Raw genomic sequence first — 71,066 nt, forward strand, 5'->3', positions numbered from 1 at the left:
GTTCCTTTAGCTATGTTCAGTTTGTTATAGAGTACTTTAGAACAGATGTACTTCTGACTTTTCCAATGACTCTAGATGTCAAATCAACTTAAAAACACCAAAGCAAGTATTTAACTACTATCTATAATGTACAAGTTACTGTGCTAGTCACCAAGGAATATAAAAAGAAAATAAATCAAGATACTTTATATTTCTAAATCATCTAGAGGTAAGCAGTACAAAGATTATTATCTTCATTTTATAAGTGGAGAAACTAAGGTATACTTGTAATGCCGAAGAAACTGAGCAAGACAGAGATTAGAGACCAATTCAATAATTTATTAAATGGAGAGAAATATTGGGACCAATGGATCCCAGGGATAGACGAGGCTATCATCTCAAAGAGTCTAGCCCCGAGTCTCGGGGCAGGGAGCCTTTTATGGAATAACAAGAACAATGACAGAATGGAGGGACCTAGGTGGGGATAACCTAATAGAAGGAGGTTACTGATATTCTAATGACATTAAAGAATGTCTATAAAACCTTTATCTCAACCATTAAGAGGGGACTGTCATAACCTAAGGCAGAATTATGAAACAGGACAATTGGAGGAACTGGTCACCCTATTAAAAGAGAACTTTGGCATAACATTCCCCCCTTTTTCTCTTGGAACTGTTCAAATCTTTGAATTACCTTCCTCTAGAAGGCCTTAGCACTATAATTTGAACAACCCTATGTGAAGTAAATAAAAATCAAAATAAAGCTAGACCAATGCAAGGACTTATGGCAAGGTTAAGTCTCTCCCTGATAACCCCAGAATTAATCAGCAATACACAAAGTTCCTTATTTCAATTATTTCTGACAATCAATTGTCAGATCCTCTGCAGTTGGGGAGCATATGGACAGCTGTGGACATTTGTGCATGACTCGGTCTCTGCTTACCGAGAGCAGCAGGCTCAAGGCAGTTGTATTGCCCATTCAGAGGGGCAGCCTGCTCCAGGGGAGGAGGGTGAGGCTTGGAGCAGCTCCACCTGTCCTTCCCAGAGAAACAAACAGGGCTGCTACTAGAATGCAGATTATTCACAGTTAGACCAAGGCAGGCAAACCCCAAACTTTTAGAGTCATTGATATCAATAAGGTCCTTTTAAGTACGCTGAACTACTAATTAAGGACCTGGGGTAACAGGAGTGGAGAAACAGCTCAGAGAGACTGCCAGTTCCAAGACAGGTATCCAATTTCTGGTTGTTTCTAAAAAATAATCCCCCAAAACTGAGTCTGCCAGGGCAATTCCAACAGAATAAGGGATTTCCAAGTTAAAAAACAAGCAGCAAATCATAGTATAGTAAATTTAAGCAAGGAGTAAAGGACTTCCAATTAAATCTGAACTAGCAAGATACCAGTTTTCCCAATTTCCTATTTTTTCTCCTCCCTTTTTTTTCTTTTGGAAAGGAATTATCAAATGACCATCCCACATATAAATCATATACATATGCACATACTTAACAGATCAAACATAACAGCAATAGTTACACAAGTTTAACAATTTCCATTCCAAGTCTTAAACGCAGCACAGTAATACAGTGAAAATTCTAACAAGTCAACCACTTTCCCACTCCCCCCATCAGTCCGAATTACATCAGGAAAAGTGGGCGGGGGGGGGGGGGGGGGGGGATGAGTCTGTAGTGTGGCGAGCTGACAAACAAAGGATTGATCTAGCTCCCGGAAGCAAGTCAATATATGCAATTTGACTAAATCTAGAAATAAAAACAAATCTAACAAAGAAAAGAATTAGAACAGTCTGAGATAGAAAGTCCACAAGGACTGCTACAACATGTGGCCTCTTATTAGTTAAAAACCTTAAAAAAAAAATTTGAATATCCAGACACAATATCTAGTAACCAATAGATGACCAGACCAAATACTTATTTGCTCAAGTATTTAGGATATAATGATTATACATAACCAGATTGGAAAGGGGGGGAAGCGAAGTCGAACTAAATTTCACTCCAGGCTAACTAAATGGCTCCTATAGCTGAAGTAGCAGCAGTGGGAGGCAAGTTTAAATCTTTACAAAAGATCCCTACCCACCCAACATTTAAAGTAGCAGAAATCAATGGGTGGGGGAATGCCATAAAACCCACATGTCCAGCAGAGCTGGATTTAAAGCATATAATCCATTTCTATCTCATTTCAAATAATAAAACAACATAGTTTCTTTCTCTCCTTCTGGCCCCATGTGGCCATTATTCCCAATGGACTTCTCCTAAGCCCAGCTTGGCCAGGGATGAAGCTTTCAGAAAAGTCCTTGTTACATACTTTAGGTAAAATTAGAGGCACATGACCTCTTTCAGGCAAGTTAACAGAACTTCTTTAACAAGCTATTGTTCCTTTAAGAACTTATACTTAAAGATAACCAATTCATTTCCCAAATTTAGAATCATCTTTAAATTCCTAATCAAATGTTTCCGCCAGCTGGAGTTCAGTATTGAAATAACCAATTCCCAATTTTGATCATTGTTCTTAAATTTAACAGAGCTCTTAAGTTACCAAAACAAACAAATTACAAACAATTTCACAAAAATCACATAGAACACAGAGCACAACTAGGCTGTCTAATAACATACAAGACATACAGAACACTGATCACACTTAGACTGCACAATTACAATATTCAGTAGGACACTAGCATTAAAGCCAAACCAAATGGCGTTTTTAAAACCCCCAGTCTTTGTAGATAACCCCCTGAGCATGCAAAAGTGGGAGGGGCTGGCATTACTCTAACTAACACAGGATGACCCAAACAAGGAAACTGAGTCCCATTTTCAAATGTATATATTTCCCACTCGATGGAAGAAGTGGGAGGACCTCTCTTAGAAATGCAAAGGGCGGGCCTTTGTCTCTGGAAAACAGTTAGACAGAGTTTCCTCAAGCAAAGCATCTGCTCCAGGAAAAGAGTTTTGAGGCGGCGGAGTGTCTAGATTGCTGACAAGTAAAAACTTAGTTTTCCCAATCTTTACAGCCTCCCTCATATCTCTTTTTAGAGACAGAGCCGCAGCAATTCCTAAAGAATTGTGCCAGAGCTCCCAAGAGCTCCAAACAACCACTGCAGTCTTGATGACTGCAGTGTCTACCACAAGATAAGGAAAGAAAAAGTCTTTTACCTTGTCCAAAATTCTGTATTTCACACTCCAGTAGCGATCCCCGCATCTAGTAGGCCACTCATCAACCAAGCAAATGGTAACCCCCAAAAGGGCACCCCAAGTGACAACTGCGTCCAGTTATTCACTAATCAACCAAACCAACCGGTACCCCAAGGGCACCCCAAAAGTGACAACCGTACAACTGTGCAACCATGTCTGGTTAGTCCGGTTATTCACTAATCAACCAAACCAAGCAAACAAAACAAGTCTTAAGACATAACCAGATGGCACCCCAAAAGGTACCCAGACAAACTTACTCTCCTGTGGCTGAAATGGGGTTGTCTACCATCAGGCTATTGTGGCTGGAAACTGCTCTCTTTCCTGGAGGCTCTGGAAAAAATCCAGGAGGGCCCGACCTCTCCAGGCCAAGAATTCAGATTTGCAGCCACCCCGTCCAAGGCAGAGACCTGAAAGTCTCATCTCTAATCCTGCTCATTTTCTAATCATCTCACTGGGGCCTCCAAATGTAATGCCAAAGAAACTGAGCAAGACAGAGATTAGAGACCAATTCAATAATTTATTAAATGGAGAGAAATACTGGGACCAATGGATCCCAGGGCTAGACGAAACTATCATCTCAAAGAGTCTAGCCCCGAATCTCGGGGCAGGGAGCCTTTTATGGAATAACAAGAACAATGACAGAATGGAGGGACCTAGGTGGGGATAACCTAGGATAGGGAGGTTACTGATATTCTAATGACATTAAGGAATGTCTATAAAACCTTTATCTCAACCATTAAGAGGGGACTGTCATAACCTAAGGCAGAATTATGAAATAGGACAATTGGAGGAACTGGTCACCCCATTAAAAGAGAACTTTGGCATAACATACCAAGGTCAGTTAACTTGCCCCAGGGTCACACAGGTTGTAAAGTGGAAGAACTGAAACTGGGATCTAGATCTTTAACTCTAAGTTCAAAATTGTCCTTGACCTCATGAGACTTATAGCCTAGCCCAGGAGATGAGACTAAAACAAATTTAAATTAAAATGATAATAAAAGATTTAAATGATGACTCAAGACAGCCAAAGAAGAAGTGTCATAAGACTGCACATATTAACTGTCAAATGAATTGTTGACATAATTGCTACTATAATGGCTTACAGGAAAAAAGGATCAATTTAGGTTAGAGTTGTCAGGAAAGGCTTTGTTCACGTTCTACAAATAAATAACATACAAAATACTACCAAACCTGTGCATTCTCTTCTCATTATTAATGTACTCATACAACAGTACCACAATTTACACAGGTTCAATCACTTCACTTTCAATAACCATATTCTTTGGCTCATGTCCCTACTCAAGTTTTACCTGAGAACATCAAAATTTGACTCATTTTATACCCACATAGGATCTCACCTGGCAACACCAAAAGTTGGCTTTCTTTGAGGTCTCCAAATCAAAAGCAATAAAAAGAAACAGTTCTTTAGCTGCCATGAAAGCACTTAGGCTAACAAAATATTGACTGTAGGGTAATTTGTCCAACAAAAGCACAGAAGGATAGGTTTATTCCAACCTATAAACAAATCTTCTCTTTCCTCCTCAATAGAAATCTCCCACATTTTTAGTCTCTCTTAAGGTAGGGTTCCATAAAATACTTAAAACATAAACAGTCATACTTCCCAAGAACCCAGATAATCTTTCTCACTAAAAGTATTATGACCATGGTTTCTCTTGTGTGGAAAAAGCACTGGGGTCATCAGAAAGTCAGTGCTTTCTTTTCCTTAGACCCTAGAGTTCATATACCTCAAAATATCAGTGAAAGGCAAGGTCTGGAGTCACTACTTCTTATCATGGCTCTGATCCTTGCTGTTCCTTGGTTATGTTTCTTCTAGTTGGAGAATTCTCGTGCAGGAACTTTTCATTTGAGCCTCTTAATCTGTGGCCAGTTCCAAGATCCTGTAATATTAATTGAAGATCAGAATTTGTATTCAACAGACACAGATTTATAGACTTACAGATTTATTACTGCTCGGAATCTTGATTCAAACAAGATATAAGGGAAGAGGAAACTTGTAATAGAGAAACAATACACAACTTAATAGGGCTGTTATCACAATAGAAACAAAGACAGACAGCAGACAAGCATGCAAGTTACATCATCACCAGTTCGGGAAATATCAACCTCAGAGCTTTCTAGCTGGGGTGAGTGGGGCCCAAATCAGGCAGCTAGTCTGAGTGAACCCCAAAGAGGAAAAACAAATCTCAGGCAAGGGGGCCTTTCCTGAGTGAAGCCCCCAAAGTGTCTATCCCACTATGGGGTTTATATAGTCTGAGAACAAAGAAGGTACTATACCAAGTTTATTATTTGATATATGACTCCCAGGACAGAACAGCTCCCCAGATATGGGGGCTTCTGCCAGGGAGAGTAATGCATTCATTCCTTTAAGACAGCTAGTTTCATTCAGGGAACTGTCCAGATTTCTGAGGTGAAACACATGCTTTGAGCCTTGGCTCAAAGGAAGATCTTAAATCAAGCTCAAGAAAAAGTGGCCAGCTCTTCCTGTGCCTCCAGGTGTCTTATCAAATAATTGCAAGCACGTTCTTATGTTCTAAGTACAAGGTTATACAAAGGGACTTGGCTGATATCCATTGAGATTCCTTAAAATCACAGAAAATACTCCAAAGACATGGCCAAGACATACTAAAATTTTTTATAGATGCATGTGATTTCCTGGTACATATGACTCCCTGGTGAGCCAAGTGGTTTCAAACATGGATTCCTGGAGGGACTTTATGGAGATGCAGATCAAAAATTAAGATCAGCTTACTGTCTCTCTCACTTCTCAACTCTTGTTTGCTGTTTGTCTTAACTACCATTTCTACTACTAGTACTACTAGCAGTGGTAATAATAGTAGTAATGGAGGTAGTAGTGGTAGTAGTACTAGTAGCAGCAGCAGTAACAGCAGTAACAGAAGACTGGAGAACAAAGTAAATCCCTTAGAAAAGTTACTCACTGGAAATTTATAAAAATTCCTGAAAAAGCAGAACCTCCATCAAAGAAGAAATAGAGCATATTTATTGTTTTTGGACATAGGCTGGTGTGTGTGTGTGTGTGTGTGTGTGTGTGTGTGTTTAAATAAAGTTAGGCCTATATTTGAAAGAATAAGGAAAAAAGAAAGGAAGGAAGGAATGAAAAAATAAAGCAAGGAAGGAAAGAGAAGAAAGAAGGAAAAGAAAGGAAGGAAGGAAGAAAGGAAAGAAGGAAGAGAGAGAAAGAAGAGAAGGAAAGAAGGAAGGAAGGAAGGAAAGGAATGAAGGAAGGAAGAAACAAAGAAAGAAAGAAAGAAAGAAAGGAAGGAAGGAAGAAAGGAAGGAAGGAAGAAAGGAAGAAAGAGGAAAGAAAGGAAGGAAAGAAGGGAGGGAGGAAGAAAGGAAGGAAGGAAGAAAGAAAGGAAAGATAAGGAGAAAGAAGGGAGGAAGGAAATAGGAAGGGAGGGAAGAAAGAAGAAACAATGAGGTGTGTTACACAACTGACCAGTTCATTGGGTCAGCACTGGGGGAGCTGTACTCACAGATGTTGTATATCTCCAAGAGACAAGAGGACCATGACATCAGGGAGATGATTCCATGACAGGCAAGTGAATCCGATTTAAATGAGGGAAGTCTATGCAAGGTCACCTGCCTCACTTTCCCCTTCAGAACCCTCTGGGTCCAGTAGCCAGATATACATCAAGATGGCTGGAGATGTGAGTCTAAGAACTTACAAGGAAGCAGAGGAACTTTTTTTTTTTTTTAATAGAAACCTAGACATAAGCTAAATATTCTATTTCAGGGGAGATTTTGGGTGAGGGAATAACCAAGATGATCAAAAAGCTCTAAAGACTAAAACTAATCCATGTAAAGGAACTATAGAATGTAGAATTCAATGTAAAGAATTCTGGATATATGGTCAGCAAGTGGATAGAGCACTAGATCTGGAGTCCAATCTAGCCTCAGATACTTGTTAGCTGTGGGATCCTGCACACATCACTTGTATCAAAAGAAAAAAAGAGTGCTAGGTTTAGACCCAAAGGACTCAGGTTCAGTCCCTTGCTCTGCCATTTGCTGCTTTTGTGACCTTTTGATTTCCTAGTGTTTCTCCTCTAAAAAAAGGGAAATTGATCTAGCTGGCCTCCAAGATTCCTAATAGCATTAAATCCATGATCCTAACCTCCAGCATTTTGGTTCTGGGCCATGGATTAGAATTAACCTTATTTCCTCCTCTTTCCTTTCCTCTTCTGTCTGATTACCTCCTCCTCCAGCTTTCTGAATCATTCTCTGACCTGACTTTCACTGAAGCATCAATCTTTTGCATTCTCTGTCGAGAACTATTTACTACCAGTTTTCTTGGTTGCTGAAATGTTTTTGTTTGTCACTTGTGTTTGTCTTCCCAGGGACCTTATCACTGCCCACTAGGAAGGATAAATTGAGAACTGCCTTCACAGTTACCATGGGAAATGTTTGAATTCAATTTCCAGACCTTAAAAGTTTTTTGGGAAAACTGACTGCCTTATCAACTCTTTGTCTTTGCCAGTGTCTCTGTCTCCTTCCTCTTCCTCTCCTCCTCTTCTTCCTCCTCCTCCTCCTCCTTTTCCTCCTCTCATTCTTATCCTTCTTCTCCCCTTCCCCCCAATGGTGGGTTTCTCTTGTGGCAATTAAAAGAGCAGAAATAGCCAAGTGGGACAGTGTATAACGAGCTGAGCTGGGAGTTAGTTTAAATCTGGCCTCAGATCCTGAGCTAGTTACTTAACCCTGTTAGCCTTAGTTTCCTCATTTGTAAAATAAACTAGAGAAGGAAATGGCCAACTACTCTAATATCTAATATCAAGATAAGCCAAAATAGACTTTCAGAGTCTGAAATGACTGAATGACCCCAAGCTAGAAGAACTAGCTGGCTCCACTCCTTTCTTGTCCCATTATTTGATTTATAGAATAGTAGGGCAGGAAGGGCCTTAGTCACTTAGTACAAATTCCTAAATTTACAGATAAGGACACTGTCACATAAAATAAAAGAAAAATATCCGGAGTCATATAGCTAGTATGTGATCATATGATAATTTTTTTTTGTTTTTTCTTTTAAATATTTTTTATTTTTCCCACTTATACGTAAAACAATTTTTTTACAATTATTTTTCAATTTTGAGTTCCAGATTCTCCCCTTTCCTCCCCACACATCTCATTAAGTAGGCCTTTATGAAACTGTGCAAAACATTTCCATAAAAATCATGTTGCAAAAGAACACATAGGTTTCCCACCCCCCCCCAAAAAAAAAACAACCCTCAAGAAAAAAAGAAAGTTAAAACAAAGATGCTTTAGTCTGTATTCAGACACAGTTCTTTCTTTAAGGATGGATAGTATTTTTCATCATAAGTCCTTCAGAATAGCAAAGTTATTCACAGCTAATCATCCCACAACTTTGCTATTATTATGTTTACAATACATTTCACTTTGGTTGAGTTTATGGAGACCTTTCAGGTCCTACTCATTCATATGATAATTTGTGATAATATTCCCATGGTTCTCTCAATATACCTGACGAATGAAAAATTTATTTTAGGTATCATTAATCCTCACATTTCCTGGAAAAGAAATAACTGGTAATTGCAGTGCCTTCATAATCCCAGTATAGACAGCTCATAGGGGATATGTGTAAAAGTGTAAAAAGAAATAAAGTGAGAAGCTAGTGGGATTTCGTTTAGAGGAAATATAACAGGGACTGAGAAGCTGTTCTGCGATCACCCTCCAGATGAGTATGTGGATTGGTCTCCTGGGAACATTTGGTCCTGCACTGTCCACCTCCATGCAATCCCCTGAAGGTGACACTTCATGACTGGAACCCTACTTCTTCTCACCTTTACCTTCCTTCAAGGTAGAGTTCTGCTGCCAACTTCTTCATGAATAGCTGCATAAACTCTCCCCAGCTGGCTGAAAGTGATCTCTCACTCTAAATTTTCTTAATACACTTTGTCTAGATCTGTCTTTTGCTCTTGTCACATTTTATTTGTATCATGTTTATGTATATTCCTCCTACTAGATTGTAAGTTCCTTAAGGACAGCTGTTAAGTGACTCTGAAGAAAAAAGCCCATCAATTGGACAATGGCTGAATAGATTATGGTATATGAATGTAATGGAATATTACTCTTCCATAAGAAATGATCAGCAGGATGATTTCAGAAAAACCTGGAGACATTTACATGAACTGAGGCTAAGTGAAGTGAGTAAAACCAAGAGATCATGGCACACGGCAACATCAATATTATATGGTGATCAATTCTGATGGACTTGGCTCTTTTCAACAATGAGATGATTCAGGCCAATTCCAATAGATTTGTGATGGAGAAAATTATCTGCATCCAGAGGGAGGACTATGGGGGACTGAATGTGGATCACAACATAGTATTTTAACCTTTATTGTTGTTGTTTGCTTGCTTGTGTTTTCCTTTCTCATATCTTTTCCTTTTTAATCTTATTTTTCTTGTACAACATGATAATTGTGAAAATATGTTTAGAAGAACGGCACATGTTTAACCTATATTGGATTATTTGCTGTCTAGGGGAAGGGGGTGGAGAGAAGGGAAGAAGAAAAATTTTAAACACAAGATTTTGCAAGGGTGAATGTTGAAAACTATCTTTGCATGTATTTTGAAAATTTAACAAATTTTAAAATAAAAAGACAAAAAATTATTAAGAGAGATATTGAGGAAGTTCTTGTAGAACTTTTCCTGATTACCTTGTGAGTGTTTTCCTTGTGTGAGTTCTCCATAAAATAGTCCCCTACCTCTATGCAGTGAGAAAAGAGCATTTTTTATTATGTGTTTTTATAGAACCCACAATGTTTATTTTTAATCATTCAAAGATAAGAAGTGGTTATGATTTCTTAAATGTCTAGTTATTGCTAACTTGAGCTATTTAAGTTATGACCTTGCCTAATCATTTATTTCAGAAGTATGAACTAGAGTTGACAAAAGTTACTTCTTATGGTTTGTTGTAGGAAATTTTTGGGACTCAGATTTAGACTGGGGAATGTATCTTTACATCTCCAGGCCTTTTGGATAGTAGGACTTAATAAATGTTTGTGGAATTGAATTAAATTTGGGGGGCAGCTAGGTGATACAGTGGATAGAGCACCAGCCCTGAAGTCAGGAGGACTTGAGTTCAAATCCACCTTAGACATTTAACATTTCCTAGCTGTGTGACCCTGGGCAAGTCACTTAACCCCAATTGCCTCAGCAAAAAAAAAAAAAAAAGAATTAAATTTTGGAAATGAGTTCTGGTTCCAATCCTCTGGACTCAGGAATAATTCAGAATCTAATGCTAAAATTAAAAAGGCTGAAGGGCTGTTAGCAGAGTTGTCTCACCATTATAGATCATGAACTCCTTTGAGAGAAGGGCCTACTTTTTGCCTTTGTATTTTCATCAATTTAACAAAATGCCTGGCAAATAGTGGGTAATTATTAAATATTTATTGACTGGATTAGAAAATCTTTAAGGTTCTTAATAATAGTAATGATTAGATGAATCTCGGAAATGATTTTTCTATTATAAGATGGGGTCTAGTCCTCCCTCAAGAGTCCTTGATGATTCTGAGCAGCAGAAGGCTATCTGAGCCCATTCCAGATTTCCTCCCCACTACTTCACCTCCCAGGGTAGAGAAATTCAGTAACAGACAATTCATCAGGAAGTTTCCTTGATATAATACCTACAACTCACTGATATGGATCAGCAAACAAATAAGTCAGGTAGGAAATTAATAAGTAAACAAGGCAATGAACATCTTGCTAAGACCTTGGAAACACAATAGCTCCAAGGCAGGCAATTTCTTAGTATCAGCTATGTAATTGTGGAGATAGAGGATAGGATGAATCATACTGATGAACAATAGTCCCCACGCCCCTTCAATCAAGAGATTCCCTGGTATTTATCCCTAATAAACTCCTATCTGATACCACAAATGGATTTATCTTCCAAAGACATGGCACCTTGAGAAACTGACTCCTATCTTTCTCTCTAACTCTGCGTCCTTTGGTTATCATTCAGTTATTGTTGATTTGTTTTTCAGTTGTGTGTGATTGGTAAAGATACTGAAATGGTTTGCCATTTTCTTCTCTAACTTATTTAATAGATGAGAAAACCGAGGTAAACAAAGTGAAATAACTTGCCCAATTAAGTGTCCAAGGCCATATTTAAATTCACAATGGGGAGACTTCCTGACTTCAAGCCTAGTGCTCTATCCATGTATCCCTCCTTTTAGACCTCAACTTCAGTTCAATACCTCATATCTCAATCTATCAGAATACAACTATTTTACTATAGTGTGTGAGAGACTTTGCAGACACTATGTAGAAAGAGGAATTACACATAAGGTTTTAAGTTACTCAGTCCTCTTGCCACAGATCTGTTTCTGTGATAGCTAGTCAGGGTGATGAGCAGACCAGCCTTAGAGTTAAGGCTTGCCTCAGTCACTTGCTAGCTGTGGTTCTCTACATCACTTATCTTATCAACCTCCATTTCTCCATCTAATGACATGGAGTTAATACTTGATTCACAGGACTGTTGCAAGAATCAAATGAGTAAATTTTTGTAAATTTAGGCTTTGTAAATTTGTAAATTTGAAAAAAAATATAAATGCTAGTTATTATTTTTGCCACAACTAGGTTTTTATAGTTTGCAAAGAGCAGCCCATTAATGGTTACTTCTGAGAAGACCAGCTGCCTGCAACTTGTTGACACCAATCTACCAGTGGCTCTGTGGGAGAGCATCCAGCAGCAGTATAGGAGGAAGAAAAGGACTCTGTCCAGAGGGAATTGTTGTCCTGGCTACACCTGTTCTATGTGCATTTCTCCTACATATTCCCAGACCACTCATGCTTCTTACACATCTGCCTCAGTTGTGTGTGTGTGTGTGTGTGCAAGGACTTAGTACTGAATTTTCCACTAGCCTCAGTCAAGGAGATGAAAGAGAAAAAGAAAAGATAGTGGAATGAAAAGAAAAAGATTTCCTATGTGAGCTGAAGTTTCTGAGGATGCTACATGGAATAGGAATCTGCCTCCTACTTTAGAGTAACATGCTATAGTAATTCATATCTTATTATTGTTGCCTTCACTTTTCTCAGAGTTCCTTAAACAGGAGTTTAGGACTGGGCTTGGGCCTGCCCCAGAAGAACAAGAGTCAGCTCTTTAAAGAAACTGCCAAAAAGGTCATACCCCAAACAGGATGTCCTAAGTCAGGTCTTTAACTATACCTGTGCACTGGTAAAAAGGGAAAAGGGATGGGAGGAAAGAGGAAAAAAGAGGCAAAGGATCATGGGAGAATCTGTATTTGTGCATCTGGACCTCTGTCTATGCATATCACGTATACATACTTGAGCATGCATGTGTGTATTGTGTACTTTTGCATATATATATATATATGAATGAAATGTGCTGATAAAGTAATACCACAGATTTCACAAACCCCATGCATCATATTCATATAGCATATGGCAATAGAAAGAAATGTCTACTGTGATTATTAAAATATGTACCTATTGTATATAAAAACAACATGTAAATATGTAATATATAAAAATATGTCCAAAAGGGATTCATATTTTAATATCTGTTCTTGACCTTTTTCTCCCCAGATGACCTATATAGAAGATTATCAGCTGATTTGCTGGTTTGTTAATTCAACCCCCCTAGGGCCAACAGTGAATCTGTGCTGATCTACTCTGTCTATGAATCCTCTCAGGTCAGATGCTTTTCAGTGAGGTGGGGAGATGTTCCCTGATGCCATCTTTCCTAGTTTCTCATCCCTTCCCCATTCTCTCCCAGGAGCTTGTAAATAAGCTGAGCAGAGAGTGTAGAAGGGGGTGGAGCTTTAGGAGAGGTGTTCCAGTAAAGGGATGTAGTTGGGAGGGGTATTTGTGTAAGGAGAAGTCAGGTGTGTTGGTAGAGGGAAACTGGAGCTATTGATCCTGATACTTTTTTATGTGTAAATTAAATCCATCAGCTCTACTCTACTCTTCCCCCACTTTCACTAAAAGTAAACAAGGATCTTGGAAAGGTAAGAGAGGGCAGCACCCAGTGGAAAAACCAACCAAGCCTTTGCCCAAGCAGGTGCAGCCGTGTCCGGGAGGGTAGGAAATCAGAGAAAGTAACACTTTTATGATTAGTAACTGCCTAATAAATACTTGTATATGATGAATGACTTCCAAACAAAAGAGGGCTCAGAATAAGCTTGGAACACTGACTATAGCCTACAACAATCATCAGACTTACTGCCCAGCCGTCATTCTCTCCCTGAAGGCCTTCCCTTTGGTCAAAAACCTGATTTAGAGAATGAAACTCACTTGGCTATTTCACCTAAAAAAACTTTGTTCTACCCAAGCCAAGCTGGACCTTATGCCCCTTATTAGCAAACTGAAATCACAAGATTTTCAACCAAAGGCCCAGATCATGGACCTTGTTTGGCCACAGAATCAGTTACTCCACAGATTTCTTCCAGTCTTGTACACTTTAGTCATATCATCTTGTTCAAGGAGCTAGAGTCCATGACTATGGAAGAACATATAACAGTATGGTTGTGCAGTGGATAGGGGTCTGGTCCTGGAGTCAGAAAGGCTTGAATTTGAATTCAGCTTCAGATACTTACTATTGATGTGACCCTTGGCAAGGCCATTAACCCTGTTTCCCTCAGTTTCTCATCTATAAAATGGTAGATACTATTATCTACCTTCTTGACCAGATTTGTGAGGTTGAATGAGATAATAATTGTAAAGTGCTTAGCACAGTTTGTGGCACATAGTAAGAACTCTATAAGTATAAATGATTATCATACCTGAGAAATAAATGCTTATATCAAGGATTAGACAAGGAAATCTAAATGCCCATTCTTTTTTTTTTTTCCTGTGTAATTTTTATTTTATTTCTTATGTATAAATGAAAAATTTTAACATTCATTTAAAAAAAAAATTGAGTTCCAAATTCTCTTCCTTCCCTCCTCATTGAGAAGGTAAGGAATTTCTTTTTTTTTTCCCTGAGGCAATTGGGGTCAAGTGACTTGCCCAGGATCACACAGCCAGGAAGTGTTAAGAGTGTGGTGCCAAATTTGAACTCAGGTCCTCATGATTTCAAGGCTGATGCTCTATTCACTGAGCCACCTAGCTGCCCCAAAGGTAAGCAATTTCATATAAATTATACATGTGCAGTTATGCAAGACATTTCCATATTGCAAAAGAAAATGCAAACAAAAAGAAACCAAAAATGATAAAGGAAAAAAATATGCTCAAGAGAGATGGAGAGCCAAGATGGAAGAATAAAGACAGCTCATCCAAGCTCTCCCCCAAACCCCTCCAAATACCTTTAAATAATGACTCTAAACAAATTCCAAAGCATCTGAACTCACAAAATCATGAAAAACAAGTCAACGGCTTGGTAAAGGAGACACACACACACACACACACACACACACACACACACACCTGAAGAAAATGACATCTTAAAAAACAGATTAGGCCAAACTGTAAAGAAAGTACAAAAATCCAGTGAGGAGAAGAATGCCTTAAAAAGAATTGGCTAAATTGAGGGAAAAATCCACTGAAGAAAACAATTCCTTTGAAAGTAGAATCAAATAAATGGAAGAAGAGATATAAAACCTCACTGAAGAAAATAATTCCTTAAAAATTAGAATTAAGCAAATGGAAACTAATGACTTTATGAGAAATCAAGAAACAATAAAGCAAAACTAAAGGAATGAAAAAATACAAGTCAAAGTGAAATACCTCACTGGAAAAACAACTGATGTGGAAAATAGATCCAGGGGAGGTAACTTAACAATTACTGGACTATCTGAAAGCAACAATCAAAAAAAGAGACTAGATATCATCTTTCAAGAAACTGTCAAAGAAAACTATCCTGATATCTAGGATCAGAGAAAATGGAAAGAATCTGCCAATCATCTCCTGAAAGACATACCAACATTAAAACTCTGAGGAATATTATAGCCAAATTCCAGAACTCCCAAGTCAAGAAGAAAATATTGCAAGCAGTCAGAAACAATTCAAGTATCTTGGAGTCACAATCAAAATAACACAAGATTTAGCACCATCTACATTAAAGAACCACATGGCTTGCAAAACAATATTCCAGAGGACAAAGGAGCTAGAATGCAACCAAGAATCACCTACCCAGAATATAATCCTTCAGAGGGAAAAATGGATAGTTAATAAAATAGAGGATTTTCAAGCAGTTTTGATGAAAAGACCGGAGTTCAATGGAAAATATGACTTTAAATATAAAACTCTAGAGAAGTATTCCCGCTAAACAGAGAAGGGAAATCAGGAAGGGTTTATACTTAAATACTTTAATAAGGTTAAACTGTTACATTCTTATACGGAAAGATGATTCTTGTAATTCATTGGAACTTTCTCAGTATTGGAGCAGTTAAACAGTTTATGTAGACATAGGACACAGGTGTTAGTTGAACGAAGGGATGATATCTTAAAAAATAAAATTAAGGTGTAAGAGAGAAATGTACTGAGAAAAAAAGAAAAAGAGAGGTAGAATGGGGATAAATGATTACACATAAAAGAGGCAAGAAAAAACTTTTACAGTGGAGGAGAAAAGGGGTAAAGTAAGGAGGAATGAGTGAACCTTACTCTTCAAAGAACCAACTGAGAATAGAAGTCTATCTTACCCTACAGTAGGAGAAGAAAGAGTAAAGTGGAGGGGAAAGTGATAGAAGGAAGGACAGATTGAGAGAAGAGGTAGTCAGAAGCAAAATGCTGTTCAGGAGGGCCTGGGATTGATATGAGAGAGAAAATAAAATAAATAGAGGAAATACAGTTAGCAAGAATAATTATGAAAAAGAAAATTGAGCAAGTTTTTTCTGATTAGAACCTAATTTCTCAAACATATAAAGAACTTTATCATATTTATAAAAATAAGAGCCATTCCCTAACTGATAAATGATCAAAAGATAAGAACAGTTTTCTGATGAAGTAATCATAACTGTCTCTAGAAATATAAAAAAAAATGTTCCTAGTCACTATTGATTTGAGAGATACAAATTAAAATAATTCTAAAGTTCTACTTATTAGATGTGGGGAAAATGAAACATTAAAAACAAGACATTAATGCACTGTTAGTGGTTATGAACTAATTCAACCATTCTACATAGCAATTTAAACTATGCTCAAAGGACTATAAAACTATGCTTACCTTTGACTTAGCACTACTAAATCTGTATCCAAAATACTAATACTAGACCTGTATCCAAAAGAGATTTTTTTAAAAAAGGAATTAATATGTAAAAAAAATTTATAACAGCTTTTTTTCTGAGGGCAAAGAAATGGAAATTGAGGTGATGCCTATTAATTGGGAAATGGCTGAATAAATTGTGGCATGTGATTATGATGAAACACTATTTACTATAAGAAATTTGAACAGGATGCTCTCATAAAAACTTGGAAATATTTCCATGAGTTGACGCAAAGGCACATGTACTACTGTGTACAAAGTAACAGCAATGTTGTAAGATGATCTACTGTGAATGATATGCTATTCTCAGCAATATGATGATCCAAGACAACTCTGAAAACTTATGAAAAATGCCATCCATCCTCAGAGAAATTGAAACATACTTTTTAAAAACTATTTTTCTTGAGGGTTTTTTCTTGCCCTGTTTTCTTCTCTGCATTATTATTAAGGAAATGTTTTGTATGATTACATACATATAACCTATGTTTAATTTCTTCCATTCTCAATGGAGAGCAAAGGGTGGAGAAAATGGAATGGAAAGAATCTGGAACTCAAAGTAAAAAGAAAAAAAAGAAAAAATATCCTTCAAGTGAGTAGAACCAAGAGAATATTATACATAGCAACAACAAGATTATGAGATCAACTGTGATGGACGTGGCTCTTTTCAGCAATGAGGTGATTCAGGCCAATTCTAATAGACTTGTGATGGAGGGAACCATTTGCATACAGAAAGAGAACCATGGAGGCTGAATGTGGATCACAACATAGTATTTTCACGTTTGTTGTTATTGTTTGCTTTCTTGTGTTTTTCTTTTTCATTTCTTTTCCTTTTTGATCTGATTTTTTTTTATGCAGCATGATAAATGGGAAAATATGTTTACAAGAATTGCACCTGTTAAAAATGTTTGCAGGAGGCCTTTTTGTAGTGGCTAGAAACTGGAAACCGAGTGGATGCCCATCTGTTGGAGAATGGCTGAATAAGTTACGTTATCTTAGAGTAATGGAACATTACTGTTCTATAAGAAATGATCAGCAGGATGATTTCAGAGAGGCCTGAAGAAACTTATATGAACTGATGCTAAGTGAAATGAACAGATCCAGGAGGTTATTATACACAGCAATAACAAAATACAATGATCAATTTTGATGGATGTAGCTCTCTTCAACAACGAGATAACTCAGATCAGTTCCAATGATCTTGTGATGAAGAGAGCCATCTATACTCAGAGAGAGGACTATGGCAACTGAGTATGGATCACAACATGGAATTTTCACTCTTTCTGTTGTGGTTTGCTGTATTTTATTTTCTTTCTCTTTTTTCTGGTTTGATTTAATTTTTCTTGTGCAGCAAGATAATTGTATAAATATGTATACATATATTGGATTTAATATATATTTCTACCATGTTTAAAATTATTGGACTACTTGACTTCTAGGGAAAGGGGTAGGGGAAAGGGAGGAAAAATTGAAACACAAGGTTTTGCAAGGGTTAATGTCAAGGAATTATCCATACCTATGTTTTGAAAAATAAAAAGCTTTAATTAAAAAAAAAAAGAATTGCACATGTTTAATCTATATTGGTTTGCTTTCTCTCTAGGGGAAGGAGTGGGTAGGAGAGAGGGAGAAAAATTTGGAACAAAAGATTTTGCAAGGGTGAATGTTGAAAACTTTATTTGCATGTATTTTGAAAATAAAAAGCTATTACTAACATTTTATTAAATGCTTCAATCTGCATTCAGTCTCCATCAACTCTTTCTCTGGAGACAGATATCATTTTTTCATTTTATTTCCTTCAGAATTGCTTAGATCATTATATTGCTAAGAATAGATAAGTTATTCACAACTAATTATCATACAGTCTTAGTGCTATTGTATACAATGTTCTTCATTCTGCTCATTTACTTTGTAAGAATTCATATGTTTTTCCAGTTTTTCTGAAAGTGTCCTGCTTGTCATTTCTTACAACACAATAGGATTCCATCACAAACATATACCACAACTTGTTTAGTTATTTCCCAGTTCATGGGCATTCCTTTGCTTTCCAATTCTTTGCCACCACAAAAAGAGCTGCTAAAAATATTTTTGTACATATAGGTGCTTTTCCTTTTTTTTTCATCTTTTTGGACTATACATGTATACATATATAGATAATATATATTATCCCTTGGGGATAACATTAAATTGCCCTCCAGTATGGATGGATCACTTCAAACCTCCACCAACGGTGTATTATCATTTTCCTTACTCTCCAATATTTGTCACTTTACTTTTCTGTCCAGTTAGTCAATCTAATAGATATTTGATGTTACCCCAGAGTTGTTTTTATTTGCGTTTCTATAATCAGTTGTTATTTTGAATATTTTCCCCCCAAAGCCCATTCTAATTCTTACTTAATGCATAGCAATTGTAGACACTGATCATTATGGACTTTACTCACCACCAATCAACAATAAAGGTTTATCTTTGTGGTTGGTATGCTTCCCCAAAACGATGAACATGGGCTAAGAATAAGAAATCAAAGGGATGCTCATTATTTGTGGAATGACTAAACAAGCTGTGGTTTATGACTATGATGGAATATGCTGTAAGAAATGACCCACAGGATGCTTTCAGGAAAACATGGAAAGACTTAACATGAATTGATGCAAAGTAAAGTCAGCAGAACGAGGAGAACATTATACATAGAAATAGCAATATTGTATGTTGAAGAACTGGAATGACTTGGCTATTCTCAGCAACACAATGATCTAACACAGCCCAGGAAGGACTAATGATGAAGCATATTATCCACCTCCAGAAAAAGAACTGATGTTGTTTGAATACAGATTGGAGTGTGCTATTTTTTCCACTTTTTTGGTCTCATTCCTTTTCTTTTAATTGAGTACTACTGATAATGTACTATATAATGCCAAGATAATTGAACATCAGAACTTTCTACTACCAATTGGTCTATAACAATGCCAAATATTTCCAAACAAGGCATACACTCCCCTTTCATGAGACAAAGTCAAAAGTCTTTATTCTAATGCTTGAAGTCTCCCACAATCTGGTCCTAACCTTTCTTCCTTGTTTTTCAGTCCATTCTGAACCAGGCTGGTCTAATTGCCTCATATTTATATATGACGCTATATTGGGAACAACATCTGTAAAGATCTGTGCCATGTAGGTAAGGTTTATTCCCTAAAAAAGCAAAGAAACCATCCTTGAGACTTGATTGAATCAGAGGGCTAAGGCTTGAGCCACTGATGGAACTACCTGGTCATATACATACAAAAGCATAGTACATTAAGAGTCTTAGAATCCTTAAACTGGGATAGACTTTTGAGCAGTCCTACAATTGTGGAAACTAGGCAAGGGAATCATGCCCAATAGGTCAATACTGTATTCTCATTGAGCATCCTTATTTATTCAGATGACCTGGATTCAAATCCTGCCTCTGTCACTTACCACCTGTGAAATCTTAGTCAACTCACTTCTCCTTAGGCCTTACATTTTTAATCTATCAAGCTATGGAATTGGATTAAATGAGCTTTAATGGGGGTTATTCACTGGAAGGTCATCTACTGAAGCTTAAATACTTTGGTCATGTAATGAGAAATTGGGACTCATCAGAAAAAAAGGGATGTTGGGAAAGATTGAAGGCAAAAGGAAAAAAGGACAACAGAGGATGAGATGGATAGATAGTGTCATGGAAACAACAAACATGAACTTAGACAGACTTGGAGACATACTAGAAGATCGAAAGAGCTGGTGTAATGTGGTCCATGGGATCATGAACAACTGAAAAATAACAAGGTCCCTTCCAATTCTAGATTTATGATGTTATGGTCTTATGCTTCCATAGTTCTTGACCTCCAAATCCTCCCTACTCTAAATTCTTTCAGCCCTTATTATTTGTTAACTAATTTTGTACCTAGAAAATGCTGTTTACCATTATGACTTTGTGACCTTTTCACCTGTATGTTTTTGTGTCCCCTACCAGACTCCCTGGGAAAGAACCATGAGTTTTGCAAAATCATATTCTAGTCCTACTCCTATCTCCAGACAATTAGCCACAACTCTGTACACAAGGAAACTGAGTTGTTTCTACTTATTGATTGAGAGAACTATTCTCCAAAGGAAAATGGAGTGAGAACAAAGGGACCATAGAACCTAAATGAGGGGTCAAGTGGGATGAGAGGTATTTAGGGACCAAGCAAAGGTGCTTTTCTCCATGGGAAATCAACAAAATGTTCCCAATCTATCCTCTATTCCTGACTTTGTATACTCCCTAAGCAAATATTCACCCCACCTCCTCTGCAAACATCTGTTGAGCCAGGCTCCTTGAGTCCCTGGAATCCTCCCAATAGGTAACATATGCCAAATATCAATGGTACAACATTTGATTATAGATCACGTTGGCTTGCCTGGTACGGAGAAGAAACATGGTCAGAAATTTGTAAGTTATTCTCTGCAACTCTTAGTGTTAATGACCATCTTTTTAGGCAGATATCTGGTCTGGAATTGTCTCAGATCATGGTATTGCTCAGAGGAGCAAAGTCTATCAAAGATGATCAACCACACAATGTTGCTATGTACAATGTTCTCCTATTTCTGTTCTTTTCACTCAACATCAGTTCATGGAAGTCTTTCCAAATTTTGATCATCCACACAATGTTGCTGTGTACAATGTTCTCCTATTTCATTCAACATCAGTTCATGTAAGTTTTTCCAAATTTTTCTGAAATCAACCTGCTCATCATTTCTTATAGAACAATAGTATGTCATTATATACATCTTTCACAATTTGTTCAGCCATTCCCCAAATGAGGGGTATCCCCTCCTTCTCCAATTCTTTGCCACAACAGAAAGAATATGTGGGTCCTTTTCCATTTTTTATGATCTCTTTGGGGTATAGACTTAATAGTGGATTAAAGGATAAACACAGTTCTATTTTGGGCATAGTTCCAAATTGCTCTTCAGAATGGTTAGATAATTTCACAGCTCCACCAGCAATGCATTAGTGTTCCATTTTTTCCTACATTCTCTCCAATATTTATCATTTTCCTTTTCTGTCATATTAGCCAAGCTGATAGATGTGAGATAGTAACTTAGAGTTGTTTTAATTTTCATTTCTCTAATCAATGGTGATTTAGAGCATTTTTTCATACATAATAGATAGCATTAATTTCTTCATCTGAAAACCGACTATTCATATTCTCTGATCATTTATTAATTGGGGATTGATTTGGATTCTTATAAATTTGATTCAGTTTTCTATATATTTTAGAAATGTGGCCTTTATCAAAAACACTGGATGTAAAAATTGTTTCCAAGCTTTCTGTTTTCCTTCTAATCTTGGTTGTATTAGCTCTGTTTATGCAAAACCTTTTTAATTTAATGTAATCAGAATTATCCATTTTGCATGGATAATTGCATGCATCTTGTTGGTTATAAATTCTTTCCTTTTCCATAGATGTGACAGGTAAACTATTCCATGCTCATAATTTTCTTATGATATATCCCTTCATGTTTAAATCATGTACCCATTTTGACCTTATCTTGGTTTATGATGTGAGATGTTAATCAATACCTAGTTTCTGCCATACTACTTTTCAGTTTTCCCAGCAATTTTTGTCAGTGAGTTTTTATCTCAGAAGTTAGAGTCTTTGGGTTTATCAAACAGTAGATAACTATAGTCATTAATTATTGTGGCTTGTGTACCTAACCTATTTCACTAATTCACCTCTCATTTCTTAGCCAGTACTAACTAGTTTGGAAGATTGACTCTTTATAGTATAGTTTTAAATTTAATACAGCTAGTCTCCCTTTCTTTACTTTTTTTTTCATTATTTCCCTTGATATTCTTGACTTTTTGTCCTTCCAGATGAATTTTGTTATTATTTTTGAAAATTTTTTTGGCATTTTGGTAGTTTTGACATTGAATAAATAAATTAATTTAGGTAGAATTGTCATTTTTATTATATTCAGCAACTGATATTTTTCCAATTATTTAGATCTGACTTTATTTGTGTGAAAAGTATTCCTGAAAGATAATGCTGAATGTTAGAGGGGATGTGGGAAAACTGGGATACTGATACATTGTTGGTGGAATTGTGAATGCATCCAGCCATTCTGGAGAGCAATTTGGAACTATGCTCAAAAAGTTATCAAGCTCTGCATACCTTTTGATCCAGCAGTGTTACTACTGGGCTTATATCCCAAAGAGATCTTAAAGAAGGGAAAGGGACCCACATGTGCAAAAATATTTGTGGCAGCCCTTTTTGTAGTGGCTAGAAACTGGAAATTGAAAGGTTGCCCATCAGTTGGAGAATGGCTGAATAAATCGTGGTATATGAATGTTATGGAATATTATTGTTCTGTAAGAAATGACCAGCAGGATGATTTCAGAAGGGCCTGGAGAAATATACATGAATTGATGCTGAGTGAAATGAGCAGGACCAAGAGATCATTATATACTTCAACAACAATACTATATGATGACTAGTTCTGATGGACCTGGCCATCCTCAGCAATGAGATCAACCAAATCATTTCCAATGGAGCAGTAATGAACTGAACCAGCTACTCCCAGAGAAAGAACTCTGGGTGGTGACTAAAAACCATTACATTGAACTCCCAATCCCTATATTTATGCCCACCTGCATTTTTGATTTCCTTCACAAGCTAATTGTACAATATTTCAGAGTCTGATTCTTTTTGTACAGCAAAATAATGGTTTGGTCATGTATACTTATTGTGTATCTAATTTATATTTTAATATATTTAACATCTACTGGTCATCCTGCCATCTGGGGGAGGGGGTGGGGGATAAGAGGTGAAAAATTGGAACAAGAGGTTTGGCAATTGTTAATGCTGTAAAGTTACCCATGCATATAACCTGTAAATAAAAGGCTATTAAATAAAACAAAAACAAAAACAAAAAACAACAATACTATATGATGATCAATTCTGATGGACATGGCTCTCTTCAACAATGAGATGAACCAAACCAGTTCCATTTGTTCAATAATGAAGAGAACCAACTACACCCAGTGAAAGAACTATGGGAAATGAGTATGAACCACAACACAGCATTTCCACTCCCTATGTTTTTGTCCGCTTGCATTTTTGATTTCCTTCTCAGGTGAATTTTACCTTATTTCTAAGTCCGATTTTTCTTGTGTAGCAAAATAACTGTATGGATATGTATACATGTATTGTATTTAATATATACTTTAACATATTTAACATGTATTGGTCAACCTGCCATCTGGGGGAAGGGGGTAGGGGAAGGAGGGGAAAAGTTGGAACAGAAGCTTTTGCAGGGGTCAATGCTGAAAAATTGCCCATGCATATATCTTGTAAATAAAAAGCTATAATTTAAAATAAATAAATAAATAAATAAAAAGGAAAAAAAAAGTGTTCCTGGCTTTGTCTTGGCAGGTAGACTCCCTAAATGTTTTATGTTGTCTAAAATTACTTTAAATGGAATTTTTCTTTCTATGTGTTGCTGCTAGGCTCTGTTGGTTCTGCAGGCTATTTGTTAAAAACAAATGATAGTTTTGCTCTTTCCCCAATCTTGGGAAATTTTCAGTTAGCCAAGAGCCTGAAAAGTTGGGGTAGGCCTGCTTCTGATCCTGGTGATAGATAAGCCTTTCCCCTGCTTCCCATCTTCACATCATGCTCAGATAGCTTTTCACTACTTCCTGTTTAGCCATATGATTCAAATTCTTACTGAATGGTGACAAAAAGTCTATTATTTAGCTGCTGCGTCAGAATTCTGCTGATATATTAAAGAGGAGTTTCCTTCCCTTTAAGCCTCTCTTCCCTTCTGAGTAAGGAGGGATGCTGTGAACTGCCAGGTACCTTTCAGTATGTGTCCAAGAACACTAATTTTTTTGTGTTTATTTTTTTCCTTATTTCTTATGAATGAGTATGCTGAGATGGGAGTATTCAGGCTAACAGAGGTCCATCAGTCCCATCAGAAGTTATATCATGAGTCAAAGCTAAATGGTGCTTGAGAAGTCCACTTAAATGCCAGTGACTATGACAAGTTTTCAGTAAAAGAGATGCACCTGAGGATAAATGGCTAAGACCAATGACCAAGGAAGGGATCCAGGGGAGACACTTTGGCCTGAAAGAAGAAAGGCCCAGTGAAACAAGGGATGGACTTCTCCAGCATCAGGGATACTCCCTGAAGCAAAAGAGAGAAGAAATTCCAGAGCCAGTATTAGGAAGGATTCATTGGCTACATCCATTCTCTATACATGTGTTTCATTTCTACCATATTTTAAGTCTATTTCAATCAATCAAAATTATACCTAGAACCCTGAGGGGAGATCTACTATTCTTCCTTCTGGGAACCCAAGGTGCTAGTCTTGTGCAAACAAGGAATGTGAATTCAGAGGGTGTATTACAATAATATATTTGTTCTTCAGTCATTTTTTCTGTAATGCCCAAGTCTTCATTCTGGATTTTATTAGCAAAGGTACTAGAGTATCTTGCCATTTCCTTCTTATTTGAGGAAACTGAGATAAATAGGGTTAAATGAATTGCCCAGAGTCACACAGTTAGTCTGAAATCAGATTTAAGTTCAGAAAGATGACTCTTCCTGACTCCAAGGCTGGTACTCTAAAATGCCATCTAGTTGCCCCTTATTCCAATGGTATAATAAAATTTATGTTCATGATTTTTTTCAAAGTGCTTTCATATACATTTTCTGATTTGTTCCTCACCATAATCCTGTGAAGTGGTATTATTCCTATTTTGCATATGAATTAAATGAGAAAAAGAGATATTAAATTACCTGCCCAAGATCATAAAAGTAATAAGCTGGAATTAAAGTCTCCATAGTCTGACTCCAAATCTAGTCCTCTTTCCAGTACAATAGTTATCCTTTTATCACTAAGAAGAAATTCCAACTTTCATAGAGTCAAAGAGAGTAGAACCTGAGTTGGGAAACAGCTGACCTCAAGAGACTAGACAGACTAAGGACTTTGGGGACCAAAGGTTTTTGAGTAAGCTAGATGAACTCTTTGACTCCTCACACTTCTCCCTTGCACATACCTAAGCACTTGTTTTGTTTGTTTGTTTGTTTGTTTGTGCTCTGGAAGTCTGGCCTGAGACCTATTGGATGTTTCAGCGTTAAGAAGCAGAATCACTGAGAGCGTCCCAAGTCCTCAAGTAGTGGTCACTGGTTTTGCTAAAGACTCAATTAGTCCAGAGCTTGAGGGGTAGTGGGAAGGCGAAAAGAACAGATGCGTCTGTCTTCTGCTGAAATCTCTGGCTTGAGAAGCCATAGACAGAGGAAATACTAGACTTACTGCCCAGAGAAACACTTAAAATGAAGAAAGGAAGCAGTTTATCTCATCTTTGGGACAATGACCAAAAAAATCTGGTGGTTTGACCTGGGTCTCTTGCTAAGACTAGAAAAAGTATTAGCTCTAATACCTCTGAATAGGAAAAAAGGAACCACACCTTATAATGGTGAAACCTGGTATTTGGGATTCCAGAAACTCAGGTTTATAGAGAGAAGCAAACAGCAAATAATTCCAGGATAAAAATTGCCTCCAGGTCTATTCTAAGTAAACAATACCAGGAAGGAGATGAAGTTGCCTGGCATTTCCAAGTTTCTCCTTCCAAGTTTCTTCCATCATCCTATCAAAACAAGCTCTCAGAAAAAGTAATGCCCTCATTCACTCACACCTTAATATATATTTTAGTTAGTGTGTTCTGACTCAGGAGACCTTCACATTTTAAGGTTTTGACTCTTTTTGTTTCCCTTGACACCTTCCCTTCAATCCAGGTCTTCCTTTGGGCTTTTCTATTTCTGTAAATAGTACCTTCCCAGTCATCCAGGTTCAAAACAATTGTGACAGTAATATATATGACTCTCTGTGTGTTGTACCCTCTGACATTTGGGGTCTCTGTATGAACTCTCCAGTTCATTCGCTTTGTACGTTTTCTTAAAGCTGATAGAAATGCAATGTGTCACTATATTAAGGGCTCTTATTGTTCACATGGCTACTCATATGTCCCTCTCCATGGCAAAGAAGAAAGGAAACCTTGAGATTTGTATGTGCATGCACTAGTCACTTCCCTATCCTGTACAGTAGTTTCTTGCCTACTGCAAGTAGGTATGCTTCTAGAAGATAAAGGCTCAATTCCACATTTTGGAGGGTAAAGGGAGAGAAGTGTGATAAAATACATTATCACTCACACTTTTTAGGTCATTATCATCATTGAAAGTCAATGGGGGAAAATAATGTAGCTCCTATAGCAAAACCCATTAGTATGGGATTCCATTCATTTCTACAAGTGAGTAGAGAGCCCCATACTAATGAGCTTTGAGATAGGAGCTACAAAATAAAAATTGAAAATATATGAGTGGGAAAAGAACAAGTTTGGCCCCTAAGAAAAAATATAAAAAGACACCTTGTTTGCAGAGATTAGGGACCATGACTGTGTAATATTGCATATGAGGGCAGATTTTTTTTAATGTATTGATCAATTTTGCTGAAATTTTTTCTCCTTTTTGTTGTTGTTAAAAAGAAATGACTCTAGAAGGGGATCAGGGATACAAAGGAAAACCTAGGTAATGGCAAAACAAAAAATATCAATAAAACAGATAAGAAAAGATACTTGGTTGTGAGTCACATTTAACCCATGCATTTCCTGCATCCAGTTGTTTCTCAATTCTAGCAATCTCCTCTGAAAATGACTTTCAGGATTCAGAGAAATATCAGAAGATTGATAGAATGAATTGATGCAAATCAAAATAAACAGAACTAGGAAAATAAGCTACACATTGAAGACACTCAGGTCATCCAATGCATCCCAAGCCATTGCCTGTCGTCTTGAGTTTTGTCCTGCCACTGGACTTTGGTAACTCTAGAAGAGAATGGCTGTTGACTTTGTCCAGCTCTACCTCACTTCTTTCCAATTCACTCAAAAGTCAAGACATCATTGATGATGTTATTGGTTCTTGTTGAAAATGAAAGTTAATACATGTATTGGTCTACCTGCCATCTAGGGGAGAGGATAGGGGAAAGGAGGGGAAAAGTGGGAACAGAAGGTTTTGCAAAGGTCAATGCTGAAAAATTACCCATGCATATATCTTGTAAATAAAAAGCTATAATTAAAAAAAAAAAAGAAAATGAAAGTTAATAGCAACAAAGGGAAATGGGGACCACAGTGAATGTTTGTCAGACTGGGTCACTGAGTTTGTTGGTTCTACTTAAATGTTCTTCTGTGTTACAAAGGAGGAATTGGCTGGGGACAAGGGGATATGAGGAAATAACAGGAACAGAAAAACACATTTTTAAAAATTCCTTTTGTAGTTTAAAGGGGGCCTATTAACTCTTCAGAAGCATAGAAACATTTGAGTACAAGGCTAGTGAATTTAAAAGAGAAACTGTCAAGACAGTGACTTCATCCTCCTCAGGGCCACATCCCAGGTGAGTCTGCCCAACTTCCCATCATTCCCTTAGGTGTCAAGCTTTTCATAAATTTCACCATAAGTGTTCCACTTTGTGATCCTGCCCAAACTAAGTGAGAGTATCTTTCCTTCTGTTTGATACAAGTATTTTGTTCCACTTGCCTAAGGGCAAAAGATTGCTAGTTACAGCTCGGTTGAGTATCCTACAAATCAATCAATTTTGAAGCTGTGTGTTATGAGGCATATGTAATAAGGCAATTTACTACATGGATGCAATGGGAGACCTCAGCTTTTTTAAGCTAAGATCTTCAACAGGTCTCAGTTTGACTGAGATGGCAACCATTCAGTGATTAAGATTAGGTAGTAATTGAGGCAAAGAATCTCCTTTTTTACTACCCCGCCCCCCCAAATCTAAACAAATAAATAAATCTGGCAGAGGAAGACCATTAGGATTTCTGGCCAACATAAAAAAGTTGCTGTTTACAGTCAATCTGAGTCATTCAGAACCCAAACAATGACTAAATGGATCTTAGCCTGAAACCTATTTGTGGCCAATTAAAATCATGGTATCACCTCCTGATGTAATGGTCCTTTTAGAGAACTAGAGACAATAACAACAATCCTTCCTTACCTACAGATGCTCTTTAAAACTTTTTGGTTTGTTTTTGGTATCTCTGAACCTACCCAAGATATGCTGGGGTTTGTTGGCTAGATTCCTTTCTTAAGGACCATGCCTTAAACACAGACAAAATACACACATGAAATATTGGAAAGCAAAGCAAGATCACTAACAAAGGGAGACTTTAAGTTCTATAGAAATTCCTAGAAGGGAGAGATCAGTGAGGTCTGGGATGGTGGGAAGGAGGGAACAAGCATTTATTAAACACTGACTGGATGTACCAAGTACCTAAGGTGCTTTACAAATATTTCTTATTTGAGCCTCACCACACATTATAATATAGGTACTATTGTTATCCCCATTTTGCAAAGTGAAGCAGTTGGAGATTAAATGATATGTTCAAAGCTTCACATCTAGTAAATGTCTGAAAGTAGATTAAATTTTGGCTTTTCTGATTCCAGGCCCAGTAATTTGTCCACTGCACCACCAGCTGCTTAGAAGTACTTGAAAGATAGGCAGGATTCAAATAGAGAAAGAAAAGAGATGATATGGATAATGGAGATGAACAGGTAAAAAGCAGCACTGGTCAATTCAGAAATTCTGTTTATAGGAGAAACCCTGGTAAATCACTTTTACTCTCAAAGCATCCTCCACCCCACTCCCAACTCTCTAAAACTGTAAGTTGCAGAAAAGTGACTTATGATGAGATCAATTGATTTTTAGTGAAAAGCGTCTGTAGGGGGAATAGTGGAAGATAAATAATGAAAAGTAGATGGGGTCCAAATTGTGTATATCAACTAGCCTATGGAGTCTATACTTTGTCCCATAAGTGATATCCAGGAAAACTCCTGAGCAAATTAAATAGACCTGATTCCCTAGAGACTTCATCCTTTGAAAAGCCATCAACTGAAAAAGAATTAACAGCTGTCAGAACCATGATTGAGGAAGTTAGAGGCTAGGTTGGACAAGAAACAAAATTTAATATGCTTAGAAAATAACCCCAGATGGTTAATGGGCACCACGAAAGGGGCAATGGTAAAGTATCATCTTTTCAAAAACAGGAAAACCTACCCAAAGGAAGAAAACAGGGAGGTCCACAAAGGATTTGGAAGTCAGTAGAGCGATTGAATTGTGGTGAGACCTGGCTTAGGTTTCAAAGCAGCATCTGCTGCCACCCCTAGAAGAGATGCTCCCAACTGCCCGGCTGAGCGTGGATGAGGAACTGATCCTAGGATGTCAGGATTCTCCCCTTTCTTAATCAAATCTCTTTTAAAATTTAGCAGGATTAGTTTCTGTGCCATGTGAGCACCTATAGCACCAATACTCTGTGCCACATAATTTTTCCAATTTTTATTGATGAGAAGCAATGTGGTTCAGTGGATAGAGAACTGGTTTCAGAATCATAGAATTCTGGCTTCCAGTCCTTCCCCAGACACATACTGGTTGGGTGATTCTGCCCTTTCAAGTGCTCTAAGCAATTCTGAAATTATAAATTGGCAGGAAGGGACTTCCCTGCATTGGTTAAGAGAGTTTCCCCATCTGGGAGTTTCCTATGAGATGAAATCATAAGCCCAGTTTCCTATTCATGGACAAACATTAAACATATGTAGGGAAGGCTTTGTGATGCTACATGAAAAAGGGCTGGATTTGGAGCCAGAGGGCCCCAATTCAAATACCATCCATGTTATTTACTACCTATGCCACTCTGAACGAGGGTAGGGCAAGCATTTATTACTAAAAGCTTACTTTTTCTGCCAGGCACTGTACTAAATGCTTAACAAATATCTGAGCCTCATAACAACTGTGTGAGAGAGGTACCATTGCTATCCTCATTTTACAGTTGGGGAAGCTGTGGCAGAGGCTAAACGACTTTCCTAGTAAGTGTTTGAGGAGGTATTTGAACTCTGTTCTTGCTGACTCTAGGCCCAGAATTTTGTCCACTGCATCACCTAGAAGTGCTTGAAAGATGGATAGGGAGAGAATAGTTGTGGGTAATGGAGAACAAGTTAGCTTCTTGGGCCTCAGTTTCCCTAAAATGGAGGTTCCTGAGGTCCTTTCTGATTTAAACTCTGTTTCAGAGGTGGGCACATATTTTTTATGAGAACTAGTTCACGGCAACCTTGGAGAGCCCCCTGGTGGCTATGGGCACACCCAAGGTGTGCAAGTCAGTTTATTTATTTATCTTGTTCCCAGAACATTTTGTTTTAGAGCCAAGTGAGAAAAGGGACACCATGGAGGCTTGGGATTACTGAGACCTGCTTCGTGCTTGATGGCAGCTAAACTGTTCAGAACATTCTAACACCTTGGTTATGGAGAGCTGGAGCTTCCCTCTAACCCCGGGGGCAAATCAGTGTTAGGTTACCAAGAGATCACAAAAAGAATGGATGGTGAGGGGATGTAAGCAGACATAGAGACAAGAAGAAGGCAGAGGAGGAGAAGAAACACATGAATGAAGCAATCAATCAACAAAGATTTCATAGGTATCTACTATGTACCAGGAACTCTATTAAGTGTTGGTGATATAAAGACAAAAATAAAATAGTTTCTACCCTTGGAGAGTTGAGTATAATTATAGAACATAAACAGAGGAAAAACAGGAATTTTTTTTTAATTGTTTTATTTTTTCTGATTATACAGATACATTCATTTTTAAAAAACACATTTCTTTATGAATCATGTTGGGAGAGAAAAATCAGAATAAAAGGGGAGTACCATGAGAAGGGGAAAAAAAAAAGAAAAAAAAAGTGAACATTAGCATGTGTTGATTTACATTCAGTCTCCATAGTTCTCTGTCAGGATGCAGATGGTATTTTTTAATCTGTAGCTTATTGAAATTGCCTTAGATCACTGAACCACTGAGAAGAAAAAAGTCTGTCATAATTGATCGAGGCACAATCTTGCTGTTACTGTATACAGTGTATTCCTGATTCTTCTTGTTTCTTTCAGCATCAGTTCGTGCAAATCTTTCCAGGCTTTTCTAAAATAAGTGTGTTCATTTTTTATAGAACAATGATATTCCGTTACTTTCATAGACCATAACTTATTTAGCCATTTCCCAGTTAATAGCCATCTACTAATTTTCCAGTTCTTTGCCACCACAAAAAGAGCTGCTACAAACATTTTTGCACATGTGGATTATTTTCTCTCCTTTATGATTTTCTCGGGATATAGACCCATTAGTGGCACTGCTGGATCAAAGGGAATGCATAATTTTATAGTTCTTTGGGTATAGGAACAAGAATTCTTAAAAGTCTTCATGAAAACTTTAAATTATATTGCAGATTTCAGTCTCTTAAAAGACAAACAAACAACACGCTAGGAAGCCATTGTCAGTGTTTGGAATTAATTATTCCTGAAAAGGCTTGGTAAATTGAAATTGGCTTCTTGAGTAAACCTTTCACTTTGACAGAACGGAAGAGATCTGGTTCCAAATTTGAGGGACTGACATGAAGATGAGGCTCTATGACAAATTCTATTTGACATCCAGACAAAGAAACACCTCTAATATTAGTACCAAAGACCGAGCCCTCCAGTGAAGACTGTAGACATTTTATTTCTTTTTTCTGAAGCTCAGAAAACTCAAGGTTCAACTTAGGAGTGTACTAGGGTCAAGTCCCTATTGGAGGGCCACAATTAAGTTTTCTGTGTGAGCATTTATACCTTGGAGGAGAGCAAACACCACAAATTAGAGACTGGTTTATTGTTTTGATGAAAGATAATGATGGTAAGATGATGATAAGAAAGTGATGGGGAAAGCATTAATAATGTATATTAAGTGTAATAATATATTAAATTTAAAATTAAAAAATAATATATCTTAAACTTAATCATGTATATTATACTTAAAATTTTTAAATGATATATGCTAAACTTAAAAATACATACTTTTTTTCCCCTGGAGAGCTGATTGTAGACATTTACTAATTCACCCTATCATAGACTAATACAAAGGGTCATGGATGTCAGTCTGGAGTCACAAATGAGATAGGACAGAACTAACAGAAGAAAAAGTATGTAATAGATACAGTTAGGAAATCACACTAATTCAACTAATTCAAACTTTTGACCAGTTGGAATTATGATGATTTGAAAAGATGGAATATGACAAAGGCTGGGAATGGTACTGAATCCTGAAGGGACTCTAGAAAGGTTTTCTTTAAAGACTTGCTCTTAGATAATACATAGTTATTCTCTCCATCCCTTATCTTAGAGTGAAATGATTAAAGAAAAATGTTGATGTAAGGGAATTTAGTAAATCAATACATATGGGATGGTACTGACTATTTCATATCACTATCACTGTATTTGATACATGGTATATATTTCTTTGGGGAAGCTAATTGGGGTTAAGTGATTTATTCTATAGACATATTAAATATGGGTAGATAGATGGTGCCCTCAAGGAGCTTATAATCTATATTTATCATATATGTACATATATATCTTATAATCTATAATTATAAGGAGGAAATTTTACGCAGGATAAATAGAAATAGAATAGAAAGTTATGAAGGGTTTTAATTGTCAGAGTGATTGTTTTTGATCCTGCAGGTGACAGAAAGCCACTGGAGTTTATTGAATAGAAGTTGGAAGTAATCTTAGCCTCTCTTTCTGTCCCAGAGTCATCAAAATCCAGTACTGGGTAACAGTATGGAAGGTGGTTTACAATAGGAACAGACCTGTGTCAAGGAGTCTAAATATAAGGCTACTTTAGATTTCTGGGTTATAACTAATCCAAAATAGAACTGAACATGTTCTCCAATCCTTACAATCCCTCTAACTTTTAAACCTAGAAATTCACAATCGATAAAACATTGTTGCTTCTCTCTGTCATCTAGAACAAGATTCCTAACAAGTTCAATTCAATGAACTCACAGAAGAGAAGACAAATCCCTAATCCTTCTGTTATCATCACCAGCCCCCTACCATGTTAAGGCAGCAGAGCTTTCTAAACCTACCCATAGGCTTGCGGTAGAATTTAGCTCTGTCCTTCCACTTCTTCCAGTGCCATACAAAACCAAAAGGCAGAAGTTTGCTCTGTAACAACAGCACAATAGCATTCTGAGCTGAAACAGAATTCAATCAGAGGACCAAGGTAGAGAAAGAACTAAAATAGGACATGTCAGTGTGGACATGAGAACATGACACTCCACTGAATCTAAGGGAAAGAGACTAGCATCCAAGGAGACCACTTTTGTCTCTATAGAAGTTACTTGGGGAAGAGACTAAGAACTGGGAGTAATTTGAGACAGATTTGAGATTTAGCCCCTAGAGAAATTACCATTAGAGTCAGAATCTGAGCAATAATGGAATATGAGAAGAAGAAAAAATGACTGAAATTATCAAAGATCTCTGGAGGAAAGAAATTCAATTAATGACTTTGAACATAAGCAGATAAATAAACAGGAAAGATATTAACAGAAGGGGATATGGCCTCCAGATTAGCTAAACAAGTCCAAAATATCTATGAATAAATATTGCACAACAAAAGAAAATTAATCAATACCTGATGAGACAGAGTATCCTATGGATACCAAAGAGATTGTGGAACCACAACAGGATATTCCAGAATGGCTTAAAAGAGAAACAAGAACTATGAAAGCAAAACTTATGGCCTGAAGAGAAAAATGAGAATTCACTATAGAAAGTCTCATCTAAGAAAGAAAAAAGAGAATAAATGAACAGGAGAGCAAACACAGAGAAGCAAAGATCTAGAAGATGAGAAGCAAAAAGAAATAATGTTAAAAGAAAACATGATCTCTATATAATTGAAACACATTGATCTTTGAAGACAGGATGCACAAAGAGAATGTAAGTATGTGTATATCTGTGTATATGTGTGTGCATGTTTATGTGTATGTGTGTATCCTAGAAAAGCACAACTCAATGGCTCTCTTCAACAGTGAGGTGAGTCAAGGCAATTCTAACAGACTTGTGATGGAAAATGTCATTCATATCTCAGAACTATGGCGACTGAATGTGGATCAAAGCATACTATCTTTGCCTTTGTTGTTGTTGTTTCTTTTTTTTTCTTTCTCGTGTATTTTTCTCATTTGATCTGATTTCTTGCACAGCATATGGAAACATGTTTAGAAGGATTGCATGTATTTAACCTATGTCTTGGGGAGGAAGGAGCTAGGGAGAGAGGGAGAAAAATTTGGAACACAAAATTTTGCAAAGATGAATGTTGGAAACTATCTTTGCATGTATTTGGAAAAATAAAATGCTATAAAAAAAAAAGAAAAATACAAGTCAAAAAAACTTGAATGACATACTGTGAGAAATAACACTAGGAAAAGGGAATCAGAGCTCCCAGAGGCAAATGACACACAGAAGAAGGGAAAGGCATGGACCCAAGAAAATGATTTCATGACATGTGAAAGGAAAATCACAAGTTAATAATACACTGCAGACTTGGAAAACTTCACTCCATGATGCAACATTCTTTCTTACTTGTAGGAAATTGGTATGAATGAGAAACAATGGAATAAAGTAAGATCTACATAGCAAAAACTGTTAGGAAGGAGGAACCCAAAATATTGAGCTTCTATCTTTAATTACATGACAAATACAGAGACTCAAGACAACTTATTCAGTAGCGTCTAATTATGACTTCATTTGGGATTTTCTTGGCAAAGATACTAGAGTGGTTTGCCATTTCTTTCTCTAGTTTATTCTGACCCAGTCCTGCCTCAGTTTCCCTGCTTCTCAGTTCTGCAAAACCTCCCCTCCCTCTTTATCAGAATACTTAATAGATCAGAATGCCTTTCCCCATCCCAGGATAGTAGAATATCAGATATTGTCTTATCAAGATGCCTCTCCCCATGTCCGGGGCGCCTCCCCCGATTATGTCATCCCCTCTCCAGAGGCTTACCCCACCAGGTCAGAATCACGTTCCTGCTCTCAGTACCCTGACTCCACCCCTGCCTCAGTTTACCCTCTGTGTCTGGGCCACGTGTATATATGTTATTGAGAACTCTTGGTTGTTTGCTGGCTTGGAGACAATAGACTCATTCAGCTCTGGGACCAAACATGGATCCATTGGTCTCAGTAAATCTCTCCATTAATAAATTATTAAATAGTATCTAATCTCTGTCTTGCTCAGTTTCTCTGGCATTACACTAGTACATGTCTGAAGTCATATTAGAACTCAGGAAGGTATGTGTTCTTGACTCCAGTCCCAGCACTCTGTACACCTTGGTCCCACCAAGAAATAAAAAAGAGTTTGAGGATAATCCACAAATTAACTCAGTTTTTGAGTAATCAAAAGTTTCCTTTACTTCCAATTTCTTATCCTTAATGTCTATTGCACATCCTAGAATTTAACTAAGTGTATACTCCCTATTAAAAGAAATCATTAGTATGTAGAAAAGAATTTTAAGTTTCTTTCCTTCCTTCATTTCCTCCACTCTTTCTTTTTCTTCTCAAAATTGATTTTACTCACTCCCCAAAATCCTAATGATTTATTTATTTAATGATTTATTAATACATTCTGTTTTGATTCAATGAACACTTCTCAAACAGTACCCCTGACACACACACACACATTCCTGGAAAATGAATTAATCAACACAGTTTATCTGTGTGTCATTTGCCTCTGGGAGCTCTGATTCCCTTTTCCTACTGTTATTTCTCACATTTTGTCATTCAAGTTTTTTGACTTGTACTTTTCTCTTCTTTTTTTTTTTTTAAATAATATTTTATTTTTCCAAATACATGCAAAGATAGTTTCCAACATTCTTCTTTGGAAGGATCAACTTTCAGAAAGGAAGAAAGAATATGCCCTTTAACTTTGACAATGTGGTATTTACAGAACACACATCTTGGTAATGAATCAGTTTTTGTTGCTTCCAATGCTAATTTTATTTACTTTACTGTGATTGTGTATATTGTTCTTTTGTATATGCTTTTAGAAGATGACTTTAAAAATAATCTTTCTACAGATCATCTTTATCGTTACTGAAAAAATTCCCCTTTTTAGCCATATTCTCAGTTGAATGTTTCAAATAATTGAAGCTTTTTCCTAAGTGTCCAAACTAAGAGGAAAAAACCCCCAAGGATTTGGGATGTAAATCTTAAAGTATACTATAGAGATATTAATTAAATGGAAATCATAACCCACAAATAAACCTCTCTCCTTTCTTTGAAAAGATGGGAAAACTTGGATACAAGATATTGCCCATATGATCAGAGGAAGTCAGGCTGGTTTTCAATTGCTCTTTTTCTCTTTTAAAATTTTTGTTATTAGATAAATGAATGGAGAGTTATATTCAGAAATGAATATAATATAAAAACAAAAGAAATAAATTAAAACAAAACAGACTATATTATAAACTCCATTGACTTTTTTAAAACTCAGCTTATCTTCTTCATTGGTATGAGAGGACACTCAAGATAAAACACAAACAGGAGAGGGATGGTCAATAGTATGAAATGCAGTGAAGTCAGAGGGGATGAGAACTGAGAAGAGGCTATTGGATTTCTTAACTGGATTTGTTGGGTTATTCTTCATCAATGACTCTAAGAGAAAAGTTTTAGTAGAAAATTGTGGGGAAGCACAGAGGGTGAGTATTACTCTTTCTTTTCTTTTTTCTTTTCCTTTTTTTTTTTTGGTCTTTTTTGGGGGAGGAGAGGGGCAGGGCAGGCCATCTAGCAGCCCTTTATCTACTCTAAATGACTCAGTGAAAGAGAAAAGAGAATGATAGCCTGAGGTGACAAGTGTAGCTAGATTTTTCTACATTTTTGGTTATGAAATAGCTCTGTTGTAAGGATTGCTGGTGTGGTGTATGTTTGTGTGTTTGTGTGTGTGTGTGTGTGTTTGTGTATTTAAAGACAAGATAGTCCTAAGCATGATTGCAAGAATCTCCTCCACAACAAGGAAATTAAGGGCATGGTAACCATCATTCTCTACCCTGTGATCTAAAAAACCTTTGTAAAAAATTTTGGCCCTCTCTTTGTGCCAAAGAAGTCTGAATTTTTTTCTTTTTCTTTTGTGGAATATTTACAGTATCTTATTGTAAAATTTGAGTTAAAAATTTAGTCAGCTGCTAACCTGTGACTTCCACGAAATGCCCACTTAATATCTACTGCTGACCTGTGATATATTGAAATTGTGATAAGGAAATTCATGATGTGGAAGGGATACAGAGAGGTAGAAGATCCCGGAATCTCAAGAAGAAAGAGTATGGTCAATTTCTTACATTAGGTCATTCTGGTTTTTTGACTTGTGTTTTTCTTGGAATCCCATATATAGTCCTTACATTCTCACTATGCATTCTGTCTTCAAGGATCAATATGTTTATATTATAAGGAGATCGTGTTTTCTTTTAACATTTTTGTCCTAAAGGGAATAGGAGAGAATAGGATTGAGGACTCACATAGCCCTGACATAATAAAGTGCTACATTATTTGAGATGGAAAGAGAGGAGAATAAGATGGATGAGAGGGAGAGAGAGAAAAAAAAAAGAGAGACTGAGATACAGAGAGACAGAGACACAGAGAAAGAAAGAGTAAGACAGAAACAGAGTGAGACAGAGACAGAGAGAGACAGAGACGGAGAAAGAGAGAGAGAGAGAGAGAGAGAGAGAGAGAGAGAGAGAGAGAGAGAGAGAGAGAGAGAGAGAGAGAAAGAGAGAGCGAGAGCGCGCAAGCTTAAGTACATTTTAAATAGGGCTTATAATAGTCGTTCCTCTAGGGCTAAAGGGCTATCAAACTGTGCAAACAAATTGACCCTTTGGCCCTTTCACTACTGTATCCCAGAACATAAAAAGGGAAAAGGACCCACATATGCAAAAATATCTGAAATAGCCCTTTTTTTGTAGTGGCAAGGAACTGGAAATTGAAGGATGCCCATTAGTTTGGGAATGGCTGAATAAGTTATGGCATGTGAATATAATGGAATATTTTTGTTCTATAGGAAATAATGACCAGGCTGATTTTGGAAAAGCCTGGAAAGACTTACATGAACTAATGCTGAATGAAGTGAACAGAGCCTGGAGAACATTATACACAGTAACAAGATTAGGTGATGATTATTTGTGATGGATTTGGCTCTTCTCTGTAATATAATGAACCAAGAAAATTCCTGTAGACTTAGGATGGAAAATGCCAATCGCATCCGGAGAGAGAAGGAATTATGGAGACTGAATGTGGATTGAAGTATAGTATTTTCACCTTTTTGTTTGTTTGCTTTTTCTTTCTCATGCTTTTTTTTTTTTCTTTTGGTCTGATTTTTCTTGCACAACATGACAATTTAAGGAAATATGTTTCAAAGGAATGTAGCATTTAATCTATATCAGATTGCTTGATGTCCTGAGGATGTAGGAGATAAGAGAGAGAAGGAGAAAAATTTGGAACACAAAGTTTTACAAAAATGAATGTTGAAAATTATTTTAACATGTATATAGAAAATAAAATACCAGATTAAAAAAATAGTGGTTCCTAAGTTTTTTTTTTGTGTATTTGAACAACCCTCTTTTAACCTCAAAAAATTTCACATAATACTTTCATAATAGGCATTTTTACTACTATCATGTTGCTTGAGCTTTTGTGGGTTGAGGCAGTACATGTGGTTTAGATTTTAGGGAATGTTCTGTCCCTTTCACTGTAACATAATGACTCACTTAATCTAGTTAAAATATATGTCACTTTAGGAAGGACACTGTGAAATGTAAATAAATAATTCAGACAGACACTTCAGAGGGGACATCTTGGCAGAAGGTAAGGTTATGTCTTATTTCTGAACACCAGGTAAAAAAAATTTCAATTAGACACAAATGAAGTATTGGTAATATAAAACCCAGGAACACAAAACCTATTATCCACATGACAAATCTCACAGGGCCTGAAGAAAGATCAAAGTAACAATACCTGATAGGATTTACAGACACCTTGCAATAACTCCCGAGTCTCCTCCTCCCTCCCTACTCCCCGCACTGCTCTGAGTGGGTTGACTGGCAGGTTGGAAACTTCTAAACTGCTTTTAAGCCTTTAAACTTTACTTACCCAGGTGCCAGACGTGAGGAATGGAGGATTTTCAGCTCTGTCCAGGCCAAGAAGCTTTAACTGGTTTCTTATTACTCTAGTAAAATATACAAACTCCTTTGTTTAGCATTTAAAGTCTTTCACAATATGGCCTTAGTTTATTTTTCTGGGCTTATTGAACATTAATGCCCTTCAGATATTTTAGGTTTGAATCCATCTGTCCGCTTTATCATTCCTTGACAATGTATAAACTAACCTTTAATGTCTCAAATAGATTCCTCCTTCACTTCTGCTTCTTATAATAACAATAGCTAGAATATATAGATCACTTTGAGATTTGCAAAGTGCTCTACAAACATCTCATTTGATCCTCACAAAACCCTAGGAAGTGGGTTTTACTATTATATTCATTTACAGATGAGGAAACTGAGGCAGGCAGACAAGGGTTAAGTCACTTGCCCAGAATCATACAACTAGTTATTTTCTGAAGCAATATTCAAATTCAAGCCTTCCTGACTCTAGACCTAATGTTCTATTCATGTTGCCTCTACCTTTTCTCAGGTGCTACCTGGGCAGGTTACTTTTACCTTCAGTTTCTGAATCTGTAAAATGAAAATTATAATTCCACCTACCTCCCAGGGTTGTGATGAGGATCAAATGAGATAATATTTGTAAAGTATTTTGAAAACCTAAAAGTAATGTACAAAGGCTAGCTACCACTATTTCTAGGGCATGTAGGATAAAAGCTGAGTTATCTGGAATAAAATCAACCACGATGAGACCATATGAAAACCTGCTTATTACTAGAAAGGGCTTTCTGGGGAAAGATCTATTCTTCCTTGCTTACACAGAATTAGATTAATGTGTCCTATCCTCGTACTGCTCTTGCTCAGGAAATCAAAAAACCCCAAGAAATTCTGTTCTCCCTTCTCTCTCTTCCTGCAAAATCTGGCATCATTAATGGGATTTTAGGTCTAGAAATTTTCTTGGTCTCCAACAATTATTTTTATCATTGTGGGTAAGTTCCATTGTGAAAAGTCTCTTCACTGGTGCAAATCAGCAATTTAATCTATAATTTATAGTCTTGGAAACTTCTAGGTCACCTGAGCAACAATATGGTAAACTGGACATTTTTTCTGACACCTCTCCCCCAGATCTCTCAAACTTTTCCCAAACAGAAATTAAGTGCCAAAGATAAAGCATCTTCAGCTATCTCTATAGTCTAGGAATCTAGAATCCAAAAGAATGTTTAAAAAACAACTCAGGGAATGATTTTTACTGATTCTGAGCTCATTCAGCACTCCTCTCCTTCCTTCCACACTGCTAGCATCTAGGCTATACTAATACATCCATGGACACTTGCTTAAAAATCTACGTCTACATTTCTAGGACTGTGGAGACCCTGGCTCCAGGAAGTTTCCTTGGACAGCCTGCTTGGCCACAGCCCTTCAGGACCAAAAGCCAGAGGCTTCAATCCGGATGGACCAACACTGAAAAGGTCTGAACGGCCAGTGCCAGCCAGAGAACTGAGAAGCAGAGGAAGTAGGACAGGTCACCAGGACAGATTACATTTATATTGGGGAATATGCAATACTGCATCCTGGTGGAGCTGATTCTGACCAGCTGGGGCAAGGACTTAGGCTCCTGAATTATGAAATCAGTCTGAAAGAAGACTGAGATACTTTTGAGATCCAGCCAAGGAAACTATAATCAGAAGGGAGGGAGTCAAGAAGTGAATAAAAAGGAAAACAAGGGGAAAGAGGGAAGAGAAAAATGGAAAGTACCAAGGATTCCATGAAGAATTAAACTCAAAGACCTTGAACAGAATGAGATCAGTCAACAGGAAAAACAGAAGAAAAGATGACCTCCAAAGCTAGTAAGCTAGTGCAGGCATCCACAAATACTGCAAAACAAAAGAAAATGATCCAACCCTTGATGAAACAGAGGATCCTATAGAATTTAATAACATGGAACTACAACACATTGTTCCTGACTGGTTTAAAAGAGAAATAAGAATTATGAGAGCACTGCAAAAATAATGACAACAGCAAAGTTTGAATCTGCAATGTTAAGCTTTACCACAGACACAAAAGAGAAAACAATATATCAGAAACATATAGAAGTATGTGGTCCAGTGGATAGAGCACTAGTCCTTTGAACCTGAGTTCAAATCTGGTCTTAGACACTTGACACTTAACAGCTGTGTGATCCCAGGCAAATCACTTAACCCCAACTGCCTGAAAGAAAGAAAGAAAGAAAAGGGCAACCTAGAAGGAAAGCAAAAAAACAAGAACATTAAAAGAAAATATAGTCACTATGCAAGCAAAACATACTGATCTTGAAGACAGGACACATAAAGACATTTTAAAGATTATAGATTTCCCAGAAGAACATGACAAACAAATAAATTTAATGAAGAATATGGTAGAAAGGAACTGCTCAGAACTTTTGAACATAAAAAAATTAAATTCCAATTGAAAGAAGTCATGGTGTACTTTTAGAAAAAAATTTAAGGTAGCAAAAAAAAAAATCACTAAGTGTCTTAGTGATTAAATTTAATAATTAAATTAAGAAATTAGTTCTAGAAGCCATCAAGAGAAAGATCTTCAACTACAATGGAAAAGCTATTTGAATAATACAAAGCTATTCTGCACCCACTAGAAAAAGGAGGATAGAGTGGAATATGTGTTATAAATGTCAATGGAGCTCAGGATGGGAGTCCAAGGTGACCTATCCTGCAAGCCTGCTTAACCATATGAGGCAAAAGATGAATAATAATAATAATAATAAAGAATTATTTCAATAATAATAAAGAATAATAATAATATTTCAATAATAATAAAGAAGAATTTGAAATATTTTTAGAAAGAAAACCTAAACTAAAGAGATTTTTTGCTTCTTGAATACGTCAAACAACAGAAATATCAGAGGAATAAATAAATGCAGATAACAATGGCAACAGAATGACAGAAAGATTAGTAAGTGACTCCTTCTAAATGTACAAGGAGACAATATAAAGAAGGCACTAATCTACTAGGGGTAACAGGGAAGGGTGGACAAGAAGTATTATGAACAGAATCTGTAACACCAGTCCATCAAGTGAATTTTCTTTTGTGGGATTACATTATAATATTATAACTGCTCTCTTCAGACAATGTTTTCTATCTGCAATAATTGGCATTATTTTGGGAATGAGACACAATGGGAAAAGGAAATTGATGGGATAAGTCCTACAAGGCAGTGGTAGACAGTGCCTAAAGGGCAGAGTCTAAAATGTATACCTTGGAAACTTTCATTATGTGAAGAATATAGAAAAAAGAGACAGATCCTTGAGGCTCTAGAATAAATAGAAAGATGGATAATGAAGAGAATGAAAGAAATCTCTTTTAGAAAGGGATTCAAAAATTAAAAAACAAACAAACAAACAAAAAAAAAACAACTAACAAACAGGACCAGCTGAAGGTGAAGAGAGGGAGAATCTACTTGACTGAGAGAAAAAATGGCGGGTGGGGGGAGATAAATATATAACCAGATAAAGGGGAGGAAAAACTAATAAACAAAACCCTAAAGGAAAAGGAGCAAATGAGGAGAGTATCCTATGATAGAAGAAGAGAGTCAATGTGAATAGGGCCATCCTAAATATTAAAAATTAGAGTAGCTGAAAGAACATAATATTATGTTTGCAACAGAAAGCAGAAGAGAAAGCATAGCTTGGGAAATAAAACAAGTCTAGAGACACATGGAGGTAAATATAAATCTAACTCAACTTTAAATATGAATGAATTAAACAATCCATTAAAATGAAAAAGAGTGACAGATTGGATAAGAATATAAACCCCTATAACCTGTTGCTTATAAGAAACATTTAAAAAAAAATACACAAAATAAAACTGAGGTGATAGGGAAAAAATTTACTATGTGTTAAGCAAATCCAAAAAAACAGGAGTTGCCTTCCTGCTATCAGACAAAGCAAAAATAAATATCCAAAAAATAAAAAGTGATAAACAAGGAAACTATTATGCTGAAAGGAACCATATCAAGCCAATATCTGTAATAAACTTATGCTATGCTATATATGCTATATAATTTCAAAATGGCTTTTAATGCACATACCCAGAGATCATAGTTTCCCAAACAGCTTGACATTTGAGCTGCAAAAATGTGCAACATTTAAATGGTCAAAGGATATGAACAGACAATTTTCAGATGAAGAAATTAAAACCATTTTTAGTCATATGAAAAAATGCTCTAAATCACTATTGATTAGAGAAATGCAAATTAAGACAACTCTGAGATACTACTACATACCTCTCAGATTGTCTAAGATGACAGGAAAAATAATGATAAATGTTGGAGGGGATGTGGGAAAACTGAGACACTGATAAATTGTTGATGGAGTTGTGGAATGAATCAACCATTCTGGAGAGCAATTTGGAACTATGCCCAAAGGGCCATCAAACTGTGCCTTTTGATCCAGCAGTGTCTTTACTTGGCCTGTATCACAAAGAAGAGAAAAGGGCCCACATGTGCCAAAATGTTTGTGGCAGCCCTTTTTGTAGAGGCAAGAAACTAGAAACTGAGTGGATGCGCATCAATTGGGGAATGGCTGAATAAGTGATGATATATGAATGTAATGTTTATAAGAAATGACCAGCAGGATGATTTCAGAGAGGCCTGGAGAGATTTACATGAATTGATGCTAAAAGTGAATAGAACCAAGAGAACATTTATACACAGCAACAACAAGATCAGTTCTGATGGAGTTGGCTCTTTTCAGCAATGAGGTGATTCAGACAAATTCCCAATAGATTTGTGATGGAGAGAGCCATCTGCATTTAGAAGAGGATTATAGGGACTGAATGTGGATCAAAACATAGTTTTTTCACCCTTTTTGTTGTTTGCTTGCTTTTTGTCTTTTTCCTAATTTTTTTTTTTTCCGTTTTGATCTAATTTTTTCTTATGCGTCAAGGTAAATGTGGAAATATGTGTAGAAGAATTGCACATGTATAATATATATTGGATTACTTGCTGTCTAGAAGAGGGAGTAGGGGGAAGGAAGGAAGAAAAATTTGGAACACAAGATTTTGCAAGGATGAATGTTGTAAATTAAAAGCTACTATTTAATTTTAAAAATGTATAATTTTTTAAATCATTTTATCACATAGCTAATAAGGTAAAATTACAGGATAAAAGAAGGGAATGAGAGAACTACTCTGGTGTAGTGTATAGTAGACAAATGAAGTTATGTGCATGCATCTGATTAAACTCTAGGAATTGGTTTATAGTCTAAAGTCGAACTCTTGTAGCAGTTTGAAAATAATATGATGGCAGGTTAAGAAACAAGATATTTATAGGTTATATTACTTGCCATTTAGGGGAGAGGGTGGAGGGAAAGAGAGGAAAATTTGAAACACAAGTTTTTACAAGGGTCAATGTTGAAAAATTATCCATGTTTTGAAAATAAAAATTATAAAATTATAAAAATTATCTATGTTTTGAAAATAAAAAGTTTTAATTTAAAAAAGAAGAAAAAAAAGAAACAATGTTTAGTTAGAAGCAGAGTTTGATATAATCACTGCACAAATACCAGTCATACATGTGATAAAGATAATTTCAAATAGCTGCAGGAAAAAAGAAACCCTATAGTGCTTCAAAAATGAACATATTTTTGTTATAAAGGAAAATTTTATTTGCAACATTTTGACAATTATTTATTGCTTTAGGAACCATAAAAGAATTTTTAGGATAAACCTCTTGAAGTATTATCACGAACCCCCAAAGGGTTCATAAGCCACTAAATGGTAACCTCTGTTTGATGGCATCATTGAATGCAGCAATGATACTCAATTGCCAAATGTATTGTTGACAATTCTACTCCAGAGTAACCAAAAAATTGAAAACTAAAGATAATCTCTATAAAGAGACAATAAAATTAGAATTACAACTAAGAGTAGAGTGGGTTGGCAAGGTGACTGGTGCTTTGATCTAGGAATCCTGGCTCAAATAAGGCACAGACTCAGCTGGGATTCAGCATGAGGATGAGTAGGATGGCCTGGATAAAGGCCTTTCACAAGGGGATTCAGACATCTTCAAGCAGCAGTCATAGGATCATAAATTTAGAGCCAGAAGAGATCATTGGATAAAAGAATTATAGCTGGGAAAGACTTCAGAGACTCTCTAGTGCAGACTTCACATTTAATAGATGAAGAACTGAGGTCTAGAGATATTAAGTGATTTGTTCAACTTCACTTAGGGAGACAACTGCCTTTTCCCACTGTTCCTTATTCTCTGTCACTAATTGCCAGAGTTTAGAGCAAAACTATCAATTAAAAGCAACTTTGATTTGGTAAGGAAACCTTAGTAACTCCCTTGCTGACTAAACAAATGCAAGCTGTGATGGATGAACTTTGAACCCCACCCCAGAAGGGAATGTTTACACTTAAGATAGACAGTTACAGAGAAATGACCAGACAAAGGATGAGGAAAGCAAAATAACTATCATGAGAACCTGACAAATGAAATAAAACCTCTTTACCTTCTGGGTATTTGATATTATAAAATACTTGCTAGAGGGATTGCTCAGTATTTACTATTCACTGGCGGGTGGTTCAGAGAACATAAGCTGACTATACATAAAGGTAATTATTATTTTAGTCAAACTGGTCTTCCAGCTAGTCGAATGAAATCCAGGATGGCAATGAGAACCATCACAAAGTAGAGAGAACTGGTATCACATGAGTGGGACCCTGCCTTTGATGAATGACTAAGAACCCTTGACAGGATAATCAGAATAAAACTTCTCTCCTCTGGAGTTGTAGACAAAATGAAGACAGACCAGTGAGTATTATTGTTACTATTTTTTTGCTGAGGCAATTGGGGTTAAGTGACTTGCCCAGGGTTACACAGCTAGGAAGTGTTAAGTGTCTGAAGTCATATTTGAACTCAGGTCCTCTGACTTCAGGGGTGGTGCTCTATCCACTGTGCCACCTACTTGCCCCGAGACCAGTGAGTATTAAATACGCTTTAGAGAAGGGACCTTGTTTGGCTTTTGTATTTTTTGCATATAGTAAGTGCTTAATAAATGCTTTTTTCACCCATTCCAAAAAAAAGATAATAATAATAATATGAGGAGGTTGGATTAGACAGTCTCCAAAGTTTCTTTCATTTTTAGATCCATGGTGGACCAACAGATGTAACAGATGGTTATTTGTGAAGGAGAAGCATGAAGTCATGAAGAGGCCATATTTTAAAGTGATAGCTACAAATTTGAGATAGGGTGATTTTTAAGGGTGCATTATAAATAAATTGGAAAGGAATAACTTTCTGGGGGGACAGGAAGGACATATTCGAAAATGAAGATGATGTTAAAAAAAAGATAAAAAAATTAACTGGAAACAAGGGCAATTAAGCAAATATTGTTTGAAACTATAAACTCTGGGCCTGGATGCTTTATACATTCTGGGAGATTGACTTTCCAGATAATAAAACTTTCCTAATAACATTTGAGTTTAAGTTTATAACTGTGGAGAAGGAAAAGGAAGCCAAAACTTAAGTTAGATTTATAACCGGTAGTTTTGCAAGTCATAAGGAATAAACTTATTTGGGTGTATTTTTCTAGCTAGGTTGTTCCCAGGACTAAATGAGACATCTGTGCAGGTGCTCTATAAATCTTGTTACTGTTTTTCTTGTATCTCCATTAATGCCAAGCGCAGCTCAGAACACAGATTTTATTGTTCACTTGAGCTGCTATAAACACACACACACACACATCTCCGTGAACAAGCAATAACATTAAGTTCTGTTGTCCCTAGAAGTTTACAGGGGAGGAAATTTGCGGACCTTTCCTACATCTGATATAGCAGGGGTAGTCTTTGAATTTCGTGATTTAATTAGTAGGACTACGATAGAAAATCTACCTCTCCGAATTTCTAAATATTGGCTTCTTTATTTGTTTAAAAAAAGAAAACAAGAAAGAAAAAAAAAGATATATCGTCTTCGCTGCTCCCTGACTTAACCAGATTGTCGGTCCCCAAACTGGAGAACTCGACCATAACCGAGTCTCTCCGTCTTCAACCCAGTCTGACAAGTGAATTAAGGCTTCGGAACCCTGTGGGTGGAGCTTTTTAGCATTTTAGGATCAGTGAAACTCCAAACCATAGGTGACCATGTGAGAATAAAGGAAAGAAAGGGAGGAGGTAAGTGGGAGGGGTGAGGAGGAAATAAGTGGGAGAGGCGAATCTTTTAAAGGTATGCATTTTTTTTTTAACCAATAGCAGTTTTCGGTCTGGGTTTTCCCCTCCCCGCCTTCATTGGCTAACACATATTATAAAAGCAGGATAGCAAGGGTCAGACACTTTAGTGAGGGAAAGTCGGTCAAAAGAGCGGTTTAATTTTGTGAGATTCCCTGGCTTTGAGATAGATTCTGGTGTCGCAACTATTCGTGCAGGTCTGTCCTTCATAGGAGCCCTCATCCTCCGATACTATGGCCCTGAACCCAAGCAAACCCAAGTCCAGCGTGCGCCTGGTTTTCTTTGGCGCGGCTGGCGTGGGCAAGACTGCGCTGATCCAGCGCTTCCTGGCTGACACGTTTGAGTCTCAGCACAAGCGCACGGTGGAGGAGCTGCACTGTCTGGAGTATGAACTGGACGCGCAGCAGGTGCGCGTGGAGATCATGGACACGAGCGGCAGCTACTCGTTCCCGGCTATGAGGCAGCTGGGCATCCGCCGTGGGGACGCCTTTGCCCTAGTCTACTCGCTTCAGGAACCCGAGTCCTTCCAGGAGGTGCGGCGGCTGCGCGCCGAGATCCTGGAGACCAAGGGGGAAGCGCCCAGCCCTCCGCCCATCGTGGTGGTGGGCAACAAAAGCGACCTGGCGCCCAGCGGGAGCTTCCCCGACGCTGTGATCGCCGCCGTGGAGCTCGAGTGGGGCGGCATCTACCTCGAGGCGTCCGCCAAGCGAGGGGAGAACGTGCTGAGCCTCTTCCAGGAGCTCCTGCAGCTCGCGCAGCTGCCCTGCCACCTCAGCCGCCTCAGCCCAGCGCTTCGCCGTCGCCGCCAGACTTTCCCAGTGGGAGCTCCCGACGCGGCGGCGGAGACGGTCTCCAAGTCCCGAGCCGTGATGCGCAAACGCCACAGCTGCGCCGTGTCTTAGCGCTCGCGGCTCCCCTTTCTCGGAGCGCCCCAAACCCAGCGAGAGAAAGCGCAAGCCCGGCTTAGCGCCCTTCCCTTTCTCAGTTCTCTCCGGCACTTGGGTTCATCCTCTCGAACCAGACCTGGCTGAAGCTGCTCGGTTAGGGGCGCAGTCGAGCTGTTGGCTGGGCCCCGTGAGACCCGGACTCAGACTGGCTGGCCCCTGAGTGGTGAGGTCGGTGTGGGGTTGTGTCCCCCGTGCCGGCGTTCCTGTTCTTGGATGGGCGGGGTGGAAAACGAGGTGCCAAATATGAATAACCCGAAAGTCCTGTAGCTGCAGACTGGCAGATTGTGGGCTGCTGGACTGTTGTGGGGACGCTGGTCCCACAGAAGACTGGGACTCTACTTTGGGGTAGAATAGCTGTAAAAACCAAAAACAAAAACCCGGCGTCTTCCATGCACTTAAATCGGGGGGCACTTTGAAGAAGATGGGGCTCGAAGATTCCTTCCAGCTCCAATCCCATCACTCTATGTATAGGAGAAGCTCTTTCCTTGACTATACAGTGGAAAGTGCCTAACGTGACAGATCTCAGAAAAAATAGCATCCATGGTAAGCTGTCAAGGTTACATTTAATCGCTCCGTTTGCAACGCCCGGAACTTTAATCATTTGTGCGGGAGCAGGCATGTTATCTTCAAGGGACACCATTAACAGTTGTTTTCTTCTATCTACGACATACCCTGGCAGCTGCTACGTTCCTAAGCATCCTCATTGTTTTAGCTTGTAGGTTGTAAACCCTTCAGGGGCAAGGACTGACTGTTGCATGCATGCATTCTATATTTGGTATACAAATTTGGTTCCTCTAAATCAGGACTGTGTGAGGTTGGGTGTAAATATTTGTAAATAAATTTCTATTAATTACAGTAAAGGGGTTCCCTCCTCCTTCCGTTAAAGTTTGATTATAGAGCTAAAGTTTACTAGATGCTTCCTGCACATTTACTTTCTTCAGATCCTCACAATAACATTGAGGTAAGTGCTATCACTCCCATGTTACAGCTGAGGAAATAGGCTTATTCCCAGAGTCATACAGCTTGTTAGTTTCTGTGCATGACTCTAAGGACAATGCTTTCTTTCGAAGACAAATCATTGGCATTCCTTAACTAGATCCCTTTTTCATTTGCTCCTCAGAGCCACCCCTTAAGGCAAGCAGTATAAGAGCCTTTATCTATATCACAGAAAAGGAAACGGACTCAAATGTAAATTACTTGTAACAGTAATAAGTATTAGAACCAAGACTTCTGATTCAAATCTTCAATAGCTCATCAGTTTTGCCTAGTTCAGTCCAGTGTTTTTTTCTTTTCTTTTCTTTTCTTTTTTCAGTCAAGTCTGGCTCCATTTGGGATTTTCTTGGCAAAGATTCTGGAGTAATCTGCCATTTCCTTCTCCAAATTTTGTCTAAGATTAAATTAAACACTGTACAAATATATGAAATAAAAGTTCATCATTAAAAGTTTTTTGAGGAAGGAAGAGAATAGGGTAAATAAAGTGGAACACAAGTTTATAGTCCTTTAAGAAAAAGGAAGAAATTCTTTCCTAATAAGGCACAGTGGTATGGTAGAGTAAATTAGGAAGAGGTAGGTTCAAATCCTGCTTCTGATGCATATTAGCTGTTCCACCAGGTGTTTAGCTTTTCTGAACTGCTCTCATCTGGGAAAAATAGCACCTACTTCACAGAGTTGTTGTGAGATGCAAATGAGATGATATGTATAAAGTCCATTGTAAAACTTTAGCTATATGACCATTACAAGTTTTTCACTAAAGGAACATAGGAACTTTCTAGAGCTCCGCAAAAGGACATGTACAAACAGGCCACTGTTATCACTGTTCGTGTCTTTCTCCTTTACTTTCAAAGACTGAAGAAGTCTGGAGATTAAAATTGTTTAAAGAATGTTTTTTCAAGCTTAGGAAGAAGAGAACAGTTTTTGTTGTTATATTACTAGCTAATAAGTATAAGCAATTTCCCCAAATAAATTCATGAACTTTATAGGAAATCACCAGGGTCTTTGTTTTGGCCATACATTCATATCTAATTACTAAAGCCCATTTGTTCCTATTTACAAAGGGAAGGGAAGGCCCCACCCATCCATATTTCCTCTTCTTATTTCCCAGTCTGGTCTCTTGTTTGTAGATCTGAAACATAGTTATTTCAGGGTTAATCATTCTTAAAGTAGACACTACATAAGGTTATCAGAATTATTATCATAAAAGATATACAATAGTTATCACAAGTTACTATTACTTTTTCAACATTTGTCAAACCAAGTGCAATAGCACATTGTAAATATACAATGATGTATGCTGTATGTATCTATGTTCTTGTAAGCATCAAAGCCCATTTCAGCTTTCAGAAATTTCCACTTTTTAGGTCAGACACAAATATCCATGGACTAAATACATTATAGAACATTTGAATATGTTCTCAAAAGACAATTCTGTTCTTTTAACCACCTTTGGATTCTTCTGAGGCTTCCCTTCTAAAATTAATAATAAGTGGGGGGAAATGTTTCATAAAGGTTAAAATACTGTTTCTATCTAACACTGGTTTCTATCTAAATGCTTCTGGTGGGGGTAGGGTGATAGTGTATCTAATTTTTAACTGTTCTGAAAACAGCTTATCTGTTTCATCCTTCCTCAGTCCTAACTCTGTGTTTTACCACTGATTATTCAGTTACCACTCTTTTTTTAAATAAAAATTTTAATTAATATCTTTTGGTTTTTTTATGTCACCAGCATTTCTCCCAGGATCCTTTCTTCCTCTTTCCTCTAAATCATCCCTGATAAACAAGTGGTATTTTTAAAGAAGAAAAGAAAGAAAGAGTGGGAAAATAAGCAAAACTAATTAATATGTCAGAAAAGTCTGAAAATATCTGCAGTATACCACACTCATGAATCTCTTACCTCTGCAAAGGAATTGGGTGATTGTCTAAAAATGCTATTGTTAATCTTATCTTAATCTTAATCCTATTACCTTTATTTCTATATCTATTCCTCCCTACTCCATGATAGAAAATTTTTAATATCAAATTAATATTAACTCTTAACCATTCTAGCAATGTTCAGATTCCAGATGTCCTTGCATTTCTACCTTGTGTCACGGCTGGAACTCTGGAGAAGTATACTTTAAACAAAATATTAACTCAGTGGAATTGAGATGATGGTTTTCTAGTTCACATATATACTTAGTACTTAGTATGGTGATGTAATGGTTCTCTAGTTCATACATATGCTGTAATGATACTAAAGTATATAAGGTCAAAGATGGAATGAATCATTTCCAGTCCTTCTCAGTCCTCATATACCTTAGGAGTTAGACAGGAGCTTCACAGAGGTATTCTGAGGGCTCTTAGCATTAATACAGCTTAAGTCCCACCCTATAACTTTTCTTCATAAGTTTTAATCAGACAGTAGCTCCTGATGTCCTTACCCTTTCCATAGGGATTCATGGCATAAAAGGCAAAACAACCAGAAGGAAGCAGTTTTCCTTGCTCAGGTTGTCAAGGATGGCTGGCATCTCATGATCTGGACTTGCTATTTCATACTATCTCCTTTTCCCTCTCCTCCTTAGACCATAAGGACCTCTTTTTTATGGGTTTCTGGTTTGGGAAATCCATTATGCTCTATACTCATGGGAGTGTCAAGTTTGCTACCTTATTATCGCAATCAAAGTTGCTTTATTCTTCCACTTACATCTTTGATTTATTTTAGGGTTTGACATTTAATGGTGACAGGAGTGGGATTCATTGAATATTAAGTTTTTCATAGTCCAAAGAGTTAGTTTCTGGACAGCCTGGTACCAACATGAACCCTTTTTACCCAGTTCCCAAAACTCTTCCTCATTGGACCAGTAAATACCTAATCACGATTGTCTTTTTCAGTTGAATTGCCTCTTTAATTGAGAATTGGTTAAAAAAATACTCATGGGTAATTAATTTGGAGCCCACTTTATTTGACTCCCCAAAATGGACTTCTTTGTTATTTTCCTCTTTTGGAATTTAGTCTGCTTTAATTAATATTATAATTAAAATAAAACTCTTAACTTGGAATTGGTCTAAGCCTTCAAATTTTTTATAAACACCTGCAACCCCAGTCTAGAATCCCAATATTTTGGGGACCTACTGAACTCCAGTATTTTTGGTGGCAGAGGTGGGATCTAAGTCTAGAGACTTTGTCCTCCTCATCCTCAAGGTAAGCAAGCCCCCTCTGTACTATAGCTGGGACATCCCAAGCTTTTAGGAAAGCTTGTTGGGTCATCAGTGACCTCTACGCTTTTGGTTGCATATTTCTCCTTTCAGTAACACTTGACATTTCTCACTCCCAGGACCACTGGAAGTGACATGTTATGGGAACAGAATCACCCATGTCTTGTAACAGAGATGGGACAGTCCATTTACATTCCTCAGGACTGACTCCTGAATAACAGGAACAAATTTGTTCTACATGATCTCAAAAAGAGAGACTCATTTTCTTTTGTACATCATGGAGAATCAATTAAGTATTTTAATTGCTCACTTTGTATTTATCCTGATATTCTGTCTCTGTGTTTGTAGAATGCCTGTGTCATTCATGTTTGTGCTCTGAACTAGATTCTGTTACCTTAAGAGATTGAAACTATAGCCAGATGGGCCCAACTGCTCAGGTCCCTGCATAGCACCAGGCAGCAACCTTCTCACCTCCAGAGTGAAATTCAAGCCACCCTGAACACATGTATCTGACGTACACAGAAGAAAACGGGGCAGTCCATTTTGGAAAAGGCACAAAGAAAGGAAAATAAAATTATTTGATATTTATTAGGAGGAAAGAGAACTGGAAATTTTCTTGTGTAGGGAAAAGAGAACATTTCTGTAGTTTCCTGGAAAAGTATTATTTAGGGGGAAAATTAAGGAAAGAATCTAAACGTACAATTGCTGTGCTGGTGATGAATTTTCTCCTGGCTTTTGTTTTTTTCCTTTGTCAGTGTGTGGGCGTGTCTGTGTGTGTGCACACTTACACTCATGTAGGGATGAGTAGTTCAGGACCTCAGAGTTGAGACGTAGCTGCAGAGCAGAGCACAGCTAGGAGGCCAGGAATCACTGGAGCTGGCAGGGGGTGGGGTGCACAATGCTCCTCTCTGGAAATCATTGGATCCCCCCAGCACTTGCAGCATTACCACTGACATGAGTTTTTATTTTTGGAAGGTCTCCAAAAGGGTAAAAGCCCCTACCCCAGTGGCAGTATAAAACCTTCCGTATTGCTCTCCAGCCCTTCCCTCTCTCTGCTCTTCTTTTTCCCTTCCCCCTGTTAACCTTACCCCAGTTTCTGTGTTTGAGCTGTGCATTCAGCTGCAGCATTCCAGTGTTTGAAATGTCACTGGCTCTTGCATGCTAGACAAGGTAACCAGGTTTGCTATCTCACTCCTGGCAGTGCCCTAAGTCCTGGCCATAGTTCCATTTCTGCATGAGGATCGGTTTTCAGAATATTTCTGAGTTTGGGGGTGGGATTCCCTACCCCATCAAACTCATTGTAGAGTTTTGAGAAGGGGCAGAGACCTCATCAGCAACTAGTCTGTGTAGTAAGTTTTCTTTTGTGTTTTCATCTGTCTGTGCTGAAATCAGCTTCGCCTTTAATTAAAATAAATAAATAAACAAACAAACAAACAAATAAGATCCAGCTAGCAAGAACAACTTCTAAGAATTGTAGTTAGAATTCCTATCTTATTCCTAATTCCTATTTTAGTCTTTCTACGGCAGATTAGGTTATAAGAAAAAAGGAAAAGTCTGTAAGATGTTTTCTCTGTGAGTTTAATACTTGCCAAGTTTGGTCTATAGAAAGAAAGTTAGATAATTAAATTTGTAGAACCACTAAAAACATCTTAGTGCTTCTGGAGGTGATGAATCATAGAGTTTGGCAATTAGTCATTTTAAGATTGCAGAAAAGAACTCCTAAGACTTTGGGGCTAATTTCAAGAATTTACCACCTTCTGAAATATCTTAGTAAGTTTTGAGATACTGGTTTGTAGATTTTATTTTAAGGAAAAATAGGATTAATAAGTTTAAGAAGGTTCCAAAGCAATTGACAGGATTAATGGTTTTGGTGTTTTAGGGCAGACATGGAAAGAAAGTCTCTTTCTCGCCATACCTTTCTTCTTCCCTGACTGGAACAGGGATGATAGATAGGAGAGAGAGACAGTATACTCATTGCAGTAAAGATCATTTGAGATATGATGGTTAAAGCAAATAGAAGAAGGTGGGAGAAGTGTTGGATCAAAATAAGATAGAAATAAGACATGTGCAGTTTTAAAGAGGCTTTAATCAAAGTTCACCAATATATATATATATAGAAAGGGAAGTGAGAAAGTTTAAGCATGAGAAACAGGAACATGATTGAAAGGTATTTGAGAAGTTTGGAAACTTTGGGAAAACAGAAAAGAAGTTTGCTGTCACTTAAAAAACTCTTGTAGTAAACCAACCTGTATTTGCAGGATTCAGGAGAATGTCTTGAGAACTGTATTTTGAAAACTTTAAGGTGAGGGACTGAATATTGACATTAAAAACCCTGCTCTTAACCCTTTCCTGGCTCACAAAAATAGAAAAAGTATGTGTGAATTGGGAAATAACCAAACAAAAAATTGAGTTTGATTGGAATTAGGGAATCTCACAAACTAAAGTACTGGTTAATTTTAATCTAACTTTAAAATTTGATGTGTGTGTTAAAATTAGAAATTTGATTATAATTTATATGAGACTCCTATCCATGCGACACATTATGTTTTATCTGAATTTTAAGAATTGTCTTGTTTTCTCCCTAAAACAAAAGGAAAACTTATTTAAGGGAACGAGAGGGAAAGTCCAAGTCTTCTAGAGAACTCCCAGAATTGCAACAGCTTGGGAAATTGGGTTCACTATTGAGTAAAGAAACTCAGGAAATACTGAGTTGATAAGTAATGGTATTTTTTGTGATGTTATAAAACCCAGATTTGGCTTGTCATCCAGTAACCTGAATGTTATTAGAGAATGAACTGAACAACTAAAAGAATGTGAAAAGTTTAAAACCAAATACATTATTTTAACAGCCTTGTTAACTCTAATTAACCATTTACTATTCAGGAAATTGAATGTTTTCAGCTTTGTTTCCAATTTAAGGGGAAGTTACAGCTGAAACAATTTGGTTATCACTTGTGAAAGTTGTAAGATTGTTAATTAAGTAATTTGGAATAATTACTAATGTTAATATCAAAAACTTGTAATTACTGTATGTGGAAAGGAAGGGATGAGATGAAAATTTTATCTGAATTGGCTCTGCTTGGGGTATAAGGGTTGGCAGCTTCCTTCCCTCTTCACAGAGTTGGGGGAGGTGGCAAAGGGCACAGCCCACAAAAGCCCTAAGGATAGATGGGGTGGTCAGGCAGGAACAGCAAATTCAGCCCCTTCTTTGGGCTGTGAATTAACTTGTGAACTTGTCAGATTTCTTGAAACTTTTGGAGTTAACAAGGTCATCAGCCCTAGGAAATAAAATAGTTTGAGTAATTGGGTTCTTAAACAATGAAGTTGGCTTGCTGAAGATGTACAAGTTTAAGTATAATTAGGAATAATGATTGCTCTTTATACCAGGATGAATTTAAACTCAAGAAGAAGAAGCAGAGGAAAAAAACAAATGAAAGATGTTAAATGAAATCTCTTATGTATGTGAGTCTTGGTACATTAATAGTTATTTTTATTTTCATGGTGTATTGAGATGTGATCCTGAACTGTTACTGGTGATGGTCTGTTTCTGGGCAAGAGCCCCAGGCTTTGCTTAAGGTGGAATCCTTCTGTCTCAGTTTCCCAATTGTGTTCCTTTGAACAGGAATGTTTTTTACCTGATTATTCCTGGGTCTGACTGTGAAATGCAATTGTCAAATGTAACTTTTACCTGAAATCAAACAGAACTAAAGATGTTTTATCCTACCATATAGGTGCCTTTAGGCTTAAGCCCGAAGGACCAATTTGATGCTATTATAATTAGGTCCCTGCTTTTTCCTCTTACAGCAAATATCTGTAATTAGAGCAAGTGGTCAATAGCAGATATGAGCACAATATAAGTATGTAAAATTTTGCTATTTTCAAATTGAAAATATTCAGTTGAAAAAATTCAAATTGAAAATGTGAAAATAATCCTAAACAACGAAGTAAATGAGTATTTGGTCTAATCATCTTCTTGTTACTATATTATTTAACTTTCTAATGATCTCTATCTTTTTTGGGCTCCAAGCCATGCACCTCCAACTATTTGTTCTACCAGGTACCATCCACTACCCTATCCCAAAACCCAACAGCTCCCAGATGCTGGAACTACCATTAAGTAAGACATCTATTGTCCTTAATCTAGACCTACTAGGCAGGGCCAGGCTTTTGCTCCTTATCAGCCTGAAGCAGTTCCAAAAGATGAGACTTTTGTCCCATTTGGTCCTAACTGTTTGAAGGGGAATGATGTAATAGAAAATCCCAAAGTAGTAGAGATCCCAAAACTTTTCAAGAAACTCCAGGCTAACCGACCTTAAGAATATTGAGGAATCATGTGGTACAACATTGGAGAACATGTGTGAAAGAAAGGGAATTGCATCTGATATTTTTATTCCACTAAGCTATCCTTCAAGGATGTCTGGTTTGTCATCTAAAAGTCTGGTCTGCTATCTCACATCTGGATACAAAAAATGAGCACTTCTTAGTTTTATAAAAGAAGAAATGGTGTTATTGTTAGCTCTCGTTATCAAACCTCACCAATCATGTTGATCCCAAGTCCATGAAGTTATTTTACCTGCAACCCCCATCCAGAATCCCAATATTTTGGAGTCCCACTGAACCCCAACAATTGTACTTATATATTATTTAGGATCACAATTTCTTTCTAATCTAGCAGAACTATTAAAGGAAAAGAAAGTATTTGCAAAGTGTTAATATTCTGAAAGTATTTGCCTATTTTAAAGAGGAAATTTCATCTAAAATCAGCTATCATTTATAAAAAATTGTAAGATTATTGGTTAAGCTATTAGGAGTTACTATAATAAGACCAGTCTAATTGGACATATCTTTGGTATTGCTTCACTTAGAAAACTGAATCCTTTCCTATATTGTGAACACTTTTTGATGACAGAGGTGGTAATTAGGAATTTATGGTAATTGTGAATTTATAATATAAGGCTATTATGAATTATGAAGTTATATCTGTAATGATCTATACTGAAATGACATTTTAACTACCTTAGCCTTAACTAACAATAAAGGTTGAATAAGAGAGAGATTTTGTCAGTTTAAATGTTTTCAGCTATACTACTTCGTAAAAGTCTAATGATTATCTCTTTATATCAAGACAAATTTTAAGCTGTTTTTGAGAAAGACAAATACTAACAGAAAGGAATAGTAAACAAAAATTTTTGTGTGATTTTTTAGAAGGTCTGATAAATTTTATTTATCGCTACAACTTGATGAATTTTATTTGTTTTTATTGCAACAACTTGGGAATATTGACAATAGTGTCCAGCCCTTACTGTGATTAATGAGACTACTTTTTGAGGTGAAACTTTTTTGGACTCTAAAGATATTTTTTGAGTTTCATTCTTAGATTTAATGTGTTCTTGGTCACCTCTAAATGAGTTCTTCAAGAGAAATGTCAGGAGCTCAATGAGAGTTATATCTGAATCTAAGGCCAAGGGATATCTATCCTTGGGAATAAAGTTGGGAAGGTAACCTGGGAAAAGCTAAGATTGGGTTCTTTTAATTAATTTTCTCCATACCAAAAATATGCTCACCTTTTTCCATATTCTTGGTTGCTTATATTCATTCTGAGCCAATAGCATAGGCCTTTAGGACTAGTATTGATTTATATCCCTGTTTTTTCCCTCTCATAGCAAATATCTCTTACAAGAACAAAATAAATTGTGATTTTTTTTTTGATGATTTTCTTCCCATTTTCAATCTGAGACTATAGGCAATACTTGTTCTCACTAATATGTGGTCTTTAATAACTGAATCCACCCAAAACTATGATTATTGGAAGTAGCTGACTTCAGATATAATCATCAAGAAATGTTATTAAGCCAATGATGCCAGGACTCTATGGGATTGACATCCATGAATTGCAGATAGAAAATTCTGCATGGATTTTCTTTCTTCTTAATTCTGTGGTTAGACTTATCTAGTTCTGAGAGGAGGAAGTTGCAAACCCCACTAATATAGTTTTGTTGTCTATATTTTCCTGTAACTGACCTAACTTGTATGCTATAACATTTATGCATATATGTTTAGTATTGATAATTCTTTATTACCCATGGTAATGGGTACCATGGTTTTGGTGTTTTAAAACCACCATGGAAAAGTGGTGGAAAAGATTAAGAGAATGAATTTTGGCATGGACTGAGTTATGATTTTCCTGACTTGGTTTCTCAGCAAAACATTTCCACTTTGACAGACTTTACCTATATGGCTGGGGTTGACATGAAGTTAGGGAAGCAGCTTTCCTCTATTAAAGCCATGTTCCTATCCTTTTATGGCAAATTTCTATAATCATGATGTGATCAATGTAAACACACTATTAAATATTTATCTCAGGCTATTACTGAAGCACATCTGAGGTATGATAATAAGATAAAAGTATAAGATTTAAGTCATTTAGCCTAGAATTTTAGTCCTTTATATATTCTAAATAACTAAGTAAATGAACATTTGGTCTTGTCATCTGCCTGATACTAGTTAAAGATATTTGTCTATAAAATAAAATCTTTTTTTATTAAAGCTTTTTATTTACAAAACATATACATGGATAATTTTTCTTTTTTTCTTTTTTTTTTTTTATACATGACCAAACCGTTATTTTGCTGTACAAAAAGAATCAGACTCTGAAATATTGTACAATTAGCTTGTGAAGGAAATCAAAAATGCAGGTGGGCATAAGTACAGGGATTAGGAATTCAATGTAATGGTTTTTAGTCATCACCCAGAGTTCTTTCTCTGGGCATAGCTGGTTCAGTTCATTACTGCTCCATTGGAAATGATTTGGTTGATCTCATTGCTGAGGATGGCCAGGTCCATCAGAACTGGTCATCATATAGTATTGTTGTTGAAATATATAATAATCTTCTGGTCCTGCTCATTTCACTCAGCATCATTTCGTGTAAGTCTCTCCAGGCCTTTCTGAAATCATCCTGTTGGTCATTTCTTACAGAACAATAATATTCCATAATATTCATATACCACAATTTATTCAGCCATTCTCCAACTGATGGGCATCCACTCAGTTTCCAGTTTCTAGCCACTACAAAGAGGGCTGCCACAAACATTCGTGCACATACAGGTCCCTTTCCCTTCTTTAGTATCTCTTTGGGATATAAACCCAGTAGTAACACTGCTGGATCAAAGGGTATGCACAGTTTGATAACTTTTTGAGCATAGTTCCAAACTACTCTATAGAATGGTTGGATTCGTTCACAACTCCACCAACAATGCATCAATGTCCCAGTTTTCCCGCATCATGGATAATTTTTCAACATTGACCCTTGTAAAACTTTCTGTTCCAAATTTTTCCCTCCTTCCCCCCCCCTTCCCTAGATGTCAGGTAGTCCAATACATGTTAAATATATTAAAATATATGTTAAATCTAATATATGTATACATAAAATGAAGTCTTAAATGTTTCAAAATAACATAAGAATAATTGGATATTTATCTAACAGCTTATGGGATGAAGTTGTTATCCTATTAATTATATAATATAAAAAATATATAAAAAATAAAAATTTATAAAAAGGTTGAGTCAGAAACAACTTCATCTTTGTTTTGAAGGAAAGAATTTTGGTTCAGTCAATTTCCTTAGAGAAAAGTAATTTATGGAATGTCTTGTGTTATCTAAATGGGGAAAGTAAATTTTGTTTGACCTTATTGTTTAATTGGGAATTACTACCAGGTTACTGATTATATTTTGAAGTGCAAACATGTTTCCTTATAAACAACTTATTTGATATGCACTGTTTTGAAATTGATTACCCAATGTATTTATACATCCCATCCCTGAACCTTTTGTTACAATTGAAGTTAATATGGCAACTTTTAAATAAATTTACTTATGATTGATTATTTTCTTATAAAAATGTTTTATTAATTCCTTAGTAGATAATTATAAATTATATATGTCAAATATAAAATTAAGTTTAAAAATTTTCAGCCTGTTTTTTTAATTTCCTAAATATATCAATATTACAATTAGCTAAGTTATTTCACAAGGCCATTATAGATGCTAAACTGTAATTCCTTTCTTTTCTAGAAATTGAATAAGTAACACTAGGAGTTAAGAAACTCATGACTAAAGGGGCTTATTCTACAAGTTAAATCCTTCCTTCAGCCTGGCAGTGTCTGAATATCTTGTTTAGATAAAGATAAGATCAGTTAGGAGTATGGAAAAAATATAAATTATCTTGTCTAGAAGTTTCTAATTAGTTCCTCTTGTGGAACCAACTAGAATCCCTCTTGTGTGCCCACTGACTTAAGTAGATGTCAATTGATCCCAATTGAGATGGTGATCTACTTTTGAGTCTAAGGTTAGGTAATATTCTGGATATATTTTGTATATTTTGTTAAAATCTGAGTAATGCTTGTAGGAGTAATATGAGCTAGACAAGTTACACAATTAGATGGCTTTGGAAGTTGTCAAATATCTATGCTTAAAGAGAAGTCATTAATTATTTGATGCCCAGTGGAGTGCCCAAAGACTTTTTGCTTGGCCCTAGTCTGTTTAATATTTTTATTCAGTGATTTGAATAAAAGTAAAGATGGTGTGCTAATCAAATCTGCAGATGACAAAACTTGTAAGACTACATTTGGAAGACAGGGTCAGGATCTACAATCTCAAAAGTCCAGAACTCTTTTAATAAAGTAACACTTAAAAGAGACAAGTATAAAGAGCAATACTTGGATTTTTAAAAAATCAAAGGCAAGAAAGGGGAAAGAAAAGGGAGAGGCTAAATAGAAGGGAAGGTAGAAATAATAGGAGAAAGGGGTAAAAGAAGGGAGAAAGGGTGTTAGAGGGGAGGATAGATTAAGGGAATGATCAGAAACAAAACAATGGTAAAAAATGTTATGGGCCAGACCTTGAAACAAGGTGCTAAGTCACTGGAATTGATAGAGACAATGCTTATGTACTTAGTTTATACCTTTAAGAGAGTTCACACATTAGAGTTCACACCTTTAGAGAGCATATATAAGGAGAAACTCCCACAAGCCCACTAGAGACTTCAGGAGATTCACAATCAGAGAAGCTCATTCAGAGGGTGCTAGAGGCTGAAGCTGGAAGAGACAAAGGACTAGCAGCAAGAGCTCTCGGAACCAAGGAGAGAGATAGGCCTCTAAGAAAGCTAATCGGACTATTTTGAAGGAGACAATAAAGGATCTGGACTTTAATAGCTGGCTGTATTTGAGGTGATTATTACTCTGAACTGAAACGAAGGCTGCTCCCAGAAGCCCCCCAAGAAACCTGCTCACAGAGAACGATTATACTTTAGAGAAGAGAATATTACAGAAAAAGGACAGGGTGAAAAGAGAGAAAAAAGTATAAAAAGGAGAGAAAATAGAATGGAGGGAAATATACAGCTAGTAATCATAACTGTGAATGTTATGATTATAACATAATATGATTATAACTGGGAGTGTGAATGGGATGAACTCTTTAATAAAATGGAAGCAGATAACAGATTGTATTAAAAACCAGAATCCTACATTATATGTTATTTTTTTACAAGAAATACATTTTAAAGAGAGAGATACACACAGGGTAAAGGTAAAAGGCTAGAGCAGAATAATATATTCTGAAGCAAAAAAAAAAAAAAAGAGTAGGAGGAACAATTCTGATCTCAGACAAAGCAAAAACAAAAATAGATGTATTTAAAAGAGAAAAGGAAGGAAGCTATGTCTTGTTAAGAAGTACCATGGGTAATAAAGAATTATCAATACTAAACATATATGCATCAAATGTTATAGCATACAAGTTAGGTCAGTTACAGGAAAATATAGACAACAAAACTATATTAGTGGGGTATTACAACTTCCTCCTCTCAGAACTAGATAAGTCTAACCTCAGAATTAAGAAGAAAGAAGTTCTAAGGTTAATAGAACCTTAGAAAACTTAGATATGATATACCTCTGAAGAAAACTGAATAGGGATAGAAAGGCACATGCCTTTTCTGCAATACATGACCCCTAGACAAAAACTGACATATATTGGGGCATAAAAAAAAACTTGCAATCAAATGCAAAAAGGCAGAAATAGTTAATGTATCATTTTCACATCATGATGAAATAAGAATTAAATGCAATGAAGAGCCAAGAAAAGATAGACTAAAACTGATTGGAAATCAAAAAATCTAATCATAAAGAATGAGTGAGCCAAATAACAAATCATTAAAAACAATCAATAATTTCATCCAAGAGAACGACAGTAATGAAACAATACCAAAATTTATGTAATGTGGCCAAAGCAATTCTTAGAGGAAATTTTATATCTCTAAATGCTTACATGGATAAAATAGAGAAAGAGAAGATCAATGAATTAGGCATGCAACTAAAAAAAGCTTAAAAAAAAGAACAAATAAAAAAATTAAAAATCAAATCAGAAATTCTGAAAATTGAAAGATGAATACAATTGAAAGTAAGAAAACTATTGAACAAATAAATAAAACTAAGTTAATTTCATAAAAAAACTAACATAGTATATAAATCTTTTGTAAATTTGATTAAAGAAAAAAAAAGAAAACCAAATGAGTATTATCAAAAATGAAGAAGGAATTAAATAATTGGGAACAATTTTGCTCAACTGTATGTGAACAAACCTGACAATTTAATGAATCAGATAAATATGAATATTTACAAAAATATAAATTGCCCAGATTAACAAAAGAGGAAATAAAATATTTAACCCTGTTTTAGAAAAATAAATTAAATAAGTCATCAATGAATTCCTTAGGAAAAAATCTCCAGGGCCAGATGGATTTACAAGTGAATTTTACCAAACATTCAAAGAATAATTAATCGTAATACTATATAAACATTTGGGAAAATAGGCAAAGAAGGAATCCTGCCAAATATCTTTTATGACACAAATATGGTGCTGATACCTAAGCCAGGAAGAGCCAAAACAGAGAAAGAAAATTATAGACCAATCTCCCCTAATAAAGATTAATGCAAAAAATTTAAAATAAAATATTAGCAAAGAGATTACAACAACATTACCTAATGGGATTTGCAGGGCTGGTTCAATATCAGGGAAAACTATTGGAATAACTGACCATATCAATAACAAAACTAACAGAAATCATATTATTATCTCAATAAAGACAGAAAAGACTTTTGATAAAATACAGCACCCATTTCTATTAAAATAACACCAGAGAGCACAGGAATAAATGGAATTTTCCTTAAAATGATAAGGAGCATCTTTCTAAAAATCACCAGCAAGCATATATAATGGGGAGAAGCTAGAAGCATTCTCAATTAGATCAGGAATATAACAAGCATGCTTATTATCACCAATATTATTCAATATGGTACTAGAAATGTTAGCTTTAGTAATTAAAGTAGGTAATGGGGAAACAAAATAATTACTCTTGCAGAGATGACATGACGGTATATTTAGAGAATTTTAGAAAATCAACTAACAATAACTTGAAATAATTAACAACTTTAGCAAACTTGCAGGATAAAAACACACAAATCATCAGTATTTCTATATGTTATCAACAAAGCCCAGCAGCAAAAGATAGAAAAATTCCATTTAAAATACCTGTAGACAGTATAAAATATCTGGGAGTCTACCTGTCAAGCAAATCCAAGAACTATATGAACACAATGACAAAACACTTTTCACACAAATAAAGTCAAATCTAAACAATTGGAAAAATATTTAGTTATGGGTAGGTGAAATATAATAAAAATTATAATTCTGCCTAAATTAGTCTACTTATTCAGTGCTATATCAAACTACCAAAAATTATTGTATAGAACTAGAAAAAATAATAACAAAATTCATCTGGAATAATAAAAGGTCAAGAATATCAAGGGAACTGATGAAAAAAATGTAAAGGAAGGTGGCCTAGCCATATCAGACCTAAAACTGTATTATAAAGCGGCAGTCATCAAAACTTACAATACTGGGTAAGAAATAGAGTGGATCCAGTAGAATTGGGTTAGGTACACAAGACACAATAGTCAATGACTATGTAATCTACTGTTTGATAAATCAAAAGACTCCAGCTTCTGAGATAAGAGTTCATTATTTGACAAAAATTATTGGGAACATTTTTAACAAAGGATTTGAAAATAAGAGTGTGCTACTTACTAGTAAGAGAAAAAGTAACATAAACCAACATCTCATACCATACCAAGATAAGATTGAAACAAGTACATATTTAGGCAAAAACAGTGATACTATAAGTGAATTAAGAGAGTAAGGGAAAGTTACCTGTCAGATCTTTGGAGAAGGAAGGAATTTATGGCCAAAGAATTAGTGAATATTATGAAATGCAAAATGGACAATTTTGATTACATTAAATTAAAAAGGTTTTGTACAAACAAACCAATGCAGCCAAGATTAGAAGGGAAGCAGAAAACTGGGAAACTATTTTTACAACCAATGTTTCTCATAAAGGCCTCATTTCTATTACACAGAGAGAACTAAGTTAAATTTATAAGAATATGTCATTCCCCAATTGATAAGTGGTCAAAGGATATGAACAGACAATTTTCAGATGAAGAAATTAAAGCCATTTTTAGTCATATGAAAAAGTGCTCTAAATCACTAATGATTAGAGAAATGCATATCAAGACAACTCTGAGGTATTATCTCATCTCTCAAATTGACTAAGATGACAGGAAAATATAATGATAAATGATGCTGGGGATGTAGGAAAAGTGGGACACTAATGTACTGTTGGTGGAGTTGTGAAATGATCCAATTATTCTGGAGAGCAGTTTGAAACTATGCTCAAAGGACTATCAAACTGCCCATGCCCCTTGACCTAGCAATGTCTTTACTGGGTTTGTATCCCAAAGAGAACATAAAAGAGGGGAAAGGACCTACATATACCAAAATATTTGTAATAGATCTTTTTGTAGTGGCAAGGAACTAGAAATTGAATGAATACCCATCAGTGGGAGAATGGCTGAATAAGTTATGGTACATGAATGTTATGGAATGTTATTATTCTATAAGAAATGATTAACAGGTTGATTTCAGAAAAGCCTGGGAAGATTTACATGAATTGATGCTGAGTGAAGTGAGCAGAACCAAGAGAAAAATTGAACACAATAACAAGATTATGTGGTTATCAGCTGTGATGGACTTGACTCTTTTCAACAATGCTGTGATTCAAGGCAATTCCAGTAGACTTGTGATAGAAAGTGTCGTTCTAGCCCAGAGAGAGACTATGGAGACTGAATGTGGATCAAAGCATGATATTTTCACTTTTTTTCTGTTGCTGTTTGTTTATTTGAATTTTTTCTTTCTTGCATTTTTCCCCCATTTAATTTTTACACAGCCTGCTGAATATGGAAATATGTTCAGAAAAATTGTACATGGTTAACTTATAACAGATTGCTTGCTGTTTTGGGGAAGAGCAAAAAGGGAAGAGGAAGAAAAATTTGTAACATAAAGTTTTGCAGAGGTGAATGTTGAAAACTATCTTTGTATGTATTTGGGAAAATAAAATATTATTAAAAGCAATAAAAGTGCAAATTAAAGCATCTCTGCAAAACTACTTCACAACTGTCAGATTGCCTAAGATGATAGAAAAAGATAATGACAACTGTTGGAGGGGATGTGAAAAAACTGGGACACTAATACATTGTTGGTGGAGTTGTGAACTAATCCAATTGTTCTGGAGTCCAATTTAGAACTATGCTCAAGGGCTATAAAATGGTGCGTATTCTTTGATTCAGCAGTGCCACTACTGGGTGTGTATCCCAAAGATATTAAAAAGGGAAAAGCATCCATATGTGCAAAAATTTTTCTTAGCTATTTTTTTTTGTTTCAACGAATTGGAAAATGTGTGGATGCCCATCAATTGGGAAATGGCTGAATAAGTTATGGTATATGAATGTAATGGAATATTATTGTTCTATAAGAAATTTTTAGGCTGATTTCAGAAAAATCTGGAAAGACTTAATGCTAAGTGAAGTAGAAGAATCAGGAAAACATTTTACATAACAACAGCAAGATTGTATGATGACAACTCTGATAGACTTGACTTTTCTCAGCAAGTAACTGATCCAAGGCAATTCCAATGAACTTTGGATGAAAAATGCCATCTGCACCCAGAGAGAGAATGATGGAGATTGAATGCAGATTGAAGCATACCATTTTTTTCTTCTAGTTTTTCCCCTTTTGTTCAGATTTTTCTCTTCCAACATGAATCATATGGAAATACATAAAAATGAATAAAATAACTTAAATAAATAAAAATCAAAAGCAGATATACAGGATGGAGAGATCAGATAAAATAGCCATTCCATCTGAAATATTCAATTCACTAATGTGTTGAAGACTCAACACAATTTTTTGAGCAACAAAAAATTATCAAACTGTGCATATCCTTTGATCCAGCAGTGTTACTACTGGGCTTATATCCCAAAGAGATCATAAAGAAGGGAAAGGGACCTGTATGTGCACGAATGTTTGTGGCAGCCCTCTTTGTAGTGGCCAGAAACTGGAAACTGAGTGGATGCCCATCAATTGGAAAATGGCTGAATAAATTGTGGTATATGAATATTATAGAATATTATTGTTCGGTAAGCGATGACCAACAGGATGATTTCAAAAAGGCCTGGAGAGACTTACACGAAATGATGCTGAGTGAACCGAGCAGGGCCAGGAGATCATTATATACTTCAACAACAATACTATATGATGACCAATACTGATGGACCTGGCCATCCTCAGCAATGAGATAAACCAAATCAGTTGCAATGGAGCAGTAATGAACTGAAACAGTTACACCCAGCAAAAGAACTCTGGGAGATGATTAAAAACCATTACATTGAATTCCCAATCCCTTTATTTTTGCCCACCTGCATTTTTGATTTCCTTCACAGGCTAATTGTACAATATTTCAAAGCCCGATTCTTTTTGTACAGCAAAATAATGGTTTGGTCATGTATACTTATTGTGTATCTAATTTATACTTTAATATATTTAACATCTACTAGTCATCCTGCCATCTAGGGAGGGTGGGAGAAGGAAGGGAAAAATTGGAACAAGAGGTTCGGCAATTGTCAATGCTGTAAAGTTACCCGTACATATAACCTGTAAATAAAAGGGTATTAAAAAAAAAAAAAAAAAACAGTTCTCTGAGCAAGATTGGCTTCAAGGTATTGACCTCTGGTCTCAGAGAAGAGAGCCATCCTTGAGACAATTCCTCTCTCTGTGTTTTGAGGCACACTCCATCTTTGATATTTCTAGATATCCTTTGTCCTTCTCTTGAAGTCCTCACTCTATTCAGCCCCACCCCAATTCATCTCTCCTATCTTTTTTAAGAATTCTAGGATACATAAAGCTGAGTTTTGAATGATGGACTATCTTTTTTTTTTTTTTTAATTGTAACTTTTTATTGACAGAACATATGCCTGGGTAATTTTTTTTACAACATTATCCCTTGCACGCACTTCTGTTCCGACTTTTCCCTTCCCTCTCTCCATCCCCTCCCCTAGATGGCAAGCAGTCTTATACATGTTAAATATGTCACAGCATTTCCTAAATACAATATATGTGTGCAGAAAAGTACAGTTCTCTTGTTGCCCAGGAAGAATTGGATTCAGAAGGTAAAAATAACCTGGGAAGAAAAACAAAAATGCAAACAGTTTACACTCATTTCCCAGTATTCTTTCTTTGGGTGTAGTTGCTTTTGTCCATCATTGATCAACTGGAATTGAATTAGATCTTCTCTTTGTTGAAGATATCCACTTGATGGACCATCTTTCAAGGGACACTTGATATAAAGACAATTTTCTGAGTGCTAGAGGAAAATGACTTTGTCCCTCCCAATTATATATATATATATATATATATATATATATATATATATATATATATATATATAAACTTATTCTTCCTTGGATACTAGGAGTGTCTAGATCTTTAATGTTTTTCCACATATTATTGGTCCTTTACTTTCTTTTTAACATTTTTTTCCAATAGTAATTTTTTTCCCCCAAATACATGTAAAGATAGCTTTCAACATTCATTTTTGTAAAACTTTGTGTTCTAAATTTTTCTCCCTCTCTCCCTTACCTTCCCCTTCCCCAAGACAGCAAATAATCTGATATAGGTTAAATATGTGCAATCCTTTTAAACATTTCCCATATTTTTACATTTATTTTTTATAAAGTTTTGATTTCAAATTTTCTCCCTTCCTTTCTATCTTTTTCCCTCTTTAAGGATGGCTAGCAAAAAAATGTTTGTGGCAGCACTTTTTATAGTGGCAAGAAACTGGAAACTGAGTGGATGACCATCAGTTGGAGAATGGTTGAGTAAGTTATGGTATATGAACATTATGGAATATTATTGTTCTATAAGAAATGATCAGGAGGATGATTTTAGAGAGGCCTGGAGAGACTTACATGAACTGATGTGAAGTGAAATGAGCAGAATCAAAAAATCATTATACACGGCAACATCAATATTATACGACAATCAATTCTAATTGAATGTGACTCTTTCCAACGATGAGATGAATGATGCCAGTTCCAATGATCTTGTGATGAAGAGAGCCAGCTACACTCAGAGAGGACTGTGTTTACTGAATGTGGATCACAACAAAACATTCTCACTCTTTTTGATGTTGTTTGCTTGCATTTTTTTTACTTACTTTCCTTTTTGATCTAATTTTTCTTGTCCAACAAGAGAATTGTATAAATATATTTACATATATTTATGTGTAAAAATATTTAAACATGTATAACATATATTGGATTGCTTACCATTTAGGGGAGAGGGTGAGGGAAGGAGGGGAAAATCTGAAACACAAGGCTATGCAAGGGTCAATGTTGAAAAAATTATCCATGCAGATGTTTTGAAAATAAAAAAATAAGAAAATTTTGGGAAAAAAAGGATGCCTAGCAGTTTGATATGTTTCATATTTGCTGTCATGTAAAACATATTTTCATATTAATCATACTATAAAAGAAGAAACAGAATCAAAAAAATCATGAAAAAAATAAAGTGAAAAATAATATGTTTTAATCTGCATTCAGACACCATCAATTCCTTCTCTGGATGTGGACAGAATTTTCTGTCCTTTATAAATTGTTTTGTATCATTATATTGCTTAGAAGAGCTAAATCATTCATAGTTGATTATCACACAGTGTTGCTGTTACAATGTTCTCCTAGTTCTGTTCACTTTACTTTGTATCAGTTCATATAAGTTCTTCCAGTTTTTCTCAAATTTAGCTGCTCCTCATTTGTTATAGAACAATACTATTTCATTATATTCGTATATCACAACTTGTTCAGCCATTCCCCAAATGATGCCCATCCCCTCAATTTCTAATTTTTTTTTGCCACCCAAAAAAGAACTGATACAAATAGTTTTTGCATTTTATATGCTCTTTGGGAATTAGATCTAATAGTGGTATTGCTGTATCAAAGGGTGGTTGCTTTTTGGAAATAGTTCTAAATTGTTCTCCAAAATGGCTGGATCAGTTCACACCAATAGTTCACACCAATAGTTCACAACAGTTCACACCAATAGTGCATTAGTGTCCCAATTTCCCCACATCATTTCTAATTTTTGTCCTTATCTTTTCTGTCATTTTAGACAATCTGAAAGATATGAGGGGGCACCTTAGAGTTGTTTCTTCTTAGAGTTGCATTTATTTAATCAAAAGTGAATTTAGAACATTTCTTCATGTGACTAGAGATATCTTTAATTTCTTCATCTGAAAACTGCCTGTTCTTATCCTTTGGTTATTTTTCATTGGGAATATCTTCCATTCTTATAAATTTGATTCAATTCTTCATATTTTGAGAAATGATGGTCCCTTACTTTCTGTGGAAAGTTGTTCTCCAACTCTCCTACAATCAGTCCACAAAAAAATTTACGTACCTTATCATCTGCTAAGTACTATACCAAGACAATATACTGGGAAGATATACATGATGTATACAAGTGTGCAAGGCAAATACAAAATATGTCTGTAGAAAACAACATAATTATTTGGATGGAAATCAGAAGAAAAAATAATAAACATTCTCTGCTTTCAAGAAGATTCAGCAGAGTGCTGGTAAATGTTCAACAACTAGCTCTCTAGAAAAATGTAATCATGACATTTAAAAATATTCAAATACACTAATTCCCCCCAATTATATGTAAAAACAATTTTTAGTTTTTTTTTTTTTTTTAAAGTTTTGAGTTCCAAGTTTTATCTTTCCCTCCTCCCCTCTTCTCCCTGAGACAGTAGACAAATTGATA

At 36.2% G+C, this 71,066-nt stretch overlaps 1 protein-coding gene across 1 annotated transcript; it reads left to right on the forward strand.

The window, feature by feature from the left end:
- The first annotated feature begins 47,785 nt into the window (after positions 1–47,785).
- LOC100920186 (GTP-binding protein Di-Ras2-like) lies at positions 47,786–49,948 on the forward strand. Its single transcript, XM_031945318.1, has one exon. The coding sequence runs from the start codon at positions 47,903–47,905 to the stop codon at positions 48,569–48,571; it is 669 nt and encodes a 222-aa protein (XP_031801178.1). The 5' UTR covers positions 47,786–47,902; the 3' UTR covers positions 48,572–49,948.
- The last annotated feature ends 21,118 nt before the right edge of the window (positions 49,949–71,066 follow it).

This window comes from Sarcophilus harrisii, chromosome 1 (genome assembly GCF_902635505.1).
Source record: "Sarcophilus harrisii chromosome 1, mSarHar1.11, whole genome shotgun sequence".
Taxonomy (NCBI): domain Eukaryota; kingdom Metazoa; phylum Chordata; class Mammalia; order Dasyuromorphia; family Dasyuridae; genus Sarcophilus; species Sarcophilus harrisii.

Bases quoted from the DNA above. Each gene is read 5' to 3' on its own strand.
- LOC100920186 (XM_031945318.1), top strand. From the start codon at position 47,903: ATGGCCCTGAACCCAAGCAAACCCAAGTCCAGCGTGCGCCTGGTTTTC.